Genomic DNA, 72,089 nt, shown 5'->3' with positions numbered 1-72,089 from the left:
AAGGCATGAAAATGTCAAAAAATGTCATAGTATAGTAAGAAATAAAAAATTCAGAAAATGTCATAGTAAATTCATGCATAAAAACTCAAATGTCAAGAACCCTCATCGTATGGTAATGCATAAAAAATGTCAGAGTACAGTAAGAAACAAAAAAGTTACTGTATAGCAAGGCATAGAAATTTCAAAAAACTTTGTATTTCCTTACTATAGTAAGGAACAAAAACGTGGTATAGTAAGGCATACAAATGTCAAAAAACATCATTGTATAGTAAGGCATAAAAAAGTGAAAAAATTTAATAGTACAGTAAGGCATAAAAACTATAAAAAAACATCATAGTATAGTAAGGCATAAAAACGTTAAAAAAAAGTCACACTATAGTTAGGCATTAAAACAAAAAAAAACATCATAGTATAGTAAGGAATAAAAATCTCAAAAAACTTCATAGTATAATAAGGTACAAAAACGTGAAAAAACATAGTATGATAAGGCATAAAAACGTTACATTACAGCAAGGCATAAAAATCCAATAAAAACGTCATAGTATAGTAAGGTATAAAAAAAGCCTTAGTATGACATTTTCATTGGATTTATCAACAGAAATTGAACTCACCCTTTGATATATTGAGCATTTTATGTTTACTCTTGCTTGCAACCTGACTGCCAGCTTACAGAAGACAGAAGCCAGGGTTAGCTATCTAGTTAATACTAGCTAACATGGTTATTTAATATCAGTTGACATTTTTCTGTTGACGCCAGCTACCACTGTAATATTCTCACATGACCAGAGCCTTCACCTAGCCCCCGCCCCTTCAGTCAATCAAACCGTAGCATGCCTAAATCAGTTGTCTTGGAGACGTAGCCTCTTGGATCTAATATGATTATGACGACAATGCTGTCCTCCCAAACTATTGGTAGGGAACGTCCCTACCGTCCATATGTACACCTACGCCTTTGCACTATATGTAATAAAAGCAAAATAAAAACTGCATTTGGCGAGCTGTAGTTGGACTTGGCCTATGAGTTGCTAATGATGTGTTTAAAATCACTCATTAAAGTAATAGTCATTATGAATTTACCAGATGTACTCAAATAGAAACACACCACACAGATAAAGGTTTGGTCCTCACAGTCAAACACAAGTCCTGTCCACGAACACGTCAGCTAGCATGAACGTCTAAACCCTGGAGGATGGGTCATCAGTTAGTGGCAGTAAGTGGGTCAGTCCATTCTGCACGATGCATGGGTGGGCGTCCAGACCACCCAGACCCTGACACACCCAGAGGATGAGCAGGGAGACGTGTTTGTGTGTGTGTGTGTGTGTGTGTGTGTGAGATGGAGAGAGAGTGGGGTGGAGTTTAGGAGATGTATAGAGGTTCTATACCCAAATGACAAGCCCACTGGTCTCTTGGCAAGGCACAATTAATGACCCGTGCCAACATTACAGGATGAAAAATCCCCACTGTCCGAGCGTCGCCCGCCCAGCCTGGCAACTGGAATTCTTCATTAGGTCTGGCAATGGAAGAGAGGGTGTGAGAGATTGTGTGTGTATCATATTTGGTCTGATACAAGGAGAAAATATTAGACAATATGTTGTGTATCGTATTGCAAGAAATACAGACATTTTAATCCTAATCTAAAATTATACAGAACCACAAAAATTCACATATATGATTGTATAAAAAATATGTTTGAGCAGCACAAAAGAAATTCAGTTCTTCTCCCTCGGACTCCTGCAGGTTTCAGACATTGATTTCCAAAGCAGGGCACATTAAACTCAAACTACCTGCACGGTTTTGATAGCGTCTTTTTTTTTTATCTTATGTTTTTGTGATTTGGGTGAACGGACAAATTATCTTTTTAGTTCCACCAATTAAATTTACTGTATTTAAGTGATTTTACTTCATTTAAAAACTGTTATAAACTGCTGTCACCTACCGTGATTATCAAATAATGGCAAAGTGTCAAATCAGAGCCTGGTGTGTGACTAGCATGAGTTTCATTGACAGTGTTTTAACAGAAGAGAGTCTCAGAGCGAATGTGATTCTGTTGTGCCCTGAATTTATTTAAAGGTTCAGTGGCAAAGTGACTGGAGTAAAATTAATTAATGAAAGTACGGATGAATGCACTTATTGTAAGTTGCTTTGGACAAAGGCCTGTGCCAATTCAATGCACTGTAATGTAGACTGAAGGCCTAAGAGACTTGGTTCTCTCTGCAGTTAAGTGAGTCGCTATCAGAAAGTGATGCCTGGGGCTAGCTGGTTAGCATGCTAACTTCAGTAGAAGAAAATGATGTGATAGAGAGAAGAGTTAACACCTGGCAAATCAAGTACCATGAAGCACCATATCATCCTCTCTCTCTCTTGGAATTAAGTAAAAAAAAAACAACTTAAAAATTGCTTTGAATTTGTTTGTGTTTTGTCTATTTTCATGTGTTTTCTTTAGTTGCAGTGCGTTGAACTCTCAGGGCCACCGTATTTCAGTGACACACACACTGCAGAAGTTTTCACAGGGATTGTCGTTTTCCTACATATAAAAACTTCTGCCATCACAATAATTTGAAAGATGCTATATTCATATAAAAATTGCACATAGTGGCTTTAAATGTAAGTGTCACTTAAATAGTAAACCCTCATTTAAAAATCTTAATTTTACATTTTAAACACTAATTGTGATTTATAGATTGGGGGCTGTTATTAGATACTATGAAAATTATGAAATATACCTTTAAATAACACAGTATAGCATAATGAACAGCTCCCTCTTTACAGTGGTGTTGTGAAAATACACCACACACTGTATTGGCTGTAGTAGAGGGGGATTCTCCATAGGCCCCAAGGTCTCCTGAGTCCTGCTTCAAAACCATTAAATCCTCCTGCACCACAGTCATATTCTCTTAACCATCAGTCCGGACACAACCAGCCAACCAACCAGAGTGCATCATCCAAATTCTCACCTCGTCATTTTACAAGCCACAGAGCCAGGATAAACAAATTGAACCAATCTCGAGCGTGGAAATCGCTCTCAAAATAACAACTGCGAATGTTGAAATGTATTATCTTCACCCTCCAAATCCAATTTATTTCATGCATATCTTACCATCTAAATTGAATACAGCACATAGCTTGTGCGGGAAATCACTTTGAAAAGACTTGCCTTATCTTATCGCCGGGCCCTATCTTAACCTGAGCATCTCGCTTTCTAACCAGACAGAGGCGTCAAAGTGTGCAGGGCTCTGCTGAGGGTTGTCTCGCCATGTTTCCACTGGGCTCCCCACAACAGAAGATTCCACCGGATCCCACCCAAACCACCGTAAATTTTTAAAGGAGCCTCCCCTCAGTGATAATTGACATTTATGAGGTTAACACATTTTTTAATTAAGGGCAATTATTAAATTATAGAGGGCTTTTAATTACCACATAGCCAGTTATATTTAGTGAAAATATTGGGCAAATTGCTAGAAAGTGACTGTTTGAAAACCATCATTTAGGATCTGAAAATAATAATAATAAAAAAAAGATAATTATTTAAAGAATAAATCATGTCACTGAGGTCAGTACTTAATAAAAGTTAGAAGTGTTTTCTGACACATGAATACCTTAATCAAATATGGTTAATTGTTTGTTAAATGAATTTAATTCACAGGCAGAGTCTGATCATGGTTCTCTGAGAGACTGAGAACAGGGACATGGTTCCACCACTGGTTTGAGATCAGCAGGTCTGAGCGGATCCTTTCAGACCGCTTCAGATTGGGACAATATGAAATGCAGAACGAAGATGCTGCTCTAAACAATTACTGATTAAATGCCCTGACACCCTGCGGAGGAAACTCATTTCAGCCACTCGTATCTCAATGTTTCTGTTGCGACCCAAAGCTTGGGACCATAGGTGAAGGTCCAGCTCAGCTCCCTCTGCACCACGACGGCCCGGTATCTGACCCTGCACCGATCCGCCTGTCAGTCCCCCTCTCCATCCCACCCTCACTCACAAACAACACCCTGAGCTACTTAAACTCCTTCACTTGGGGCAGAAGCTCCATCCCAACCCTTTCTGGCAGAGGACCATGGTCCCAGCTAGCTGTTAGCATGATGGTAACAATCATGCATCAACGCAATTAGTGTCATAACATTTTTATTTTCATCACAATTTACAGAAATACTGAACAGCAGGAAGGGAAGTAGTTAATGCTGTATTTCAACTAATAGCTGTGACTTTGTCCAGACATGTTCTTAACAGAGATGAAACTAACGGCCAGTTTCTCTACTTCCAAAAACAAACACAAAGAGGCAATACATTCATGAGAGAGAGAGAGAGAGAGAGAGAGAGAGAGAGAGAGAGAGAGAGAGAGAGTGTGTGGAAGCAATTTAAGAAGTGTGAAATGTGTTTTACTATTGCAGATAGTGCAGACACACACACACACACACACACACACACACACACACACACACATACAAACAACATCTTTTCATCCAAAACATTCCCAGGACTCAGCCCCCACATCCTGGCGCTCTACATGCAGAGGAGGTCCACTGAATGTGGGGTGGGGCTGTGTGTGTGTGTGTGTGTGTGTGTGTGTGTGTGTGTGTGTGAGTGTGGGTGAGTGGGTGGGGTGGGTTATGGTGTGTTTCAGGTCATTCCCACACGAAACGCTTCACAGCCCGGTCCATCAGGTTGCTTAGTGATCTACCTAAACACTTCCTCTCTCACACTCCCGCTCGACCTTTCCTCTTGCTCCCACACTCCTCAGCCACCTTACGTCTCTGTCAGTCAGACCAGCACACGCACACACACACGCGCACACACACACACACACACACACACACACAGTTGTTCCATTCTTTAAAAGTGCGGTGTAACCACGGCAAAGGAGCAGCTTTTTCATAGCAGATTCTTTCCTGACCTTGTTGATGCAGTTACCTTTGAGGTAGTTGCAGTGATCACAGGTAAACTGGCTTTGGTTGCGTTAAGGTTGGAGTCTGGGGCCTGTATTTTCAATGTAGCTTATCTAACCTGTTTGTTTTTACTCTTACATAAAATTAAAAACCAACACTTCAACTTCAAATGAAAACAGTCACTGTAAGATGCAACAATTCAGCGTTTCAGCGATAAAGTCAGGGATAGCGGTGCACACAGCTGTGTTGTAGAGTGTAACAACTGCGACTTATCCTCACTGGCCCCGTGCCCGTTCACTAAAGGTGCATGTTCAACTGATTTGGCTCTGACAACCTTGATGAGGAGGCTGGACTGAACAGACGCTCCAAACACAGAGTGGAAAGATGAAAACTAAGAGAGACAGAGAGAAAGTAGAAGAAGAAGAAACAGAGTGGACAGCAGACCGAAGTTCCTCCTGTCACTCCATTAAGCAGGAGCGCCCCCACCCACCCCCCCCACCAATCCTCCCCGTCCTCCCTCATTTCCTACCTTACCCCCCAACACACACACACACACACACACACACACACACACACACACACACACACTCCTCCACAAATCCCTTCACGCCAAACTCACTTAAGATTAAGCATGTGTGAAATTGAGGACTTTTGTAATACACATGCCCCCTCTGCTCCCCATGAACACACACACACACACACACACACACACACACACACACACACACACTCCAGTACTTCCCGGGAATCAAAACAGATGAGTAAGTAGTGAATGAGTAAGTAGCAGATAGGAAGTGGGGTCTCTCTGTGAAGGAGGAATTCTAATCAACGCTTCCTGGTCAGCGTGAAGACTCAGAGCTGCGGGTCACAGGATCTAAACACCCACCATGTGATCACCCCCCACTTTGATCAGAGCCCGTTTCCACGACCATCAGATAAGCAACAGTGATCTGAAGGGGTTAACAGGTCACACTGGACAGTTCCTGGTGCTGAAATGAGGAATGAGGTCTAATAAACTTGTCCAGTTGAAAAACTCGACGTACAAGATGAAAAACATGATCTGGATCCGCACCAAACTGTACAAACTCATAGATCAACATCATAAATATGTTGTGTGATAAAAACCTCCTGGATCCACCTTTAACCAGATCAGCAACAATATTTAACAGGCTCCTCCCTGTCCCATGACCCATCCCTCCACCAAGCTTGGCCCAAATTGGTTTAAGTACTTTTTGTGAAATCCTACTGACAAACAAACAAACAAACAAACAAAAAGACACGGAGGAAAATCATTTAATTGGAAAAGATCACTGTGGCCTAATTTTTTTTGGCTAGAGACCCTTTAATGCAAAGAAACGTCTCCTCTTGACTCCTTGTCAAAGTTTCTCTGTGTCAGTCAGTCGTAAGAAGTTCAACAACAGATCAACTGGGCAATTTTTTAATATTTATTTTGATTTAGTTTAGTATGTACAAGGAGAACACAAATGGACCAGTGTCGAAACAAAAATCTGTTTAGACGTGGATCCACTGAGTCAGACTGTGAAAGCAAAGCCCTGATCCAGATCCCGTTAGTTCCAGCTCACGCAGTTTATTTGGTGAAGTTAGTGCTTTACACAGACGACACACTGTCACAGCAGACTACAGATGCAAACTAAGTTCTTGTGAAGTTGAGTGTAGAGAATGAGGACTCAGTTATCATGACTTGGTTGGGAACATGGGAGTTTCACAGTAGGTTCCAGCACCTGATGCTCATTGGTTGAGAACGCTCTGAGCGCCGTCAGTGGTGCTGAACTGTGCAGTCGTCTCCCAGTGTAACGGACGGCAGCTGATAATGAGGTAGCGCCTGCATTAAACTGTGTGACTATATCTGCTGTATGCATGTAGTGTTATTTTAGGTTAGGATAACGACACGTTCAACTTCCCTTCTGACGGGAAATACAAACTTGTTTTTAAGAGAACGTGGCGTAATGCTAGTGCTACGTTAGCTTACCAAGTAATTCCAAGTGAGACTGTAACTCCCGTGAGTTTAACTGTTCTTTGCAAGAGGCACATTTTTCTATCGTAGTCGGACTTTAAATGGATTGTTGAAATGATGTATAGAACCACAGAGTAAAGACAAATCTGTTTGTATAACCTCAAAGCTACTTAATCAAGTTTTAAGAAGTTGCACTCTCTTAAGAGATAAGGGGGGAGAAAATAACAGGATGAAAGTCACATTTTATTTCATCATGACTTTCATAAAGTGGCAGTGAACACAGTGCGACCGGTGCAGGTCGTACACAAGCAGCTGAATCTCGCAGTCGAACTGAGCGTCTGGCATTAGAGTCAAGTATCAGACATTACAGAGCTCCGCTCTCTCCTCGCCCGTGACGTGTTTCAGAGCCCACAAATCATCAGAAATCTTTGACATTATTTCTGCTATTGTCTTCCATCATGCACACACACACACACACACACACACACACACACACACACACACACACACACACACACACACACACACCACTCTCTCTCAGTGTATGTGATTCGGCTGAGTTGAGAGCAGACATTTGCTCAGAGTGAGAGCCACTGCTGTTGTATTCCTTTGTTTGCTGCACATGATACACTCCCTCTCCCACTGTGTGGTAATATGGCTATTTTCTCAGTCAATTTGCCGCTCTCAGCATCCAAGCACATGCAAATATGGAAGATGATGCCGATTGGGGAATAGTGCTCGGCTGTATAATGTGTACCGACTGTTTAAGTCTGGGTTATTGTCGGACAGAGGCGCTGCAAGTGTTTTGAACTCATGCCCTGATTTGAGAGGGGGGAAAAAAAAACAAGATGAAACCGTAGCAACGAAGAACAAAGGATCAAGATGAATGACTGAGTTCTAACATCGTGTGCACATTATTATTTTTACTTTTTCCAACTCGCTTATCTTTACCACAAATAGAGAATCTTTACCATGAGGGCCTGATGCACAGGAAGTAAATACTATTCGCCCAGTACAACCCTCCTCTGCGCTGATGTCATGACCAATGGTAGGAGTTAGTATTTAGTAATTAGCTTTCCAACCACAGACACAGCCAAGAACTGTTGGGCAAGGAAATTAGATTAAGATGTCACACATTAGCTGTGTACCAATCCAGGGGCCGCATCCTTCCGAGGGCGCAAAGGCCGGACCGAAATGAGGAACCTTCGGAGGCTTTCTGCTTTGCGTCACCAGCTGTAGCCGCCCTTACCGTTGCGGTGCAAAGCGTGGCTCCTGTCGCCTAGCAACCTTGTCAACACGTAACTTTTTTTCAGCAAAATTTGAGGTTTAAATTGGGACACAGCTAATGAATGAAGTTCATTGCTTTAAACATAGAAAAAAAAGTGCTCCATGATGTTGCTGTGATGTTTGAGCCACACAAAGATCAAAAATACAGAATAAAAGGAGGTTCATCACGGTGCATCAAGCTAATCATGCAACACCAAGCACATTATCTTTAAGTCAGACTGGTATGAGCTCTCATTACCGAAACACTGCAGGGAGCTCCTTAAAAACAGCACAGAACAACCTGACATACCTGTAGCATGAATCACTGCATGTGGACTACACATGCACTGCACCTGAAGAAAATCAAGTCTCGGTTAATGTTAGCATTAGCAGTTAGCATGTTACACTTCCAACAACATCCTCATCCATTTCATCCAGTGATGAGTCACTGTATTTCTAGAGTTGCTGCGACCAGTTTTTATTATTTACCATTTCTCTTTATAAATCCTGAATAAAGTCATAATTAAGAGCTGGGTTTATGTCACAGTTCCTGCTGGATTACATACATTTTCTGTAGTCCTCACTCTTTTTTATATACAGGAGCAGTAGAAAAATCTGTTGTTGTTGTGACCTTTTGACCCCTGGAGACTGACGAGCAGGAGCAAAGCTCTGATTGGCTTTTATTCAGTATTTCATCTTTATTTTCCCCACTCAGAAGTCGATTTAAACGTGTGCAGTAGTTCTCAAGACACTACTGTTTGGTAATTCTCTTTATCAGTATGTAGGTTCTTTGGTCATATGATGAATAAATATTAAAACACATTGTTTAGCTGTGTCCAACAACATCCTGAAACACTTTGTTGTACAGAAGATCAAAGGGAAGGTTGGTCAGTTTTGAGACTTTTAGATTAGCTAACATTGTCTGAGGTTGGAAAAAGACAAAATATGACTTTTAAAATAAAAATCATGTATGCATCTTAAAAATTTGTGATTTTTCCATGACGTCAAAGTCTTTGTAGAATAATTTGAAAACGTTTGTGTTGCATTCTGGATCTGATTTAATATTTATATTGAATATTTGTTACAGTTGTCAGTCCCCGATCTGGAGGGTCCGCCATCTTGGACATTCAAGTACGGCAACACCGCTTGGACAAACCACACTGCCCAATTTGTGTCGCAAAATAAAAGACAAAAAATGAGAAAACAGACACAAAACACAGACATCAATCTGTTCGACAAAGTAAGGAAACTGTATTCAGTCACAAAACCTAATGAACACAAAGTCTCTACTGAAATATTTTCTCTCTTCGCGGGTTTTAAAGAAAGAAACATCACAAACACTGAAGTGATGAGACGTCTGAGACAGAAACATGTTGACAAGCTGCGTGAAGGAAGACGCCCATGACAGGAGGACGGACCAGTCACCTGTCACATGGTCAGTTATTAATGTCCAATATCAGAAAACGCCAACATATGTCCAACCCTCACACACACACACTCACACACACACACGGAGACATACACACACACTCCTTCCCCACAGCTCAGGTACACCCTCCTGACTCCCGTCCCCCCCCAGTTGCTAGGCAACATGTTCCTTGTGTGGACACCCACCTGCCTTCAGGCTTCAGCGCTCTAAATTTGGTCTTAATTGCAAATTGAGTGGGAGAGCAGGCTGACGCCGGCTGAATGAGAAGCAGGCAGCCGAGGCTCTGGCTGCGGCCGCCGAGGCGACTCACAAAGACAGACAGACAGCAGACGAGCTGATGCCGCGGCGGAAATGCAAATGCAAAGAGTCAAAGTTCGTCGGGGTCGTCGAAGGTAGGTAGAGAAAACGTACCGAGAGAAAGTGTGTGAAGTGTTGCGTTGATGCGGTCGTCTCAGTGTTTGGGTCAGAACGGCAGAAACTGTGATGAAAAGGCCAAAATCCAGCAGAGAGACTAGAACACGACAGTTAAATAAGAATGAATACATTTCACCTGACACCTGAAACCATAGCAACTAGTAATTGTGCAATTGTGGATCCTTTGAAAGTCGTCAGGCTGTTATGTTGTATGATTTTTTTTTTTTTGTTCTTTTTAACATCACGCCACACAATAAGTGTCCAGGTGAGTTTAAACTCTCAAGACATTTTCATTTAAGTCAGTTATGTTTTTTTTCTTCCCTGCAGCATCTTCAGGTCGTGTTGACATGAGAAGAAAAACTTGAGGTTCTCCCAGTGCATGTTGATAAAAACCAGTGAAGGTGTAGCAAATGCTAAAATGCCATGATTGTGACTCAGCTGCGATCTGTTGTCAGAGCTCAGAGAACCTGCTCCGTTTAAAGACTAATCACCGTCAATTTTTATTTTTCTTAAATGGGTTTTTTAGCTGAATTTGAATGATGTAAATCGGCAAATTTGCACCTACTTTAAAATGACTGAAAATTGTATTTAATATATGAGGATTTCACCTGAAACCACACACTGGAGCTGTGTCTCTAATGGAGTATTTTCCCCCCACNCAAATCGGCAAATTTGCACCTACTTTAAAACACTGGAGCTGTGTCTCTAATGGAGTATTTTCCCCCCACTTTTAATTCCCATTCAAATTTTCCAACTGCCACTTTTAATTATTTAACTTTTGCCTCTGTGTTCTCTGTCGATTTGGCTCTAAACAACATAAATGAGCCGGTCAGAGGAACCAATCAGAGCTGTAAAGAATCCAGAACACTTTGGGATGAAAACAAGTTGCTGTAGTTGCACCAATTTGTTCAACAGTGACCCAGAATCTGAAAGATGTGACCCGATTTGAACTGATGAATGTTTTACTTTAACTTGAGTCGTTCTTTACCATTTGTGGTCACCACAGTTTTCGGCTCTGTGATTGGAAGAAGCACCCTGGGAGTTGTAGTTAGCGTTTATGAAAGTCTTGTACCTTTTTTTTAAACAATAAAACAAGCATTTCTTAGCTTTTTTTTAAACTTGTGATTCAACCTGAAGAGCAGTGGTTCCCAACCCCTGGGTTAGGGTCCACTGGTCGGCCGCTAAGGAATTCCAAGTGGGCCGACAAATCATTTGCAATTTCTCTAATTTGCAAATTCTAAAATGAAAAATGTTCTTAAATGTTTTATAACAAAATGATCTTTAAAAACATTAAAACTGTGTAAAAACTCCACGTCCATTTTCTCACCAGTGAGGAGAAATTACACGAATCAAAATGAATAGCTTGTTAGCAACAGGAAGAATTAAAAGGAAAGAGAGTCAAGATTATCATTAAAATAAAAAGTGCACTGAGGACACATTATTTGGCCTCCGTGTTGTTACGGTTTGTCTTTGCAGGCGGCGAACTTTGATTCCTGAAAGTCAGGATGAAATAACTCATCTCAAATGTTATTGAAATGCAAAAAAACCCCCTTTATCCCGCCATAAGACTTTCTCTAGTTTAACGTGTGACAGATTGAGACGAAGCGGCGTCTCACCACACAACCTTCTCATTTGCAGCGTCGTTGTCACATCCCTGTTAATCAACATGTCACAAATATGCGTTTAATGTTTCCTGAAGAGGATGACATAAAGCTACAGATGCTGAAGATATACCGAGAGTATCCGACTGATTTACAACCACATTTGAGCGACAACATCAACATTAAAAACTCTTTTTTTTTTCCTCAGCCTGATGATTATTTGCTTCATCGTGAGCTCAACTTGTCTGAAATGTTTCCCCTCAAAACTTTTCCCGGCTTCTCCGAAGTCTCCTCCGACTGAAATATTACAGAGATACATCGACAGGCCAAAAACTCTTAAGAGAGCACATATTGGAGAAGGGCCCCGTTCACTCAATTCAATTACCACAGCCCTATACACAATCCACAGGAGACAACGGTGCACCGGATGCTCATTTCAACTCCTCTTTCCCCAAATCCCCATAGAAATCTCCTTCGGTCGGACAATGCACTTTTTCCCATTTGAAAAAAAAAAGAAAGAAAATCAATATCTGGTTTCAATACTTGTGGAAGCCGATCAATACGAGCCTTGGCTCTCTTTTTCTCTGCCACGCTCTTTCTCCAGTTTTCCTTCCATCTCTGGCAAATGGTAAATAGAAACAATAGTGTATGGTTATTGGGAGGTCAGGGTGCAGCCGGAGGAGAGAATAAGGCTGCTGATGAGAGTGCTTGAGCTGGAATCACACAGGCATCGATGCCGTTAACCTCTCTGTGGAGCGGCGTGGACAAAAGGGGGCTGGACGAACCTGTGCTCTCTCTCACACACACACACACACACACACACACACACACACACACACACACACACACACACACACACACACACACACATTTAACCTGCACAGAGGGGGAAAAAATCATGTTTGGGCCTCTGCATGATTTTGAAGTTTTGGGAGGAAACTCCAGAGTCAGTGTTAAAATGAGTTAAAATAATGAAGGAGACAATAATTTAACATTTTATAAATGACAGAAAGTTGCCGTCGCTGAACAGCTGATCACTTTTATACATCAAGGTTTTTGAAGGCAGCTTCAGGAAATAAAGGTGGAAATAAAACTGTGGTGACGTACGTTCATCACCAAGTATTTCTCCATGATGAGGATTATTATTATTATTATTATTATTATTATGAAGAGTTCTTGACAAGATGAAACAGAAACTGATACGTCTTTCAATCTGTCTCTTCGACATTACACCTAAATGCTACTAATTTTTGTTTCGCTTTTGTTTTTTTTCCAATTACAAACGTACTATTATTGCTTCCTGGATTATGTTCAATGGCAAAACACAGGACTGTAATAGCAGAGACCATGGAGCACATCCTGACTCCTGCGGTTATGTCTGAGCAAGAAAAGGATTTTACTTCGCCTCATCTTAATCCAGAAACAAACCACACGACCACTAAGCCAAGCATCTTGTAGTAAATGTATCTTACTGCAGTTTGAAGAGAAGCAGGGGCTGAAATTGTGTAAATGACAAATACCACAGTATCTTCATTTTTTCTTTGTAAATAATATTTTACCCGATTACCCAAAAACCTTCTGTAGATATATTTATTTGTTGTCTTGGTTAATTATGAATTATGGCCCAGATGTTTTTTCCTCCTTCCTCTGGTACAAACATCCCTCTCTACCTGACGTTTACCAGAGTGACAATCACAGGGCCACAAACACATATCATAACAAGCATGTTTGATAAAGATCTGAGATGAGCAAACAGGGGAGGGTTCAGTCTCTCGTAGCGTCACTGCAGGGGGGATGGGGGGGGGGGGGTGGGGTTAGGCTCTTTAATGACCCCGCTGACCTGCCGAAACCTTCCAGCGATCGCCTGACCTCAGCTGCAGCCCGTCACCACAAACACAGACACATTTTATTTTGCTGAAAACGTTTGTGTGTCTCTGGAAGAGAAGGAGGATGTAAAACCTGCGAGCGGCTCAGCGAGCGGCTCAGCGAGCGGAGAGCGTCTTCATCAGGCGGCTCCGAGGACTCTTTGGAGAGCAGCAGGAAGGGTGCCAGGCAGCCTGGGCGTCATGTTGTCCCCCTCTCAGCCTGACAAGGACCCCTCTCATCCTGCCTGCTGTGGCTGCGAGCGGGCCGGGGGTTGGGTGGATTGCAGGGTAGGGAGGGGGGGGGGTACACAGTGGGGGCCCTGGGAAGATCTATGGGACCCTATGGTGCTGTTGTCTCACGAAAAAAGGAATTACAAACAAATTGCTGAGGGCCAGCACATCATTTCAAGACTCGTGGCAAGTTTATGACTTGCTAATGTTCCTAATTACATGGCCGTGAAAGACTTAATTAATTGAGGGGTGCATGGGGGACGGGGTGGGGTGCGGGGGGGGGGGTAGTTAAGAAAGAAGCGGTGCAAGAAGGAAAGAAAAGCAAGAAGGAAGGAGAAAAAAAAAAACTAGGGCACCCAAAGTAAGAGAAAGAAAATAAGAGAGTGATGAGAAAGAAAGTGGTTGCCTGTGTTTGTTATCATGGTTCCAGTGCATTGGTTTTTACTGCCTGAGGAGAATTTAGTGGCTCTCACTATTGCGTGCAGAAGAAAATGTGAGTCTCCGGGAAACGCGACCATTACGATCAACCCCTTGCTGATACCTAATATGCCCTGCGTTCCCCCCATGACTTTGCCAAAGTGTCTGTAATCATATTATTGTAAATGTTAGCGCAGTTAATTGCATGGAGAGGAAAATGGGCTACGCTTGGCGGGTTATGGGGAATTTTTTGAAAGTTTGTTTGCCCTCTGGAGTATTGGAGGCACTAATAATGGTGGATTGGAGGCGAGAGTGCGAGAAAAAGAGGAAGATGGAGAGAGGAGAGAAGCAGGAGGAGGGCAACACTTAACCGGGTCTGATATGATTTCAACAAATAAAGTAAAAGGAATACAGTGCCGTCGATGTGGATGACTTCTCTTGAGTGTTTTGAATTCAGCAGCAACTCGCAGGCAATTGATGGCGGCTGATGTGCATGAAATGGACAAGTTCTGTGTCGACTCGAAGCGTTCGAATATTTTTCACAATGTTTTAAAGGATGTTTGGAAAATTAACTGATATTGAAATTCAGTGATTAGGTCCGGATTTGACAGAACAAAGCGAGCAGCACCTGACGGGAAATTCTCAACAACGTGTATTAAACATCTAAACAAAGGCTGATTAAATCCATTATTTATCTTTTAACTTCATTTATTTCATTTATTTAGTGGCTTATTTGAAAAAAGGCAGTTCCATCAGTTAGAAATAAAAAGAAACTGTTCCAGTTATCAATATATCACACTGCTGATCTGTCTCTATAACATCTTGACCTTAGCCTGTAAACTGCCTTGAGATAATGTATGTTATGAATTGGCGCTATACAAATAAAACTGAATTGAATGACTTCTTTACAGCTTACGCAACAGTGCTGGGGAGGGCAGCGGGGGGGGGCAGCGGGGTGGGACGATGTTTCACAGGTGAACCGCATCTTTATTTGCAAGGATTGATGTCCATGTCTGCACAGTCTAGTTTGACTAACTCTAACCATCTTAACCATAGTTTACTCAACATTAACCAGACTGTAGCTGCCATGGGAGATGGAAAAAAATACATGATCACAGGTATTAATCGCCTATCTATGAAAAATTTTTAATTGAAAATAACAAACATATTGACTCAATGTCCTTCGTTGGCTTCGGTTCTTGTGTTGGTTTATTACAGATGAATTTTCCCTGAGACAGTTTGTACAAGGAACCATATAAACCTATTGTATGTGACACAGATCACATCTATGATGCACTTTAGGTCAAGGAGATATTGGATAGTCAAGCGGGTACATGTGCGCACACACACACACACACACACACACACACACACACACACACACACACACACACGTGTCCATGTTCTCTCTCCCCCTCAGTCATGAGGAAGCGGGCAGGCAGGCAGTGCTGAGGCAGGCCCGACCACTCTGGGCTCACCCAGGGAACATTAGTCATTTTCCAGCTCATTGCTGAGGCTCATTTAGCAAAGCCTCCTCCTGACCATCATCAATATCTCTCCTAAAGAGGCCTACGAGCTGGGAAGGACCAGGCTGCCCTAACCTGCTGTGGGTCACGCTTCACCATGCCTGAGCCGGGCAGCGCCGGGAACTAATGAGAAATGACAAGAGGCCGCTCAGACTTCTCTCGTTCTTTAGGACTTGTTGCATCACGGGTCTCTGTTCGCACGGTGTCCTGAGGTCCAGGAGGACAGAGACAGTGGAAACTGTTTTAATCATAAAATAAAATGTGGATGGATGCTGAAACTTTGTGGATGTATAATGAGCGTTATGTTGAAAATCTTCTAAAAACCATTTATTAGTGAAGATTGAAAGAAATACACGATTACACGATTTTACTCTTTGTTGACATGTCAGCTCGGTAGCTGTGGACTACTTCTCTCAAGTTCATTGACCTTGAAACTCTCATGAAGACCAGGTGATGCAGTTTGAAGCTTCAGAAAAAGACAGTAAGTGGACCTTGAGCTGGAATCATTCCCAAAGCCAAGAATGAACTTTCATGTTTGGTTTGTAAGTTGAAATGAATGCTTTTATCAGTGGTTAATAATTAGTTTCCAGAGCTTTCTAGCAGCTCTAATAAGTGACATCAGGCCCCGTCAGAACCAGAACCACCTGTTAGCTTACTTATCTTTGGATTATTGGATTATTTTCCCTATTTACATATAGAATAAAGAGCCTCGTGTAGAACATACAATATTCACTCAGCTCCAGACACATGCACCTTTGTCTCATAAGATTCAACCTGTTTTATTCTCCCACAGTATCCGGACTCATCAAGGAGAAGCAGCCACACGTTGTATATGTAGACGCCTCGCAGCCAGACTGATGCTGCTCAGGATTCATTTTTTAATCCTTTCTTATTTATCGCTGATATTCACCGGGGAGGGTGAGAGAAGAGAGAGAGAGAGAGAGAGAGAAAGAGAGAGGCAGAGCAAATGAGAAGGAAATGGGAAGAGGAGTGATTAAGCCACAGTCAAAGCTTTCGAGTGAAAACAAAGAAGCGCTGGTAAAGAAAGGTCCGTCGTGAATAAAGCTTTTGGAAATGATGAAAATTCTCTGTTTGTTTCCTTCTCAGTGCGACTTCCTGCATGAAGCTGGGTCTGTGCACGAGGAAAGGGTTTAATGTTGAGTATGTGGATAGTGCATTAGTATATATATATATAGACATAGAGAATATCTGATTGATATTACACAATTAATCTTCAAAATAAAATAAGTAACGTCTTTCAGAAACTAGAGGAAGTGCTAGAATCAGCAACATTTCCCGTAACTTTTATTTTGACGAGTCGTGACACAGGGAGATGCTCACACGGTGGATATACTTTAAATTAAAGGTGAGGTGGAGAAGAAGAGCGGCAGGAGGCTGCAGGTGGGAGGACAGGAGGGCAAAAGGCTTGGTCCTGCTGTGATGAAATGCTGACCACGGTGGAGTGTGATGTGATTGGCAGCATCGCCTCGTTTCTACCGGTCCCGAGTCGTTTAGTTTGTCCTCAAACAGCCTCGTTCAACCGTCATAGTTTGTATCATGTCAGCGTTTCCACAGCACTGATGTGTGTCTGTCAAGGTTAATAAGGGCTCGGCGAGAGTCGAGCTGCGGAGGGCTGATACTTTTCACCAGTGTTCAGCGAATATTTGGTCATTTTTCATGCAAAAAAAAAAAAAAGGAAAAATAACACAGCATGTAACCTGCAGCAGGAAACACAGCATCACAGCAAGTTTTCTGCCTCTCAACTTCTAGTCTTGGACTTGGATTTCATCATGAATGACTCCTTGTGAGCGAATCACACCTCAGGCGCTGTGACTGCAGTGAAACACCAGCCCCGTTCACACAGCCTGTACGAAAAGGTACGAACATGAAACGGATGAGCGTCGTTGTTCTGCCTTCATGACGGCCGCGCAGATGCTGGATCAACATCTGTGTAGAAGGAGCTGCTGACCACCACCACTACCACTGGTACAACAGTAACTACCACTAATACTACAGCAAAACTTCTGCTACTGCTGCTACTTCTGGTGCAACTACTATTAAATCCATAGCTACAGCAACTACTGACACTACATCAATGTGCTTTACGAAAGAAATAAAACCAGACAAGACAAATAAAATGAAAATAAGAATGTGATACAAATGAAGTGAAAACAATAAGATGAATAAGATCAAATAAATAGGAATAATTAATATAAATAAAATAAGTTTTAAGAAGAGATTAAAAAGAAGTGAGGGAGTCAGCACCAGTACGACTTCTGCTGCAGTAACAGACACGACTACGTTTACCACACTGAAACCTGTTGTTGAATACTGTTATCCGACTGAATGAGATGAGTCTTGCAGCTGCTAAATCTTCGTCACTGACTGAAGGTAAAAAGGTCGCCAGCTTTTTCATTTACCACCAACGCTGCTGGCGACAGCACCGCCAGCGTCGCGCCTATAAGCTGACACACTGCGGTTTGTGTGGCAGCTTTTTAACACACTGCTGATTATGTTCTGTGATGTAACATAAATGTTGAGATTGTTGTGTTTGTGATGGCTGCAGAGAGACTCCAGCCTGCAGCTGAAAAAAGCATGGAAATGAAGTGGAAATTGCATATGATTAGGCAAATACAATCTCCTTAGAACCCACGCGTGTGTGTGTGCGTGTGTGAGTGTGTGTGTGTGTGTGTGTGTGCAGATAGAGAAAGATAGAAGGACGCGCTCTAAACACACGATTACATCTGCATTTCCACATCCAACATTTGTTTTCATTAAATTGCCATTCTGGCGTATTTGCTTTCGTATTCCTACATTTCACAGTATTCGCATCAAATTATGTGGTAAATGGCGCACGAACATTTTACTAGATTTAACTTATATAGAGATGCAGCGTGTTCACTACTTACAACTGCTTTAGGCTTTTGAAATATGATCACACTCGTTTTTTTTTTTTAAACTTTGATAACCTCTTGTTTAAAGCATCTTTTCCATTGCTACTGTCTGCTCTCTTCAAAGGAGCTGGAAGTAATGGCATTGTGTTTTTTACTCTTTGTACATTTAATTTGGAGCTGGCCCTCTTGTGCAGCAGTGAGCATGTTCCAAAGCACTATTCATGTCTCTATTTGGTTGCTTAACTGAAAAACAGCCTAAAATCCCTGTTATTTTGATAAAAACCCACTAGCAATCTACTTGGACTCAGAAACATGATTGGACTCGTGCAACAAATAAACAAAAATTCTCATTCTAAAGGCAATTTTGCACACAGGCAATTTTCTGTGCTTGCGGCCCACCTGCACACATCTGTTTGTCTATTATGGCGGTGAATGAGGGGGGAGGGGGTGGGGTGGGGGGGGGTTTGGCCCTGGTATTTTTTTTGATCATATCAACAACAATGGGGACACGGGGCATCCATCATGACCCGACCACCTCCCCCGCCTGCATCTACTTGAACGGGTCCAACAAGTGGTAGCAATTTTCCATTTTCATTTGTTGACCACTTGACCATGTGCTTTCCCCGGCTCCGGCGGATGAGCTCTCATTCATGGTCGACTTCTGGTCCGTGCACAGCTGCAAGCTCGTGCTCTGATGCACCGGCTGCTGGCGACAGAAGAGCAGACGGCATATCTCACAGACACACACACACACACACACACACTCACTGCCTCAGAAATGAACATGCACAGTACCAGAGAGATGCATGGGGGGGTGGGGGGCGGGTGGGCGGGGCGGGGATGAGAAACATGAAGCTGAAGTTTAACAGACTTTTTCTTTTGGTCAAAAGAAGAAATTGAAGTTTTATTATGGCAGCCATATTGTTTCCGTCTGTCCGTCCCCTCGGACTCAAGGATGAACTGGTTGGGTTTTGGTTGCTAAAGGTCAAAGGTCAAGGTCGGTGTGACCTCACAAAACAGCCATCACTCAAGACTTCACACAGCAATTATGACAGAGTTTCACACAAATGGCTGATCTTTGATCCGACTCTGGATGAACGGGGAGAGGAGGAGGTGTAATTCTAGTTTTTGTGACTGTGCCTCTGACACTGTAGCTTCACGTCTTATTTGTGGTTGTAAAATCATGTAAATGTGGAGGTGAGACGTCAGGAACAGCCCTGTACATCCGCCTGTACCAGTGTGTGAGACGGTGTCTTCCTCCTCCTCCTCCTCCTCCTCCTCAGCGTACAGCGGCATCCTGCTCGTTCCTCTTTCTCTACATGTTGGCCCCGCTCCCTGGAACCACTTGCTGCTCTCCCTCTGGCCTCCTCCTCTGCTTCCTCCTCCTCCTCTGTCTTCCTCTTCTTTTCCCTCCATTCATCCGGCGTTTCCCTCTCTCCAGCGGCTCAGACAATGGGAACCACGGCTGCAGCCAGCCGCGGGGGCCCCTCAAGCCAACTGAGTCTTTTCACAGCGAAGCCCAAGGGCTCCAGGGTAAATCCTACAACTTGGCATGCTGGTGTGCCAGCTAGAGGGATGCCAATGTCCGCCAGCATTGCTGCACTCTTCATTTGTAGCCTCCTCTCTTTGTTTTACACTGTCTGTCTCTATGACTGTATGTTTCTATCTGCCGCTTTGTCTCTCACATTTCTTGGCTTTTCCATCGTCTTTAGTTTCTCTTTATCTGGGCGCACAGTGGAGGGTTAAATATCTCATATTTACCAGGTGTCCAACATCCACTTTTAAAAAGCCTTTGTTCTCAGTGTTCCAGATTTATAAACTACCACAACTCCAGCTGCTGTGAAAACATATCATCACTAATGAAACTAATTTGTTTTAGTTCGTTAGTTGTTTTTGCTGAAGCTGTTTTTAAATGTTGGATTGAACCTCAGCAGATGTGTGAGGACGAGCTGTTGCTTTATTCCATAAGCAGAGGTGCACCGTCAGGAGAGGTGAACCAGGCAAATACTCGGGGCCCCCAAGGGCAAAGGGCCCCCCCGATGACAGTTAACTATTATCACTACAGCTAATACTAATATTTCCACTGCTGCTGCTGCTGCTGCTCACAATCACAATCCACCAAATCCTGCACATGAACACACAGAGACGAATGTGTCCACTCACACACTCACACACACACACACACACACACACACACACACACACACACACGGCACTGCCCTTTGCGTTATCAGTGAGCCAGAGGGCCAGTGAAGGAGAAGAGGGGGCACGTGTAGGGGCTGCTGGACAGCTACATAAAAGGCTAGCATGAAGAGTGATGGGCCCGGCCACTGTATCCGCCATTCGGCCTTCATTTGCTCCATCTGACCCCCACGGCTCCCACCCCCACCCACCTCCTTTCATTTACGCCTTTATGGAATCATTTGCATATGTCATTGGCTGTGCTGTTTTTTATTGAGGTCATTTTTATCACTGTTGCGTGGCAGTCGTGACAACAATAAATCCAGTTTACTCCCGGACAAGGATGACCTTTTTTTCTCTCTCTAATCAAGCCGTTACAGGTGGAGTCCACACTCACACAACAGGCCTTTCTCTGCTTCTGTTCATTTGTGGTTATCAGCTGAATGACTGAGTGACTGCTGAGCGCACGACGCAGGCAGCTCGGAAACCTGGGAAAAAATATCAACCACAGCCCGGTGGGTGTGTGTCCGCGAAACACACACACACACACACACACACACACACACACACACACACACACCTGTAAGCATGCTGACAAACTAGCCATTAGATGCTTTTAAGTTCTCAGAAATGTCAACATTTGGCAGGTGAGTTGTACCGTACATGTTCAAGGACAGGTAGACAGGTAGACAGGTAGACAGGTAGACAGGTTATTGATTATATAAAGCAGGTAAAAGACTTATTTTAATTATATTTTTCCCTCTTATTTTTCTTATTCATTCTCATGTGAGTTGAATCTGTTTTGAGTTTTTGGTACTACAGCTCCCATCATGCTTTAGGAGATGCAAACATTACGAGTAACGAGAAAAATTCCAGAAGAAATTGTGAATGTGTCTGCTGCTCAGTGCGTATCCATCACACACAGAGGACGTGACCTTGACTTTCATTCATGTCGTCGAGACTCATCCTGACTCTGACCTCGGTCACTGCAGGTGTCCCTCAGAAAGCTCTTTGAAACTGCGAGGACTGGCCAAAGTGAGCTCACAACGATGACACACACACACACACACACACACACACACACACACACACACACACGCACGCAAAGAACCACACATCAACAAACTTTTCCCATTGACTTTGATTTTAATACTGAGTTTAAAGTTGATATTTATGAAGCTACAGTCTATCTTAAAACTTCAAAATGATTCTTGCATAATTCAGAATCAGATTCATAAACTTTTTTGGCAACACCACGAACCTTCGGCTTCGCTCTGACACCCAGTGAAAGCAGCTGATGTGAAGAGGAAACTGTTGATGAGGTTCATGGAAACACAAGCGGCTCTGTGGTAAATGACTTAACCATCATGTGCATGTGAGATAATGGTGAGCTGTCAGTGCAGCTGTGTGTCTGTTCATGAACAGCTATATTAGCTGTATTATTGTGTTTATTTATTTGTTTGTTTTGTCCCATCTCACTGTTCCCACGGTTACGCAAACAAGACTTTGGCCCATCACTGTGGCAGCGTGAATGTGGACCACACGTGTGTTCTGGTTTCAGCGGCTCTGAGACGGGACGGGACTTATTTTCTCTCTTCTTCTCTCGTCCTACAGTGTCGTCTTTCCCTCTGTGGACGCTCCACATCCGACTCTTTTTCACCTCCATGTTTGAGCTCTTTACCACATCTGCTCTGTAGCCTGCACCTGCAGCCCCCTGTGCCCCCCCCCCACCTCAAATCGCCTCCCTCAGCGCTGAAATGGGACCTGATCTGAGACAGCTGCTGCGGAGGATTAAGTCTGGTTTTTAAACAAACACAGCTCCGCAGCGCTCGGCGGGGGCCAGGGGCAGGGGTCCAGCTCTGGGGACCGCTGAGAGTGAGCCATCCCTGGGGAGAGGTAGAGAGAAGGGCCCCTGTGTAATCTGATGAGCCCCCCCCCCCCCCCTCCCCTCGGTGAGAAGAGTTGTTGTGACTTCACGTCCATATGAATTTCCCATAAAGAGGACGGTACAGTTTATCAGCTCCCGGTGCACAGCTGGAGTGGAGAGGTAATTTTGGCTGCTGATGGCCTTTCAGTCCCTGACAAGGAAAGGACTGATCACAGCTCCATTCCAGATAAAGGTGAAGTGTCTTCCTCCTCTACCTTTCGCTACCTCTGCCGTCCTTCTGCTCTCTGCGTTGGGCCCCCGCGTCACGTCAGACAGGAGGTCATCTCGGCAGATTAACTCCGAAGAAAACGTGATCCAAACGAAACACGCCACAGGGAACATCTATCACCTCGCAGATGCAATCATGCTAAATGTGTCTATTTGCATCCCCCCTTTTTTTTCCAAAAGAAGGAGGGTCGGGGAGGAGGAAAGGAGGGAAGGCAGTGGAGGGGTGGGGGGTATCCATCTCTCTTGTAGTTGACAGTCTCCATTAAAACGCCGAGCGTGCTGAGGACTGAGCCTGTGAGACGGCCACAACTTGTTCCTCACACTGTTGTGACAGCAAATGCAAATAGCTCAACTTTCCCCCCGGAGAGAGATGGAGAGTGGCAGGTAGGAAAAAATGCAGAAAAAGAGGAGTGTACAAAAAAAAAAGAAAAAGAGAAGGAGATGAGTAGAAGCAGCTAGTGGCAAAGCAAAATGAAGGGAAAAAAAAAAATCACTCCTCCCTCCCTCAGTCCCTTTTAATGACTTCTCCTTCCTCAGCTCTGCCATCAAAATATTATATCAATAATTGCTGGCGAAAAATTAAACAAGTAAAACAATGAGACGGCCCCGGGGGCTGCCTTCCCCCCTCGAAATTGGTCTGTGCATTTTAGAAGAAGGTCACTTCCTCCTCCTCCTCCCTCCCTCGCAGCCCCCCTCCCCCTGCTTCCATCGGATCAGTGACACGTTCTCCGGCGTGATAGCGCTGACCTGAGTTTGAATTTAGAGTGTTCATTAATAGGATATTATGCCATATGCTCACTGCACTGTCTTATTGTAATGTCTGGCACTGGTTTAAGAATTTGTAATTAGCGCTGATATAATGAAGGGACTGGAGGGGCTAAAGCTAACCGTGGTGCAACGGAAAAGATTTGCACTTTTTGGATTGTGAGCTGTCGGGATCGGTCACCTGCTGGCCCGCCGGCTCACCAGGTGCACGCTGGGAAGAGACCTGGATGGAGGGCCCTGTTGTAACAAGTGTCTGAGGAGATGGAGTGATGGAGTGAGGCATCTTTGGCGCTCTTGTAAAATCATTTTCATCAATATCCTTAACCCAGGAAATGACTCCTGTCTTGACCCGTATTCAGTGCAGAACCGCACGTAAAAATCACAGCTGCTTTCAAGGAAACACTTGACACTTGTTTGCAACTGTACAGTTCAACATGAAAGACTGAGAAAAGATACGAAATTCTCCGAGAGATATCAGGAGGAGACTGTGACGCAGGCTTTTCATTCAGAACTGGTACAAACAATTTATTTTGAAATCCTACAACTCATCTATAAAACACTAAAATGGTCCCACGTACATCTCCGATCTACTCGTACGATATGAAGCATCCAGACCCGCTGGTCAGGTGATCCGGGTCAGGTTCACTCACTGTTCCCAGAATCACTGCCAATGATTCGCCGATGACTTGGTTTGAGTCGCTCATTTAAGTAAAAAAAAAAAAAAAGTCAAAGAGAAACCAAATCCTGCAAGGTTTGGATGGTGGGGCCAGGTGGGCGGGGCTTGGGTGACTGCTTTGTTGTGACATCACAAAGTTCCAGAAGTCCTGACGGCTGGTTTTAAGGCTCAGTTTCTGAATACAGGCTGTGTGCATTTCTCTGTGGACTGAGGCTTTGATACTTTCACAGTATTAATATAGAAGCTAGAGCTGATCAATAATCACACTACACATGGACACAGACCTTTACACTGGAGGAGCTTTAAAGTGCTGCCTATAATATGTTTACCTCGGTCTCACATGTGGTTTAGGCTCCAAAATCCAAAATCTTTCTGGTTAAAAAAGGAAAGAGCAAAGTTTTGATAAATACAATATATATGAGCAGCAGTCTTTCCCCAGTCTAACAGAAGAGCTTCCAGTCGCCTAAATACAACCAACAAAAACCATTAAGAACATAAGTGTTTTCAGATATTGGAGGAAAACAAATGAAATATTTGGACATTATTTCTGCTTGGTGACAGTGAGTGACGCCGCACTGTTTCCCGGCAGTTCTCTCTGGAAGTCACGTGTAGATCTGATGTGTGTATTTAGTCCTAGTTTAACCTTAAGCATAAATTCTGAGACACTTGAGTAAAACCGGAGCTCTGGGTTTTCACTCCTGCAGTAGTATTTGCTGAGAGAAGTCCCGGCGTACAGGGATGCCGTGCTTCCAGCGCTCCGCAGTGGTGTTTTTCTCGCACTTCGTCTCCCGCATCCCACCGGCACTAATTTTCATTCATAATGATCTTCATGGGCGGCGTTGAAGGATGAGGGTTTGAGCAGCTTTCGCCTTGGCACTGTCCCAGCACTTTCAGCTCTGATGTGCTGTCATAATTACGCTGTCCGTGCTAAATGCCTATTGTGTAAATGTGCAGTGCAGCTGCCAACAAAAGCAGAAAATGGAGGGATTTCTCCATCACCAGGCGGTAAATAATTGCACACAACGTGGGTTATGCTAAAAAATCTATCCCCACAGAAGGAATAATACAGGAGGAAATGTATGGAATAAGACAATGACGGAGAAAGTCATGTGTTGGCAGCACAGTCACACACAGATTAGGAAGGGGCATTAAGGGGATTCACATTTACTGGAGGAGAGAAGCTGCGACTTCTGTTTAGATTCATCATTTTCAGCTGCACAGAGTCAGTTGTTCTACTGTGAATCTGACCCAGGGATTAAACAAAGAGCGGTTCTTTTCCAACACGTTCTGGATCAGTCTGAACCCGTAATCTCACTCGGAAAAACATCTATGTTTATTCTTTTTCTTGGAAAATAGTCATTTGACCATTAAGTGGGGTTTTTTTTTTTTTTTTTCCCAGAGCTTTCAACTGTGTCACAAGGTCTTCATCAGCGGATGGAGTTTGTTCATGGAGGATGGATTTGTTAAAATGCAAAAATCACATCAGCTTCTGAGCTGACATGTCAACAGATCCATCTCCGTGACAACTGAACAAACTCCACTAATGAAGACTGTGTGGTGCAGTTGAAAGCTCTGGAAAAAAAAACTAGTAAGAGGGATTTTAATTTAGATATTCTTACATGAGCTTTTGCAGTGTGGAACTTTAACGTAGGTTTGAGAAGAAAAGTCAGGACTGGAGCTAAAGTCACTGACGGCACTGAAATCATGTTCTCTGTCGTATTTCTGTAAATTTATGACATGATGTGTTTAAATTCTGCAATTACACAAACACATTAAACATCTTTTTTCTTTTAGAATGATTCTGATAATTTTTTTTAAATACTAAAACAGCTGAAAAATAAGTGATTATAGAAAAACCAGATTGAACAAAAGGGCTAGATAAAGCTGAAACACTCAGACCATGATGTAGTGAGGAAAACTGAACTGTTAGTGAAAAATAAAATGTGAAATCTTCTGACTTAAAGTTACATTTTTACAGAGTTTACTTTCTGGCTTGTCAGAAATGTCTCAGGTGGGAGGGGGCAGTTGAACTCATAGGGTTATGGATCCCCATAATCCAAGACATGACCCCCGGTCAGGCAACTGGCAGTTAGAGGCAGAGAGGGAGGATCGTGTGCACATGCATCCACAGTTGTGCACAGGTGCAGGACAAAGGTAGCATTTGAAAAAGAGGTTGTCTGCACACTCAAAAGGGTCTGTCAATGTGAAAGACAAACAGACGGTGCAGTTTACTGTATATCCTGAAACACAGCTCTGAATGCAATTAGAAGATCACATGATCTAATGTACAATCTACATAAAAACATGAAACAACATGAAAACAAGAGGCAAGAAAGTCGTGTTTAAAAAAAGATAAATTAAAAATCAAAAGGTCCAAATATGATGAGAAGAATATTTACAAGAGGTTAGATGAAGTTATTATTTTTTTAATGTTTATTTACATTGTTTTAAATGTAAGTCAATCAGTCAAATTAATAAAAGTGTAATTTTCCAGATTTTCTAAATGAAAATATTGTTCATCTTAAAATTTTCTTACACATTACTCACTAATGTGTTTATTTTTATGAATTAAAATTAAATGTATTTATTTCCCTATTTATTTTAATGATGAGTACATTTCTCTGCCTGTCACTCTGTCACTTTCCAATCAGCTCACACCTGTTCATTTCTCATTTGACTCTGTGATATTTTGTGGCATGCAGATTTTTCTCATATTCTCTGCAAAGCTAGAATTTGATTTTTAGAAAAAGTTCCCGGCCGTAAGAGCAGAGCGCGGTGGAATAAATTCTGCTTCTCTCCTGCACATGACATTGCACATAAATATTCAATAAATTAGCTGCGGCCGTTTTATAGATTGATCAGTCATCTCTGGCACACTGTGACAGGCGATGCTGGGGCTGAAATATTAATGCTGACAAATTAGGGATTTCTGAGTAAATGATGTCACATTGCACGGCTTCACTCAAATTGACTCCCTGGCATGAGGGCACATTTGCCAGCTCAGTAATATACTCGCCTCCCCAACTTCCCCCCTTTCACCTTCCCTTCCCTCCTCTTCTCTCCAGCCCTCCGTCTCCACCCTCCCTCTTCGCTGCTGCCTCAAAATGACATTGATTTTATCGTTAAGCAGGAGTCATTCTTTTCCTGCAGCCCGGGAACTGAGAGAAAACGTAGAGGGGAGAAAATGAAGCATCCAAAAGGCCAAATTCGCAGCTGTGCCAGGTTTCGCAGAGGCAATTGGAGCTCTTCTCTTTGTGATCCCAGTCCCCCGTTGAAAATGGCAGTGTGCTGCACTGTGGAAACAGGAATGCGACAGACTCTCTGGGGAAATACAGCTGCATGTATGAGGCAGAGTCTGCAGGGCCGGGACAGAAAGAAGGCATTGTCTGTCGGAGTCTCCACCAGCTCCGATCACAGACGGCCAGAATCCAGCTTCAGATAACTCACAGATTACTGCAGCGACCGCAGCTACAGTCAGACAAACAGAAAGTATTATTTGAGGTGTGGGAGTTATTTCTGAGGATGAGGACAGAACTTTATGCTAATCCCAAAGCTCAAATTCTGCATCTAAAAATAAAAAAGATATTAGTCATAAATAGATATCACAGGAAGATAAAACTCACGTAGAGATAGAGGTCACAAGGAAACAGTGCTTTGCTTTAAAGGTTAGAAGTCAGAAAGGTTTTGATTGGTCGGGTTGATCAGTATTTGAAGCGGTGGACCCCTGCAGGACCCTCGGCTCTGTGGAGCGCTGTAGCCTCTTTCAGCTCATTGTCTTGGTTTTCTGACACTCAGCTTTTTGTTTGGTTCAGCGTCACATCCTCCTGACAGAGACGTAGACAATGTTAGCAGCTAGCTGGTAAATATAAGCTAGTGCGGCGAGACCTACATTCATGTTGTGAACTTGCTAATGCTAACGTTTCTCTGTGTCAATAAGTTTCAGTTTGCTAACAAGTTAATTAGGAAATTGGATCTTAAATCATGCGTCATCACTGGCTAGTAACTCCAACTTTCAGAAACTCCAGTAATAGCAACACTGCTGGAATATGATGAAGGTTTCCAAACACTTTAACTCTGATTTAACTGTTTATGCAAACTGTAATTAAAACATTAAGGTTGTTTAACAAGGTGAAGATTAAATCAGAAAATCTAAGGAGATGTGATTCATGTCCATCTTTGTTAAACAAGAAATTGATTTGATTCTCATCATTTTTGTAAGTTAAAACATTTTGGTTAAAGTTTTATGTTCACTTGTTTGTCTGGTTAAGACCAAGCTGAGTTGCACTAACTTTAAATTAAATGTTTATAAAAATTCCTGGGTTAACAAATACACTAATAAAAAGAAAAACATTTTAGGTTGTTTTAGGCCTGTTTGTGCCTGATTTTACATCTACTCTATAATAACTGACAGAACTGTGGTCAGTGGCTTCAGTTGAAGAGGACATTTACGCCCTTAAATGTATAAACATATAAATCATGTCATTAATTTATCCCCATGCAAATATAGGATATTAAATACATAAATAAATAACATTGTACTAGCATTTTTGCATTTGTTTCGTTTCACAGTGAATAAAACAATAAATTGGTAAATTTTACACTCCCAAGTTCATGTACCAAATATCAGGTTGATGTAAGGTTTTAGAGGACAGTTAGTTTTAACTGATAATATATCTACTACATCTTCTATATCAAACTGAGATTAACATTTGAAATGTACGTATTTGTAATGTATCCAAACAACAGAAGCCGTATTGTCCATTTTTATTATAAGATATAATGATAAGTATGAACTGATCTCTGATGTTGAATAAAGTTAGTCAGTTCTTCCCACTGGCAGAAACATCCTTTACAGTCAGAATAACCTCCGGCTTCATCATCACGTATGATCACATAATTATTTTAGGACAAAAGCGCGTCCCCCTCTTCGCCGAGTGAACGCTGCGTGTTACGTAATGCTGCTGAGTAAGACATACAGCCCACCTTCACATTTACTTATGCATAGCTTCTACAATTTACCCTTGTGGTTTTTCCAGATGACAGCGAAAGGCCCTGCTCAGCATTAAGCCTCAGCTCATCTGCTGCTAGTCAGCCTGTAATGAATGAGGCCCGCGTCTCCGATCAATACTATCTGTGAGGAATCACCAGCAGGCCGGACAGCCACACATGAGCGTGTTCGTGTGTGTGTGTGTGTGTGTGTGTGTAGATTCATTTATGGTAGCTCTTGTGAATGTGATGGCTGCTCCTTGTTTGGTCACCACTGTGGGTTTGGTCAGCACAGTATGTAAACCTGACTGCAGTGTTTTCCCACATGATATGGGTAAAAAAATTAAAACTGTACTTAAGGTTTGAGAGAGCAGAAACGTATACAGGAATTTCTTTTTTCTCCAAAAGTCAAATATAAAAATATTTCATTATCCTTCCGTTAGTTGTTAGAGATTTATTATTAGCTGGTTTAATTTCAGAAGCAGGAGTCCAGGGGTCACAGCACACAAAAAGGTCAAAAGCACCACCTTTTATTGTATGCACCATCTTCAACTGTCCGGTGCGGGTGAGTCTGTGTCCACTGCAGCCTCGGCTTTCTGTTGGTGGTGACAGGAAGTGGAAGCTGGCGTGGTCGTCTTCTGTTGTAGGTTGTAGGACGTGTTGTTCACGCTGATGCTTTTCTGCTCAGCACAGTTGTAGAGAGTGGTTATCTGAGTGACCGTAGAACTTTCTGTCAGCTCCAACCAGTCAGTCCGTTCTCCTCTGACCTCTGACCTCTCTCATCAACAAGGTTTTTTTGTTGTCGTTGGCTCCATTCTGAGTGAAAGCTCCAGAGACCGTGATGTGAACTTAAACTATTTTTTTTTACACTGCACTGCTGCCACATGATTGGCTGATTGGATAATTGCATGAATAAGCAGGTGGACAGGTGTTCCTAATAAAGTGCTCTGTGAGTGTCCCTGCTCACTGGAGGTCTGGTCTGATTTGAAGAAGTCCAGGTAGAATCTGAGTCTTACTTCTGTTTGGGTTACATCTCTCTTCAATTTAGCAGGTGTTTGTTTATCATGAAAGGTCCATCTTGTCACACCGTGGTGACGTTGTCTTGTCCTGGTTTTGTTTTGTCCTGTCATTTCCTGTTTATCTCGTTTCAGGTCACTTGCCCTTCCTCATGTGTCAGTCTGATTGCCCTAAGTGTTTCCACCTGTGCCCTATTTCCCTCCATGTGTTTAAATAGTCTGTGTTCCCCTTGTCTTGTGCCAGAGCGTCTTCGTCGTTGACCTGCACCCGAGCGCTTGTCCATGCCCACAGCCCTTGTGTTATTCAAAGTAAGCCGATTGTTCCCCGTGAAGAGTGATTTTTATTTCGTATATTTTTTCATAGATTATCCTAGATCCTCCGCTTGGTGGCGTGAGTTGATTATTTTGGTTTATTATTTTATTAAGTCAGGTTTTTCCTCCTTACGGAGCGTTTTGTGTTTGGGGCTTTTTTCCTCCTGGAGTGATTTTGTTTTCTCCTAGACTTTAGAAGTTAGTGACTTCCTCCGTGAGTCAGGTTAGGACAAGGATTTTCATAGCCATTTATTTTTCACTCGTTCTGAGGTCACCGGTGTTTTCAATAAAGCCGTTTGATTTCTAATTCTCTGCATCTGAATCCTGCCTTGAGTCCCTGTCTGACACATATTGTATAAAGGTAGATGTCCACGTGTTGTTTGATTATAAAGCAGGAGTAGGTTCTATATTAATACTTTACTATATTGTACCATGTTTTTTATTTGGTCAAGCAGAAAACTGAGCTGAAAGTGTTCGGTTCGTAAAAGCACAAATACATTACACAGATAAAAAATATGAGATCTTTAAAGCAAAGTTCAAAGTTTCTAAACCTGTATCTCATTATGCAAATTTAAGTTTCACTGTATTAAACTATCCACTAAACATAATGCTAGTTGACCGAGGTGGATCATGTGTCTCAAATGATCAACAAACATTGCAAAGGTTAGGGATTGATTACCCTCCACCAATCCTAAAAATAACAACACACACACACACACACTGACAGTACTGCAGGAGTCAGGGCAGACGAGTGTGTGAGGATGTTCTGTGGTATTTGTATCTGGAGTGTGTCCTCTGACCCGACTCTGGCTCCTACAGACGACTTCAACCTCAAAAATGTCATGGAAAGAGAAAAAAGAAACCGTCTGTGTTCTGTCTATCGGCCGCCGTGATGAATGGAAATGGAAAAACCCTCCCCTCTCGCCTTGACCCCCCCCCCAACACACACTTTCCTCTCTCTCTCTCTCTCTTCCCCGTTCTTAATGCAATCACTTGGTTTTGCCGCCATCTGTCCCTTTTTTTCTTCCTTTTTTGATGCCAGCCTGTTTTCGTAAGCAAATTACTCCATCAGAACCCGGTGGCGCCTGTCCATCACGCTGAAGGAGGAGGTGGAATGTCGCGCCGACAGCTGACTGACAAGGAGGCACGCACTGGGGAAAACAAGATGAGGTGGAGGATGGACAAGCGGCGAGGGGATGGAGATAGAAGCGAGCGAGGAGGAAGAGGAGGAGGAGGAGGAGAGGATAAGAAATGGAAGGACACATGATGTAGAGGGCAAGTGGGTGAGAGATAGGAAACAGGTTGAAGTGAAAGGAGGTGCGGGGGTGGAGGGGGGGTGGGGGAGAAAAAAAAAACTGGGTCTCCTTTTTTGTGGAGTGTCCCCTGGGTGTGGCAGTATCAAGTCAATCTGGGGGGCTAATGCGTGTCAGGGTTTGAATCCTATCTCCTTGAGAGGCGAGCAGAAGGTTGATAAAAATTGAAGTGGAATTGAAGTTGGATGCACAAGAGGATAGGGGGCACAACAATGGGGTGGGGGGTGGAGGGGTTAGCAGTCCCCCCCCCCCCTTCACTCCCAATACCTCTGACCTTGCTCAAAGTGTCCCTGCCACTCACACTGTAACTTCCTCACTGTTCCTATAAAAGGAAAATTGCACCATGTTACAACTTCTCCTGCGCAAAGTTGCTCTGATAACATTGTGCTCGCTGCAGTTTTCTGCTGACGCTGCCACGGTGACGTCGGACAGGCTGAGAAACGAGCGCAAATGTTTCAGATTAAAGAGCGTTTGAACGGCACACCTTCACAGAGACCAGTCACAGAAAAAAAAAAAAAAGAACATGAAGTAATATTCTGACGACCTTAATGCTTCTTTTCTCCCTCTGTGACCACATGGATAACGCTCCTCAGAGCACGGGCACTGAGACATAATCAGTGGGTGTTTGAAGATTTAAAAAGAAAGACCCTTCCCGTTCGGGCCGAGTCTCAAAGACAGAAGCTCTCCTCATCAAGTCAGTCTTATTACAGTGAAATGTTGGGCTTTTCAAGGGGCGAGCTCTTATATGAATAATGCAGCATTACGATGTAAAAGTGTATGAGTAATGTGAATGACATTGTCGGACAAAACAAAGGAGTTCTGCAAAGGGGGGGGGGAGGGGACTCCTCAATGACATCTCATTGGGTGAAAGATTAGAAGACGAAGTTCACAAGTTTCCAAATCTGACTTGTGCATCAGGGTTCCTCTGGTCAGGTGACTGATTTCTCTATAGGAAGAATGAAGATGCCGAATCGCCGTGACGACTACCTTTCAAAAGACAGAGAAGTTTTCAAAACTAAACTCTTCTTGATCATTGAGATATTTCCCCACGCTCTGTTCCAGAGGATGATATGGAAGGGATGACGTGTTTTTCTAGGCTAACCCCTGTTAGCATCACGTTAGCATCAGTAACAGATGTAAAAACTTAAAGAAATCAGGACTGTGGTATTTACTGACAGTCTTCAGGCCTTATTTCAGGCATCTAGTTAAGTTGAAGTAAGAACATTATGCTAGACTTTGCCTCTGACCAAAGATAATGTAGACTATTAAATTTTCTATGACTTAATTCCTCAGTATGCATCTGATAAAATATTTTTTCAGATCTTCTAAGAGCGTCTGAAACATCTTTTCGGTTTGGCAGAATCAGGGAGCGCAGCGTCTGAAGAGTTTTCGAAAGGTTCTGAAATTGACAATCCAACAATCGGTCCTGCTCTGCGCAGTAATTAGCGATGCGTGCGGATGTATGAATGTCTTGAACTTGTCTCAGGCTGTGATTTTTTTCATTCTTCTCACAGCTCCCACCTTTTTTTCATGAGTACAAATGAAAACAAACTGTGAACATTTTCAGAAGAAGTGTCTCACGAAACTGTGCGTCATTATCCTCGATGTACAATTCATTCCTTTGCAAACACAAAGACGAATTTTCCAAGTGTGACCTTTTGGATCAGGTATAAACACTCTTACTTCCAGCCAGTCAGACGACACACAGTCTGCGCCCTGGTTGGTTTGAAGCAACATAAATCTATGCTAATTTTTGCCTTTGAACTGAGCTCTGCTGTTGATCATGTGTAGCGTGTCTTATTTTGTACCCACCTTTGCCAACAGGTAGAAGCTTCCCAAAGACCTGTAGGTGGTGGCTTCACTCCAGAAGTTTTACCCTCCCTCATACCCAAACAACCCCGCCCCACTCACTCACACTGAGCTGCATTAATACCAGATTTTGCCTCCAAATCACCAAAAAATAAATAAAAAGCAGAAAATTAAGCACTTGAATTTGGAATCAGACATGCACAAAACCCGTGTATGATGGGTGGGTTTTGGATGGGACCATTTAAGGGGAATTTATATATATTTTCTCAGGCTTTGAAGAGATCTATCCGACATCTGCGGCGTCTGGTTCGTGGCATCGTGATGCCTGGCCTGGATTTTCTAAAAAAGCTCCAGAGTTGCTGCCGAAGACAAAACCAGAGCCAAAAAAAAAAAAAAAAATCAAGAGATGAAGGTCGGGAGGGCACGGTCCAGACAGACCTTTCAGACCTAGTTTTTTGACCTTTCACAGCTCTCAAACATGGATCAAACTAATTAAGCTAGTCTAGCCATTTTCATACACCCAAATAGATTCCCCCCCAGCCACGGATACACACTGCGATTAGCACTGTCTCATCCCTGTTCCCAAAACGGAAAGCCTCCACACACACACACACACACACACACACACACACACACACACACGATTTCCAAGCCTAACACCAAAGCTCACACCACCAGTTTGGATCCAGGTGTCACCAGAGAAGCATTTGAACCATCACAATCCTTTTTTCTTTTTTATTTATTTTTTTTAAATTATGTAATGCTAATACCTCTGTAGTATTTTTTTTTTTTTTTTTTTTTTTTTTTTTTTTTTGCTATTTCCCTCTGCATTCATCTCAGTGCAGATGGGGAATGTGTGTGACAATATCAGACAGTCTCATGTTTTTCGTATTAATAAGGGCAGATTAAGAGATTTGCCATTTGACGCTCAAGCCCACAACTGTCAAAACAGCAGGCAGGAAAAGCGAGCTCTTTTTCTCCCCTCTGGAACAGCCCCCACTAAGAATACATGAATACAGATCTGTGTGAGTGGGCATATTTATGAGAGATAAATGTGTTTTTTGGGGTGTGAGTGAGTGTAAGTGCATATTTGTGTGCATTTTAGGATTAAATTGGATATCAGTCAGTGTTACAAGACACATGCCGATTGATGTCATTCCTTTTTTTTTTTCCTTTTTTCTGATTTGCCTCCAGTTTTTGTTGATTTTTTTTTTGGATGTTGTGATCCAGAAGGAAAATCTCTTTTAAAAGAACACTGATCTGCATCTTTACTGCGAGTAAAGAGCAGCAGCTGTCCGGCCTCCGTCAACTCTGAGAACTGCTGAGAATGACACAACCGGCTTGTCTCACTGCGACCTCTGAACTTCTCCGCGGTACAAAACGCTTTCAGCTGCCAATGTCACATCCGAGGTTGGCAGTGCCGGCTTTGTCCTGGACGTCATCCTCTTCTCCGCTGCCCGTGGCAACCCCACACCACCTCCACCTCCACCTCCTCCTCCACCGCCGCCGCCGCCACCGCTACCCCAACAAAGCCAGACAAATGATTTCGATTTGTCCTCTGCAGTCCGGGAAAGAAGTTATCGATACAATCCGCCAAATGATGTCAAGGATTTGTCAGCAAAGCTTATGAATGACAAAAACAGTCCACCTCTTTCCACTGCCCTCCCTCCCTCTCCCAACCTAAAAACACCTCCACTGCAGGCCAAGAAGATTGAGAGCCAGGACACTTTATTGATTTCTTCCCCCTGCATCCTCACCCTCACCTTTTTAAATAGAAGCTCAAGCTACAAAGGCCAGAGCAGCAGCTTTTGTGTGCTAAAATGTGGCTAAAAGCTTTCTGGAAAGTTGAGGGAAGGGATTGAATTGGATATTGCATCTAATGCTGCCTCCAGCAGATGGGCTTTACAGCCGACTGAAGGAGAGGAGCTGTGTTTTGCTGGCAGGCTGGGCTGCTTGGTTGTTTGACTGGCTGCCTGACATCTCTGCATCCCCTCCTTCCTTTAGCTCGGGTTGTTTGTGAAAAAGATCAGTGGGATGGTGGGTAAATAGATCAACTTTGTGCTGCTGACAAAAGGGGGTGGGGGGGGGGGGTTGGACGGATCGTGGGCTGAGGTGATGCCATTGAGAAGCAGCCTGACAGAAGGGTGTGATGCCAAAGATGGTATGTCTGGCTGGGAGTGGACGTGCTAAATGAGGGCTGATGATAATCTGACTGGCAGACGGTGCTGAAATGGAGAACAAATAAGAGGAGGGGGGAGGAGGGGCGTGGAGATGTGAATGCCAAAAGTAGACATGTAATGAGAGCGATCAAAGAGGAGAGCGAAAAAAAAAAAAAAAAAACTTTCCACAACACAAAGATTATTGAAGAAGCTTTTTTGTGCGAGTTGAGGCCTCGATGTGCTTCAGAAGGAGCTCGTCACATCATTTAAGTGTCTTAAAAAACCTCTTTTCTGACGGCAGAATTGGGGTCGAGGGCTGCATCCAATGATTTTTGTAATTTTCCGACAATTATACTCAATTTACAACATGATTGAGAAGAAGGCAGCACTTCCACTTCCCTCTCAAGCTCCGGCTACTGCTTCTATCGCTTTCCATTTGTGGGAGAGACCGACCGATGAAATGTGCACTGCTGTCCCCCGTCTGTATATCTCTATAACTCATTCTGTCCAAACGACAAAGACGAAGAGAAAAAGATCCTTGAAGAGAGACCGGGGGCGCATTTGGATGCAGCTTGGATTTTGAACCTTTTACTTTAGATGTGGTTGAATGACGCGTGGTAAGAACGATCAAGTGCACTGCAGTTCCTCTAATGACCACTAGAGTCTGGCTCCAACAGTGAGTCAATCCCCATAGACTCCCATGTTAAAATGTCCAACTTTACATCAGAAATAATCTGGAGCTTCACAACCGCTCCTCAGAAAACCTGTGGGTGACGTCACGGAGGCGACGTCCAGCTTTATTCACCGTCTGTGGGTAAGAATGAGTAAGACCTTTAGGCGCTGGTGGTACAAGGAGCCGGTAGAGCGGCCATGGTTAAAAGAAACAAGGATGACAGTTGGTTACGGGTGGGGACGATCTGACGTGTTGACCCTCCTTTGCTCCCGTCATAATTCCTGTGTCCATTAGAGGTCGCCTAACGGGTGCTGGCGCAGACAACGTATGGATCCAGTTTTTACACGAGGACAGTCTCAGAAAAACGTAAAAAACTACAGAGTATTTGCAAGAAGCCAAGTGTGGAGATGCTTTCATGTCCTGAGGAAAGAATCTTCAAGGAAAAATTGAATAAAAATGAAAGCAAAAGGCGGCTTCCTCTATTTGTGTCTTTACACTATGACTGTACTTGGCCTCGTCCTCTCTGCATCGCAGGAGAACACACAAGGACTCCCATCTCCTGAGGTAAGCTCTTTGGCAAACATAGTGCTGATTAAAACAAACAGGCTACAGCGAGCCCTGCTGCTGGGGAGGACAGGGCAAACAGGACCGGTGCAGCAGGAGGCCCGGTGATGGCATGAACCAGACTGCAGCTCCAAGAACAGAGCAAAGACAAAGCTGCATGTCAGAGGTGTCAGCGCCCAGGAGGAGGCCACAGCCTCTGTGTTGCATGGACTTGAACTGGTTTTTCTAAGGTTTTGGAGATCTCCCTTCACCCAGTACAATGCAGGTGACTGGAATTATGTTTGTGATGCCCACAGTACTGAAAATAATCATTCAAAAAAATGCATTTCTGTCAAAACAATGTCCACCGTTACCAGTTTTCATTGGAACTACATTCCTTTAGAGAAATAGTCTTCAGACGGCATATTCTGGAGATTATCTAGAGAACTGGGACAGTGTTTTTAAAGGTCCCTATAGTGTAAAGGTCTGTGTCCATGTGTAGTGTGATTATAGATCAGGTCTAGCTTCTATATTAATACTGTGAAAGTATCAAAGCCTCAGTCCACAGAGAAATGCACACAGCCTGTATTCAGAAACTGAGCCTTAAAACCAGCCGTCAGGACTTCTGGAACTTTGTGATGTCACAACAAAGCAGTCACCAAGCCCCGCCCACCTGGACCCACCATCCAAACCTTGCAGGATTTGGTTTCTCTGAGTGTTTTATCTGAAATCTGCTACATTTTTATTGGCTCACTCAGAAAACAGTCAGCCAATCAGAAGAGAGGCTCAGAGATTACATGCAGCATATGAAAGCAACACGAGGTAAATAGTGACAGAAGAGGCACACAGGCCACACCAGTGATACAAGTCTAGGATTATGTAAAAGAGCAACACGTTTCCTTTAGTGCAGCCTGTAAAAGATCTTTTGAAAGTATTCAAAGAAGGAAGTGCATCCAAGGTAATTTGCTATTTTGCAGCTCGGCACATAAAAAAGGAGGAAGCAGTTTTACCGGCCTCTGACTGCACCCCGGGGATGGTTAAAAGGAGCCGAGTTGGAGATCTAGTGCTACAGTTGCTGCGATGATAAGATCGACTGCTTGAGATACGAGCAGGTAGTTTGCCTCACAATGTCTCAGCAATAAACAGCAACATGTGTGTTTTTCTCCTGTGGTATTACAGACGACCAATGTTAAGGATTCATATAACATACAACGGTGAGTGTGTGAGCATGCAGCTGTTAGCTGTTAGCTGAAACTACTTTGCTTATGAGACTTAAGATTCACTTACATTTAAATTAAATTAGGAAATGACCAGAGTCAAACACGTGCAGCAGCTAGTCCCACACATGCACAGGGCGTCATCTGAAGCTCCAACTAATAAAAAGGCTGATCAAACAGTTTTTCTTCAGTAAAACAAAATTACGATATAACATACGTTTTACTGATTATCAATGACTTAATTGAGAACGTATAGAAAAGCCATAGTACAAGCACAATTGTCCATGATAAGTGTGTTTCGGTGCGAGAGGGATGAACCTGGAATCCCTGGTGGGAAAAGAGGTCGAGTTCCTCTCGATGGCTGTCATTTCTCAGTGTACTCAGTGGTTTTAGTGTCAGCTTTAAAAGAGCCGAGGATCCTGCCAAGACTAAGTAACGGATCTCCAGGCATTTACCAAGCATGTGAACTGTTCCTCCATGTTCTCATTCTGCCCTAATTCAATTAGGCTCCTCTCCAAACGAGCCTGGGACAGCAGATTCTTTCCTCTCGCTTTCTTTTTTCTTCTTTTTTTTTTTTTTCCCCCCGTAGAGGAGCATCAGACAGTTGCCGTGGTAGCAGGACTAAACTTTAACTGCGTCACTCCGGCCTCTCTGTATCCTCTCCGCACGCTAACACCCTGATAGCCAGATGCTGCAGTCGTCGGCCAGGATCCCGTGACCTCCACGCCGGGCAGGCCAAAAACGTCTACTGAGCGGCTCTGCGGGACCGCTGCTGTTATTGGCTGTCTCTCGTCCATGCTGATGATGTCATACTCATCACCATGTCACCCCTCAGGACTGGCACAGGGCTCATTTCAACCAGAATGTGCTCACAGATTCACAGAAGTAAAAAGATGATTAAACACCCGAAACTATTAAAACAGTCTGACGCAGTTTAAAACACAAATACAACAAAACATAATTAATCAAATGCAGTGTGGTGAAGCCTTGCAGCACTTCCTATCTGCAGTACAGGCATGAAAGCACTATCTATTTCTTCTCTTTCTCACCCACTCCCAGGGAGGAAACAAATAAGCACATTCCTCCCATCTTAGTTTTCCCAAGATTCTTGTCTTTTTTTGAGCAACTGGCCCAGAAAATTTATATTCTTTCCCAGGACACGAATTTTGGACATGGCTTTTATGAAAATGCAGCTTCTAATTTAGAATTTCTATTTTTTTTTTGACAGGATAATCTCGCTAAACTTTATTGTATAGCATATATATATATATATATATATATATGAACACTCCAGAGTGGCAAGTGAATTTTTTTTCTGGGAGAAAAAATAAATAAATGAAATAAAGATAGAAAAATTATTGCCTCCAAAAATATTTTATTTTCACAGAAAAAGAAAAAAAATTTCTAAAATATTTTTTTCCCCCAAAGAAAATGTTTTAATTGTCAACTAAAGGTGGCAACCACACTTATTAATATGATATTGATCCACAGTTTTATATCAGTTATGAAACATTGACATAAAACATAGAGAAAGATTTATTCGTAATCTTGCTGTAAGCTTTTCAAAAACAGTCTGGGTGGAAATCTTCAAGAATTAGCAGATGAGTCTATAATCTCACTCCTTTCCCAGAGATTTGATGAGTCAGATGAAATGACTGTTCGGCTGAGGTGGTGTGAAATGCAGCTGTGTGTGTGTGTGTGTGAGAGTGTGTCTCAGCAGTAATCTTCAGTGGGACTGACACACAGAGGAACAGCCTCAAAACGCTGGAAGCTCCTCTGACCTCAGCTGACACCTTCTGTTGACCTTGGTTTGACTTTAGAGTTAAGTATCCGAGCTTTCTGACAGAAAACCCACATTCTCTCATCCACGTCTCCCTCTTTCATATTACTCTGCTTTCCCCATTAAATAGCCCCTCCACCTTCATATTTACAGAGGCTTACAAACGGGGGCCAGGGCACATGGCTGCTGCTCCTCAGATACCCAATCTGTCTGTCACTTATCTGAGGGATTACTGCGGTGAGGGCCAGCTACCACAGATTAGAGACAAAGGCCAAATTAAAACAGGGCCTATCAACAAACACTGGGACAAGATGACAGGGAGGTGATCCAATTACACTGATAACCCACAGATCCCAGCGTGCTGCAGGAGACACTGGAACAAACAGAGGTAAACAGATATACACTCACACACAGCAGCACATGTTAATAGAGATGCAGACACATGCACGTGGACACATGGGCAAGTGCCAGTCAGTTGGAAACAGAGCAGCGTTGCGATACAGCCGTGGAAGATCGCAACAGGTTTCCTGTTTGTTATCCATTGAAATGCTCACGATTGTCACGGTAACCGGTGGGTGGAGCATCTGTGACGTCACCTACAGCAAGTGTTTTAGGGTTCGGTCGGGTTTGGGGCAAAAGGGGGAGGATTCTTAGTGGAGCTGCCTCCACAGTTGAGATTGGTTGGCTGAGATAAATGTCAATCAAACAAATGCCCCAACAGACACTTCTCATAAAGTCATAATGTTTTCTCAGAGGTGATATTCAATAATATCAAATATTGCAATATTTCTGATATTTTTCATATTTTCAAATACATATATTATATAATTAAATATTTTAAAACACACCTGAAACATAAAATACAATAATATAATGATAATAATATTGTGTATTGTGATATTTGGGTTTGGACTGTACTGAGATATTACATTTTGGATATTGCCCCAGTCTAACCAAGACACACATTAAAAGGTAAAAATGACATATTTCCCACTGAAAACACTTGCAGTGATGTACTGCATGTCACACAGAACGCCCTCAAGTATTTAAAATAGAAAAATGAAAAATGTTTTGCACCTACAGGTCAATAACAACTGGGTTACAACTCGTGAAGATCATGTGACCGACAGCTAATAAACCGATCCTGATCAGAAACCTTTCAGAACCAGCTTCAGGTTTAAAACCAGATGGAAGATACGTGGTAGAAACCAAGTTCCCGGGGAACAACGCTGGCCATGGTCAGAGGCACGAGTCACATGACGCACACCGGCCCAAAAAAGACGATGTTGATGTTTCTGCGTTTGCTTGTGTTTCCTTCCTTTTCCCTAAATGCCGGTCACCCATTGTCACAGTGGTATTGCTATAGATATTCTTCTTCGTTTGCTTGTGTTTCGTCTGTTTGCATGTGTTTGTTTGTGTGAGCTATCAGGGCCACCGTACAAAATTACATTAAACAAAGCAGAACTAATAGGAAGGGAGGGGGAGGGGGATGAGAATAGAAAAAGATGTCAAACAAAGAATTCGTCTTGCTCTGCAGGGACAATTGACACACCAATAAAAACTCTTATGTCTACTGTCTTAATATGATACAACTTAATGCGTATGTTACGTGAGAAAGTATTAGAAATATATACATGTATACATCCTGAAGAGTCACATTACATTACAACATTACTCATATCCACAGGAACAGTTAGTGTCGGTCCAGTCCAGTTAATAACACGTTGCCAGTTTAGGGAAGCGCTCTGCAGACACTAGAGGTGGAGGAGATCATGTGACATGTCGCATTATACATTTATTGCTCTTTACTCCTTCAGAAAAGGGCGAGCTGCAGCGGCGCTGTGGTTATTGCTCAGGTTACAGCTGCGTTTGTGGCTGGACTTGTCATGATATGGCTGCGGCTGGTGCACTGTGACTACTCTTTACTGCTCCCCATTAACATTAGCAGTGAAAGCATCCCAACTGTCGGTTCTTCACATGCGTTACCGACACACTACAGGAATCAGGATTACAGTAGCTCATGGAGTTACACCCATTATAAACTAACGTCACAGACATAAGAATAACACAATCACAGCTACAGCTCCCACTACATAATATATAACACTATATCAGAACCTTTGCTGGGGCTCAGATGAGCTAAAATATTACAAAAGCAATTATAACTGACAGGTGACTGGTTTGTCCTCACGAGTTCGTGTTCTCGCCAGGGTTAGCTGTCAGGTGCTGGTTGGTCGCAGGAACAACTACAGTGAAAGTGAAACGTGACCGACGCTCACTGAGAGGACCTCACTGGCTTCACTCAGTATAATTAGAAGAGCGTTCACAGGTGCGATAAATACATATATATGCATCACGTGACCAATAATCTTCATCTTCATTTTGTCTTTTTTTTTTTAAAAAGATCATCATTTTCCAAAAAAACATGACCATAATATTGCATTTTATTATTGTAAAGTTACGCTGTAACAAGGTATTTGTGAAAGCTTGTAATTTATATCATTAACACCTGCATGATGTGATGGGAATGAAGCTGATCTAAATACTAATATTGTCCCACCATGATCACTCCCTGCCTGCACAACTTTTTGTTCCTCTACTTTATTTTTAAGTCCAAAGTTCATCAAAAAGAGACAAAGACTTTTTATTTGTCTCAGGAATGTTGCTGCTTTCACAACTTTCACTTTACTTCCTGCTCTGAAAGTAAAGTTTGATCGTCGAGGCCTCGTCAGTGCGACAACATCCTCAAGACCCTCTGATCCGAAGTAATGCCGACATTTCAGTGCACACGTCCAGGGAGGATGCACTTGCACGCCACCGAACAAGACACTAACACAAAGACACACAAAGTAGCTGCATCGGGTCACCGACAGTGTCATGGAGGCGAAAAGGCAAATATGATGAGATGAAGGAAAAGCTCCTTTAAATGTGACAAGATCAGCGATGATGAAAGACGGAAGGGGAACTAAAAATAGCATAAAGTAAGATAATAGATAATTAAACAAGAAAATGACAGTAATTTATAACAGCCAGCTTCTTAAAAATGAAATAAATTGTCTTTGCAGTTTTTTTTTCCAGCGCTGCACTGTAATGACAGTGTCATATCTTTGACTCCGGCTCTAATGGAAAAGCCACAATCCAGGAACTAACTAGGAAGTGAGTGACAAGGAAGTATGAGCTCACCGTGGCCCCGACACTGCCCTCAGCGCTGACAGCAGACAGCCGCCAACATCCAACTCTCCTCCCAGCCAATGGCGGGCTAGCTCATTACCGCCACAGCCCCATTGTGTTAATTGAAGCCACGCTAACTACTCCATTCCTCCCGCTCTATAAAAGCAGAAGACTCGTCACCCTTTCTGGCCGCTTCTCCCTCCAGCTACACAGGTAATTGAATTGTGGCAGATCTCTCAGTAAGCTGGCTTGTTTTAATAACTTCACTAGATTATGTTTAATAAGTGTGCCTTAAATGCTCATTTCATCAGGCCAGGGAGGATGAGGAAGGTCAAATGTGATAATAGAAATGTGGAAAAGGGCCATTTTCCTGGCCCCCGCTCTAGGGACAGATGTAATCACTGCAGCCTATCGCCTCGACTGTACAGTGTGAGGTTCAACTGTGGGCCACACCGCCGCGGACCGGAGAGTTAAGGTAGATCATATCCAACATTCAACACAGAGATGACATTACAGGGGAAATAGAAGAAGTTCATGCTGATTCCACGAGCTTTCCTGTGTCTGTGCGTCTATTATCACACCAGCTGTCATGTCTGCTGAATAAATATCCAGCTCTGACACTCTGTAAAAAAAAGAAAAGAAAAGCTGTCGGCGGGAACATCCAGCAGGAAACAGCGCGACGAGGCGCTGACTTTTAACTTACTTCACATTGTTTCTGAATTATCCAACTTACCAATGAATTCTGAAAAAATAAAAACTGAATTTTCTAGTGGTTTTATGACTGGAATTCATTGTATTGTATTTTTAGATATACACTAGAGCTAGGCCTCCGTAGACACGGTGTTATCTGTTGGCCAATCATGGCAATTGATCTAACAGCTATTCTGGACAGTCTGGTGGAACAATTTTAAACTTTAAAGGAACCCCCCCGACTCAAATTTCAATCGACAGTGTGCGTGCCAACAGCTCTGGAGTTGGCTTATAGGTGTTTTGGACACAGCTATGAATATGATGATGAATTATTGTCATGTCACATAGGAGGTGAAAAGCCAAACAAAGTGAGATTATACAACAGCATCCAAAAAAATGGGAATAATGTCAAATTTCATGAGAAAGATACAAGTTCTTATCCATCAAAACTCGTCCTGGGCTCAGTTTTCTTTCTCCAGCTGCGATTGTTGTGACTGGCTGGATTCTGAGGTCGTCTGAGAGTTCAGAGGTTTAAAAGGTCGGACCGGGGTGGAGTTTTATCAGTTTGGGCTGATGGTTTGGTTTCACTGATAGCTACAGTACATGTTAAAAGTGTGGAGGGCAGGACTTTGGAGGGGCAGCATCGGTAGGTCAAAGGTCACACTGCTGCACAAACAAGAGATAAAAGAGAGAAAGAAAAAAGAGTCTGGTTCAAGTTGGCTCGAACTTTGAGGAAAGAGAAGCAGAGTGTTACAGGGGTGATCCCAGGATGTTGTAAAGGAGTGGGGGAGAACAAGTCCCAAATTCTCAAACCCTGAATTTCAGTGTTACCACTTTATGGCGGCTATCTATACGGGAAAAGTGATTGTGCCTTTACTCGATAAATTTATGTGGTGATGCAGCGCTGCTGAACACCAAGGAAAGTGAAGCATCAACACTGAAGATCCAGAAGCTGCAGTTCCTCCAATGACCACTAGAGTCTGGCTCCAACAGTGAGTCAGTCCCCATAGACTCCCATGTTAAAATGTTTACAGCAGAAATAAACATGTTTACAGCCTGGTACAAAAACTGTTGTAGCTAATTTCCTCCTTCATGACGACTGGTTATATAACTCACCTGTTTCCATTTTATTAAGGCTCAAAGTTATGTATCATTGAGGGCGTGGCCTCTTTGAATGACAGGTGGGTGAATGTATGCTTGCCACAAACCGACATGCACCAAAGTCTCTGCTCCACCCACACTTCTCCTCTTTGCCCAATTTTGGAGTAGCTGGGAGTTAGGGGCGGAGTCACACACTGCCAAGATTGTGATGGCGGAGCAGCTCACTCTGAGCTTCTAAACCGCTAACCCTACATCCATCTTCAAATACAGTCTAAGAACAACAAGTGACAGTCATAGCTATTCACTAGTCTGCCAAAGTTACATTAAGCTAAGCTAACTAACTAGCTACGCAACATTATAATGGGACTCTTGGGGAGATTTTGAAGCCGAGCCAGTAAGTAGCTTTCCCTGTAGACACGCCCCTGAAGTGTGATGTCCTGAGAAGAGGGTGGCAAATGAAAAGACTGTTCAGACAATGAAATAGACTGGGGGGAGACACATTAGCATTGGGAGGGGAGCCAGATGTTGGGGAGGAAGGAGAGACAGGCTGCAGACAGATACAGAGAGAATGTAAGTAAGCTGATCAGCAGTCAGCAGGGCCGTGTGGGCAACACCAACAGCAGCAGCTCTGTCACACAGACGCCTATTTGCATAATATTGTGTGTTGTCAGAGGAGTGACGGCTAGTGCAGGTAGTTATCTGTGGGAGCAGGACGTACATGTTACCCTCTGTGTGTGTGTGTGTGTGTGTTTGTGTGTGTGTGTGTGTCTGTCCTGGCCGCCTTCTCCCTTCACCTCACTGGACAGGTGCCATCCCCTAGCCCTGTGATTAGCATGTCAACGTCTTAACATGTTGATGGGAGCGCCGCTGCAGGCATCTACATTCATATATAAATGTAAATTCGAACCCTCCCCCCACACCCCCGTCCTCCCACCTTCACACACCTGCACCACGTCGCCTCTGACAGTTCAGGATTGATTTGGCCGCTTCCCATCCGCCGAGCCAGCAGCGGAACGGGCGCCGGGATCGCCTCGGACACCGCCAAACAATCATGAGACGCTTCAAATCATCAACAGGGACGGGGAGCCGGGGGAGGAAATGACAGTCACAAAATGTCCCAATCAAGAAAACTTTGTATGAAAGCCATCCAGGAAACTTTTGACCCCTTATTATTTCTTTCATATTCTAATGACGTGTCTCTGCGGACGAGTCCTCATCAGGGCTCAGAGGGAAATGACAGGCCTCGTCAGATTCTAGGAGTGACCACACTGTCAATCCACACGCTCTGATTTAGGGTTGGGTCTGGATTGTGGGGGAAACACACTCCACGTTGTCAAAACCGTCGCTGATTTTTTTTCTTTTTTTCTTCTTCTGAAGAGTAAAGAGATTTAAATTTCTTCTCTTTTTCTTTTTAAAAAAGGAACATAAGTTCTCAACTCAGGCCTTCAGCTGTGAATTTCTATGTGGCAGTAGAATAACATATGAACCCTGAAACACTTCAAATCAACCTAAAAATCTCTACCAGATGGACGTGTGGAAAATCTACATGATAAAAAAGGGAAAAAAAGATAGAATCAGCATAAAGCCGAGGACTTTGATTACTGTCGACATCCTCTGTTTTTTAGTTATTTGCACTTTTCCAACTTGACACAGTTTTTTCCATAAGATTAATTTTATCCAAATTATAAAACTTTTTATTGTTATCATCTTCCATTGTTCGGAGGTGGATACGACAACAGTTTCATAAGAAAATATGTTTGTTTGTGTGTAAATTGGGTGAACCTGTCATTTTCTTTGCATCACAATTTCACAAATATAATATATATATTTCAGACATGATTCTTTGTTGTGTTATTGACCTAAAACAAAACCCACTAATTACCTAATATGCTGTAAATTCAATGAACTTTAAAATGTTCCAAATTTTCTTTTTCTTCTGTGTTTTATTTGAAATGTTGATCCATAAGAAGATGTGGTTCATCTCAGTGTAGTTTTACATCTCCTCTCTCAGGCTTCTCTCTGGAGCTCTAGTAACAACAGGTCGGTGAGCCAATCAGAAGAGAGGAGGCTCTGAGCCTCTCTTCTGATTGGCTGATTGTTTTCTGAGTGATCCAATAAAAATATATCAGATTTCAGGTAAAAACACTCAGAGAAACCAAATCCTGCAAGTGTTGGATGGTGGGTCCAGGTGGGCCGGGCTTGGCGACTGCTTTGTTGTGACATCACAAAGTTCCAGAAGTCCTGACGGCTGGTTTTAAGGCTCAGTGTCTGAATACAGGCTGTGTGCATTTCTCTGTGGACTGAGGCTTTGATACTTTCACAGTATTAATATAGAAGCTAGACCTGATCTATAATCACACTACACATGGACACAGACCTTTACACTGGAGGAGCTTTAAGGTGGTGTTCAAGATGATAATGGTCACGTAGACATTTTATTGATTTGAACCAAAGCTATTACAGTCTTTGGTCTTTTACCAATTGTTTGTATCAATAACCACAAAGAGCAATGAACCAGTGTGTAGCCATGATTAGCTCACCGAGCTACATTAATGAAATAGAAACATGGCCGGAAAACAGGGACCAGCATGCATGAGATGGATAGATACATTGATGGGTCAGATACATTTCTCTCTACTGACTGGTTAAAGGTAGGGTGGCGTGGTTGGGTTGGGGGTGGTGGGGGTGAGGCTGCTCTGAGTGTCATGGAGGCACGAGACAGGAGATGGACCCGGCTTGGCCTCTTCCTGCCACTGACCTGGACGCACATGTTAGTTTAGATGTGATTGCCTCAGGAATTGCAGACACTTAAGGTGAAGCCTCCACTGCCACGGTAAGCCCGGGGAGACACAAATACATCACCAGTCGCTGAGGGCTGACCTCTTAGAGAGTGTGTGTGTGTGTGAGGGGGACTTTTCTGTGCTTTCTTATGCAAAAAAAAAAAAAAAAACAATATATGGAGATTTTTTTCTTCTATCTTTATTTCCGTATTTCCTCAGGCGTTAGAAGAAATGTCAAAACGCATCAAATGAATCAGCCACAGCTAAAGGACAGGTCACAGGACAACACTTCATTTGCAACTTTTTTTTTTGTTTAGTGATGCTCTTCTCCTGTGATATCCTCAGCCCCCCCCAAACACACACACACACACACACACACACACAAACAATCTCTTCTGTTAATAGGATCTAAAACTGAAGCTGCTAATGCAGTTTTAAGGAGACGTTTTTTATGGCCGACCTGATGCTGCAGCTTCACGAAACACACACATCTTTAAACCACTGGGTTATAAAACAGACTCAAATATACTAATATCTTCTCCTCCACAGTCCCTGGGTCTGAACCAGAGCTGCTGCAGAACGCTGTCTTAAATAGAAGCAGCAGTTACCTGCACAGGTGTGCTGATGGCAGATGATACCATGTTTAACTGGGTCAACGGTCATGTTGCCTAATTAGTGAAATTGTGGTCAGGTTTTAGGGGTTTATTAAGTTATTAAACTGGGAAATTGTGTCTCCTTTGATGGGTTGTATTTGCTGAATGTGAGGACTGACAGTGGAGCTGCGGACTGAGTGAAAGAGAAGATAATTGATTTAATCAGGGGGTGTAGGGGGAGGGGCTGAGCCTCTGGCATGGAGAGTAGTGCCAGGCTTGTTGAGTGTGGTTGTTCGATACGACAGACTTTTGCAAGTTGTGGACGTCCAGGTTTTTCTTTATTTTGTTCCCTCAATCTTTTTTTTGTGACTCAAGCCGTCTTTTTATTTTTCTCCGCCAGTTGACCCACAGGTTTTTACAGTTTTTTGTGACATGCATGTGTGACATGTCAGACAAGGCGCTGTATTGTCAGCAGGATACGAGATAGAGGCAACGTACAGGCCTGAATACACCGAGTAACTTTTTTTTTTTTTATTATCAAATACTGGATCTGGTCCACTTGCTGTGCTTCACATGGTTTGTATATATGGATTCCTTAGAAACTCGACATGAAATTAAAGACGGACTTCATCGTGAACACATTAGTAATGAAATAACTGTCAGATAAAACTGTGGCAATGAGACAAAAAGTAAAATATAGTTGAAATAGTATTTGAAATTTAGATAAACTGTAGGTGTCCATATGGATTAAACTGACAATAACATAAAAGATTATTATGTTAACTATCATTTATTGTTTTATAAAGGAGGTTCCCTGTTAAATTCCCTGTGAGAGTAAAACCAAAGACATGAACGTTTCTATATTTTTTACTTGAGTTAAAGACATTTTTTTTAAATTCTACTCATATAAAACCCATGTTCAAATGATAACACGCGTGTCATCCAGAGTTCTCTGTATTTTCATGCATTTAGTGCGTGATCTTTGTTTTACACTTTGACATCAGATCAAACACAAACCGCAACAAACAGCGAAACACTGTGTTCTAACAATCAAGTTTTAACTGCGTCTCTCATGATAAATTACAACTTTGTGATGTGAAAAATGTCTCGACGTACAACATGTTGTTTTTCTATTTTCTTTTACACAACACTGAAGTGAACTTACCAGCTTTTTCTCGTGCTTTCAACCATATCACATGATCTTCGGCAGTTGCTTGTTCGTTTTTTTGATTTTGCAGAAACGGATGAAGGAGATTTTTGTTTTCAGTAAGAGATTATGTTTTACTCCATAAATCACCAACAAACTGAGGTGATTATTGGTTTTCATAAATGCATTTTGGTCCAGATTAATCTCAGCTGAGACATTGGATCTTTTTTTTATTGTTTTTATAACAACATATGTGAGTTTCTTCTTCAGTTTCCTCCCAGGATTTCAACGTTTCAGGAGAAACCCACTAATCCACATATAAACTGAAGTTGGAAGATCACTCATATTCTTATGTGTTTCATTTGTTTCCTCCCCTCGACACAGCAACAGCATGGGAGCGTAATGATTGGTTTATCTGAATATTTGTTCATTTATATTTTCCCTCCTTTATTAAAAACATCTGATCGTTTCATGTTTTGTGCAACAATTAACCGATTTAAATGTTTGTCAACTGACAGGAAAACACAAAAAAAAAGAACCCTCCACAGGCAGTGTGTGTGTGTGTGTGTGTGTGTGTGTGTGTGTGTGTGTGCATGCGCCACTACAGCCACTCCAATTAAAAAACATGGGCAGGGAAGAGGAATGTGCAGGTTTTTCCTCAGAGACCAGAGTCAATACAAACACTGAAGGACACGCTGATGCAGGCAAGGAGCTCACTGCACTGATGCACATGCAGCCACACACACACACACACACACACACACACACACACACACACACACACACGCTCATGAATGAACACACACACACAAACAAACAGTCAGCAGAAGAAGTTAAAAACACAGACACAGAATCTCTCAGATGAGGGAGCCCATCACGCCTGTTTTTATTTATTTATGTCTTTTCTTGTCACTCTTTCTCTCTCTCTCTCTCTCTCTCTCTCTCTTTCTCTCTCTCTCTCTATCTTTTTTTATTTATCTTTTCTTCTGCATCTTGTGACCGGCCTAATTGAGTTGTAAATCATCAAAATAACAAGTTGATTTCATATTGAGATGTCAGAACATTTTCTTGACAAAGCCGAGGAAAAGGCATAATTACAGAGGAAATTAAAAAATGTGCCCAAATGTGCTGTTGCAAACAGAAACAACAAACATATTACATTCCCCCTGCAGGCTACACCAACACTAACTGTACAGTAGGCTGCATTCAATAATAATGCATTTAATTAGCTATTCCATTCTTCAGTAGCTTCTTTGAATGGGTTTTGTAATGGTTTAATTAGAGAAGAATATAAAAATATATTTGAATTGTTTTTTTTTTTTTTCTCCAAAGCAAAGTGTGTATCTGTGTGTGTGTGCGTGTGTGTGTGTGTGTGTGCGTGTGTGTATGTGTACTCCAGTCAGTATTGATGGGAGCAGATGGTATCGGCAAGCTGCATCAGGGGCAGGCAGTGTGTGTGTGTGTGTGTGTGTGTGTGTGTGTGTGTGTGTGTGTGTGTGTGTGTGTGTGCATGTGGCAGAGCTAGTTTCAATTCATACTCTCCCTGCACCTTTGATAGTCAAGTGGATTACACCTTGTGTTCAAACAGAAAGAGAGAAAAGAAAAGCAGCAGAACACAAAATGGAATTAGGAGGCTGCTTATAGGCCCTGATTCATTTATTGTTAACTCCTTCCAGTTCATTAAGCCTAATCCCTGTTAGGATGGTGAGTAACAGAGGACCTGAATGGGCCCGGGCTGGCCGAGGGGGACACATGTGCGCCTATTGTGGATCTCTCTTGGGTTAATCCTAGTCCCTGTGGTGTGTTTGTGTGTGTGTGTGTGTGTGTGTGTGTGAGATGGGGGAGTCAGCTGGACAAAGGGGTGAGCACTTCTCTTGCTGGGTGCCCGTGCTCAGTCTGGGTGGGTGTTTGAGTCCCACCCTCCACCCTGAGGGGGTTTTTAGCCCCCCAGGTCCCTGTGACAAGCGTGAAGCAGCCCTTTCCTTTTGTGAATCAATCTGGCGGGGCTCTTCGCGCCTCGCCTGGCCAGACACACACACACACACACACACAGAGGGTCACCGATGGCTGTGTTAATACAGATGTACATGCCAATAAGGCCTCTTAATCAGTACACAAGAGGGAGAGATTGACTTTTAAAGAAGACATACGGCCCTGCTTTCTTTCAACCCCAGCGGAGCCGTTCGCCCTGAGCTGCGCTTTGACTCCTTTCACTCTCCCTGTATGACCACAACTCAGGAGAGAGGATCTGCAAACACACGATTATACATATGTGAGAGCGGCTTTTCAAGGTGCTTTATAAATTATATTAAAGACATAAAAAAGATGAAGTAAAAAGAGTAAAATTACTGAAAGAAAACCTACGTTGGATCATTAAAAATATGTCAAAAATAAATAAAAACTACAGGTTTTTGCAGGTTTTTCCACGACTCAAGCACCACTCATCAAACCCAAGTCAGAATTATAACAGGATCCTTGCCCTTTAAGTGATTTGTAGATTTTAGAAGCACTTTACACACAATATCTGAGAGTGTGTTTATTATGTGAAAGGGCCTTCAGGTTACGCAACCACTGCAACATTAGTGGATCAAATGTTAGACTGACTTTATAGTTCCATCTTGATGTAGAAAGGAATGGACACAAGTAGTTTTGTGTTTTGAATGATTTCTTTTCCTCACTTGCAGAAGGTAAAGCTCATCCATTAGGCTAGGCTTTGAAAATGTAGCTAAGCTAAGCTAGCTTTCATTTCCAGCAGCACAAACTGTCCAAGTTTAACAGGCTGGTTTTGTCCTGGTTTCTTAGCAGATCCATCACAAGTAAAGAAACCATTAGAAGAGTGAATATGATCTTTACTGGAGGGACGTCTGTCAGATGAGAGAATGTAAATGTAAATGTACAAGTTAACGACAGCAAGGTAAAAAAAATATCCAAATCATTATGAATAATAAAGTAGAGCCAGAAACAGTAGTGTTTTTTTTTTAGTTTTTTTTATTAAAATTGTATCATTATAAATATGAATCTAAGTGAGTATATAAAGTTTAAATATACATTTTATTTTAAAAACTAATGTTTTATGTAATGTGGTGGAGTTTAATGAGAGTTATTTCTGCTGCTGAAATAGTTCAGTAAAATTAATTTATTTTCCATAATTGGCTTTTCATTGCGCTGCCTGTACTGATAAAAGGCACTTCATAAACAAGCTGAATGCAGCCTTGTGACCAAAATGATGCCCATTTGAATCGAGCTTTCAACAGCTACCGACACGGCCCCCGAGCAGGAAGTGAACCTGGTATCCTCTGCTCAACGGACAACACGAGAAAAGTGTGTGTTCTGTTGCCAAATTAAGGTTAATACAAAGTCAGTAAATAAAAGAGACTGAATTCAAAGTGCTGATCTCATGTCATGTGAGATAAATTTGTCTCCACATCTGTAACCTTCATATTTATTTATACAACGGCAATCTTTAATAGCAGTAACATTGTTCACATGTCAAGACATGTGAAGATTGTGCTTCAGCTGTAGCATTGTAACATGATATCAGGTGGGTTTCCAAGCTAGCCACAACTACAGCTGCACCTGTAGCTAGTTACAAATATCATATACAAGTCATCGCTTTGTAATCACATCAAATGATGAATCACGGTTTCACTGTTGCGTTGCAAAGCACGGCTCCTGTTGCCAAGCAACCTTGACAGCATTCTTTGACTTGACTTGTCTTTTTTTTTTTTTTTTTTTCACTAAAACTTGAGGTGTTGTTCGCTGCCATATTATTTTCATCACCGGCGTGCAATGAATCTTGGGATCCACCTGTTGGAACCTTTGAAACGGGGCCGTCTCGTCGCGCCGCCCTGACGCTAACGGTCTTCAGATGCAGCGTCTGAAGGAAGCGCAGCGACGGTCTCTGTCATTGCTCTCCAACAATAACATAAACGTTCCCTCATAAAATCAGTTCCACTCACACCTCCAGAGCACGAACGTGTGTTACAGGGTGAATTAAAGTTCTGTGTCGTTATTACTGCTGAAGAAGAATGATATCTACCCGGTAACTCAGCATGGACTAAAAAAAAAGTTTGCAACATGGAAACAAGTTTGTTAAATGCAACATAAAAATCAAGCTATAAAACTAATCTTGTCGTGTTCGACACAGTTCAGTAAATCTGAGGTAATTTTCTGCAGACATTAGCTAACACTTAAGTGAGCAGATCTTCATCATTTCTGATTTATAAATCCGGCACATACTCGGGGCCACATGCTTGTTTTCTTCTGGCCCAGTATACACCCGCTGGTTCCACGGCCCAAATCCGGCCCATGTACAGCACGACTGTCAGATGATGCTTCCACGTATGGACCGATTCTGGTGTACACACAGAAGTTCTTCCAGCTGTTGGTCAAGACTGGGGGATAACAGCCGGAATCTGCCCAGATGTGTAAGTATAAGGGCCAGACTCGGGCCGAGGACACCAGGCGTATGTTAATGAATTTCTCCAGGACTCATGATTTTCCTCTAAAACCCACAGATTTTTTTTTTTTAACCAGAATAAAAAATATAGTTGCAGGAGAAAAGAAAGACACACACACGCACACGCACACACTCAGCAATGTCAGTGTTTAGCTGTCATGTTTATAGGAAATACAGACGGGGACAGATTAAAGGAAAAGAAACAGGATGACAATGTCTCCATCCACAGGTCAGGGGGGGTCACTGATGGTTTGATGAGGATGAAAATGATCAACCTTAAAAATAACTTGCTCAGAGAAGAATGAGAGCAGAACAAGTGAATCTTAGCTGCAGATGGATATAAGAGTTAAAAAAAATAAGGAAAAAGAAACACAAGTTACTGTAATCAAAGTCTTAATTCATTACTTTTCTGGAGAAAACGCAACTGGACATTTAGAGAAAAAGAAAAGTGCCCTGAGGCAAAGCAATCAAGCCTAAAACTATGGTACAAATGCTTCTGTATCACAATGAATCACGTTGGACAATAGGACCACAATGGCCTCTAGATTAGCGTCTATTACTCGGATGCATTAGTGCCTCATGCCCGTATTAAGAATCCTCGTTTAACACCGTTCAAGGGGCGGACCAGAAATCCCCAAGTTTCTAAATTGGAATTTCATTCCCCCAGGTACTTCTGCTCATATGAGAAAAGTTGGAATGCATTTGATCTGTCCTAATTTCAATTAATTAGCGACAATGGTTGCTCGGGGAGTCCCACAGGGCAGAAGGAAAAATGGGCTGAAGGGAAGCGAGCGTCAGAAAAGTGATGGGAGAAGTGGCATCAATAAACTGTTAGAGACTCATTAGCAGGCTAAATAGCTCTCCCAAAGTCACGACACTTTAACACGGGACCTGGTGCCTAATTACTGGCCATAGTATCCATTACAGGCCCCTCCTCGGCTCCCCTCCCTACATTCCTCTTTCTTTTTATTCCACCCATCTCAGCCACAGTGGAATCGGCCTGTTAATGATTGCTCTACAGAGCGAGATTAGAGGGCCATTGTAGCGGGGGTGAGAGTGAGTGTGGCAGCCAACACAAGGAAGCGAATGTGTAACTTGGCGTCGGTGTTGATTAAAGCTTTCAGGGATGTAAAAGTACCAAAATTGCCTCCTTGAGTTAACCTCTCCAACCCTGCCGGACCCACCTGTGGCCCGCCATTACAAACTCACGCATGGCTGACCATTGTTGAGACGCACAAAAGGTCATTTTACACTCTACAAAAGACCCCAAATTACACTGTATGTGGACGTGTATCTAAAATGGGGAACAAGGCCACTAGAATATTTGCAGCACGGCCAGAAAATCATGGCTTCACTCATCGCCGTGAATATGTGGCAACAGAAAGTGTTGGAAATGTAAATATGGAACATATATGACACTGGCCTGCAGCATGGAAAATGTTTAGCTAATATTAACCAAAGAAAAAACCCTCTCTGGTGGAAATAAATCCAGCAGATATAAAGAGTTTGAGTGAAAGCTTTGTTTTGTTTCATTTCTGTTTGTTTTCGTATGAAAAGTCTAAGATACTGTTGATGCACAATTCATTCAATCGTTGCGAAGGGGACAGCAGAGGGATGTTGTGTTGTGAAGGTGCAGAAGTAAAGAATAAATCACAGCATTTGTTGATTATTTGATTATAGCTACAAACTGATTATTTTTACAAAAATATTTCTTTTGAGTTTTGCGACCAATTTAAGGTGCTGCACAAATAAAGTTTATAATTGTTATTTATTTATTTGTTTAGAAAAATGTTAAATGTGACATATGTATTTTAGAATTATGCTTAATGAAGTCACAGGTTAACTATTTAGCAGCTAATATATAACAAGGTAGAGTGGGAGAAACGGGGGTCAATGGGTCATTTTTTCCCTGAGCCCCCCCCCCCAGGGGGTTAACCGAGCCCTGATTATGAGATTCAACCCCTCAACAAGTATCAATGTGGTTGATTGATTCATATGTTTATTGTAATGTCCAGTTCTAATCCAGATGTTCATTTCAGAGGCAGGTTAAACAGTGAATCCTTGATTTTCCTGCTGATATATAAGTAATATATAACAGAGAGAGAAATTCAACTCAAAAACTCATTATCAGTATCAGGTGTCACACACCATTATTGATCAGGCTCCACTACAAATGAAGCACACCCAAGAAAATGCTGGACACAGGATCAAAGGATAAAAGACGAAGTGAGTCAGGGAAGAAGAGGCTTTAAAACCAAACCATATCTATGTTGGGTGGGGGTCGGGGAGCGTGTGTGTGTGTGTGTGTGTGTGTGTGTGTGTGTGGGGGGGGTCCGTGGGGTAACTGATCTCATCTCATGTCCTCTCTCATGCTCTCTGAATGGGGTCCTAATTGGCAGGGCTGTGTGAATAGGCAGCTGGCCGAGGACTGCCTGTACAAAAGAACACACAGTGAGACGGTGCTGGAGATGAGGCCTTCTCTATTCAGCACCTCTACCTCCAAACGGAGAAAAAAAACGAGGTGAAAAGAGAAAGAAAGCGAGGGGATGGGTCGGGGGAGGAGGTGGGGTGGTGGTGGTGAGGGTGGTGGTCATGTAACAACAGAACAGAGTGGAGTGGAAAGCGACAAAACAGAGAGAGAGAGAGGAAAAGAGACAGAGCGAGTAGATGAGAAATAGAAGGTAATCACTGGAGATTATCTTCTTGTGATGGAGGCAGAGCTGCGAGGATAAGTAGGCTGTCCTGAGGAGGAGGATCCCAAACCAGTCAATAAAGCCCCCGTGTCTGGAGCCCTGATGTGGGCGGGTGGGGTGGGGTTGCAGCGGTACTTGAGGGGCAGTTAGGGCAGTAAGGGTCCAAAAGTGGTCCTCGTGATGCAGGGGCAGTACCACTTTGTGTGTGTGTGTGTGTGTGTGTGTGTGTGTGTGTGTGTGTGTGTTTGGCCTGTGGCCTCAGACTTCACTGCACGTGTTCCAGTTCCCACAGAAACACACAAGAGGAAGGTGCTACACAGATACTATACAGCGAGTAATCGTTCTGTATGTCTGTGAATGAGGGTGGTGGTGTGCAGTGGGGGGGGGCGGGCGGTGGGACGAGTGCGGGCCGAGGGGAGTCGGCCTGGGGGGCCGCCGCCCGCGGCCCGGGCGGCCGCCCGGCGCGGCACGCGCGGGCCGCGCCGGGGCTGGGGCAGCGTCGGAGTGCTGGCAGTGCTTGAGCGCGCGCCGGGACTGAGGCGTGGCTTCCTGATGGGGCAGGAAATAGTTATGAAGCCAGGCGAGTAAAAAGACAAACAGACGAAAGGAGTATACGATAGTGTGCCTATGTCGTATGTTTTACAGGCAAACAAAACAAACAAACAAAAAACACATTTTATCAAACGATGTAAGAAAAAAAACAATGTAAGAAAAACAAGCCCATAGGTCGTTTGTGCAGCAGCTCATTACAACCCATAGTTACGTTTTGTTGCTAGGCGACATCTAGTGGTCGCAGTAGTTACGACAGGAGCAAAGGAGGAAGTCAGGCGACATAGATGGAGTTTGATGTTGGTGTTCGATTCCCACGTGACTGTAGCAGTTTATGTCGCCTTCTTTTATCCATTAACCGTTCAGCGACCTTAACCACGTTGTTGTTATTGTTGTAACCATGACAACAAAGGTCCTCTAATCTTAAGGAAATATTCACTTCAACCCAAACCACGACCTTGTTACCGGACCTAACCAAAACACGACCGTTCCACAAGGTTAGCTGCATGTTTATGTTTTGTTACCATGGCGACGAAGGTCCGGTACGCCACTTGGACACACAAAGTGTCCGACTCTGACACTGAAGGCCTCGGTTATGTTGCCCATTTTCTACCAAAGTCTTGAGGTTGCCAGGCAACCATCAGAGCTTCCAGGAAGTCACCACTCCTATCCAAGACGTGGGCAAGTCCAACACATCGCCCTGCGAAACTACAACGTGATGTTTTCACACGCTGGTTTCTACAGTGAGAAATAACATTTAGCCATACCCCTGTTTTGTCTCAATGCTAAGCTAAGCAAAGCTAAGCTAAGCTAACCAACTGCTGGAGATATGTTGAATTATTCCTTTAACACTGTAGTGTTTCAGCAACATACTGTTACTCTGTGTACTGGAGGTGAACTGTCACTGGTTAGGATCCAAATGAAAACGCTGTTATATCATTTATTTTGCTGCAGAATAAAATTCTACTGGCAGTTAATGATTCACAGCTGCGTGTGAGCGTGTGTGTGCAGTGATTTTCTATTTAGTCGTATGTTGGTTTATCTGTTCATCACTGTTTAAACTGAAGCAGAAGCAGTTTGTTTTTCTCTGCTGAAACATCATGCGTGTGTCATTTGTGGGAAAATTATGCTTTTTTTTCTTTTCTTCTTGTTTAGATGAGGCAGGTTCGGGGGGGAAATGGCACCTGATATGACCTCCATTTTATAGAATGCTCACAGGTATAATGGAAACTCCAGGAGGTAAGGAGGTTGACGGATATAAAGTTGGCCCACATGCACACACACTCACACACACACGGACAGAGAGAGGTTTACGGGTGCTTGGAGATACTCACACCCCGTGACACACATGCTCCTTTGAAGAGACCTGGTTAAGGTTAGGAAAAGACTGCGGACATGGTTCAATAAATAAACTCACCACTCATCCACAACATTCAACGACTCTCCGCGCTCCGGCACCGGAGCTTCACACTGTTACACTATGAAAAATGCTCAAATAAGATCTCTCCTTTGGCTGTGACGTTATCTTCTGTTGGTCATAAAGACGTGATAAATGCCGGCAAATAAACCATCTGTTTCCCCACAAACTGTCAATTGGAAGAATCCCACCTTATCCATCACAGCGGTGCTATACTCTCACTGGGAACCATCGAGCAGCTGTAGGCCTCATCTGTGCACTTGCTGCTGCTATAGGCAGGGATACCTGCATGTGCAACACAACAGATGTTTATGACTCTGCGTGTGTGTGCGTGTGCATGTGTCAAAGGGTGTGTTTTCTGCTTTTGAATTTATGTATCTTTGTCTCTCTGAATGTGTAAATATATGTGTGTGTGTATGTGTGTGTGTGTGTGTGTTTGCGGACAATGCCAGCTGCCCCTCCACATCTCTTGCCATCTGGATAATTGATTGTTTGCGATCATAAAAAATAAAAGGAGAGGGACTGTGTCGTAATGGTCCACTTCTTAAATGCCCCTGTTTTTTTTAAAATCTGTTTTCCAAGTGTGTTTTATTTGTGTGGGGAGCTGCCAGTCGTCATGATGATTATGAAGAGGGTATTATAGGGAGGGATTATGCATCATTGTGCAATGTTTGAAGATGATCAATGACCTGAGGCCTTTAGTTGGCGTTCAAGGGCTCAGCATACAAATAACTCCTGCTCTACTTGAGCACAATATGTCACAGTGTAATGTGTCCGCGTATTAAAAGGTATCAATACGTTTCTACAGAGACTTGTGTCCCAGATTGTCCTTATGATGAAAGACGGAAAAGAAGCTGCACATTCTTGGTAAAATAACAGGAGTGTATTGTATATCCACATATTTACACATGAGAATAAATTGTATTAATGAATGTTTAGCTGCTGTGCTGCAGCGAGGACGTATTTTTGTCGGCTAACCCGGATGTTAGCATCACCCTCGTCGCTAGCTGGAAAACAACTTAATTCAAGAGACGTATTTATTTTTGTTTTATCATTGTCGTCAGGCCGTGCTCCGTTTATTTTAAACTGTGGCAGAGAACACTCTCACAGTATTTCAGCTGCATGATTTGATTCCATTTTATTTATGTGATGAGTGTAGATGTTTTGCAGAACAACAGAAATATGATTTTAAAAATAAATATAACATCTAAATAAATACAAATATAAAACACTCACAGAATATGATATACTGTGATTGTTTAAACTATCCATACAGGCTTTCAAAGGCTCAGACTTAAAGGACCAGTCCGTAGGATTCGTGGAGATTTATTGGCAGAAATAGAATATACTAATAATAATAATTATAATTGTTTTCGTTAGTGTAAAATCACCTGAAAAGAATGAGAATGAGGAATTCATATCTACATAGGAAGTGGGTTCTCTTCCACAGAGCTCGTTGTGTTTCTACAGTAGCCCAGAACGGACAAACCCAACACTGGCCTTTCATGTTTTTATGTCACCTGAAGGCCACCGTAGATTCTCCTACACGCTTGGAAACCTCTCCTCTGCTACATCGAAATACTGCTCACACGTTACAGTAAGGATGAAGTCCAGTACCAACACTGAGAGAGAGCGTTCTTCAGTCTCCATGATGACTTCCAACACTAACACCGTCGTATGACTGCGCTTCCTCTAATCATCAAAACGCCGACCAATAACTGATATGAAGAAAAGAAAAAAAAAAAATCAATTATAAAGATTTTCAGGAAAGTGTTCAGCTAATTTCAGTCAGACTGATACGGCTTACTGTGGTAAGAATGTAGGTCATGAACAGATTTATGTCAGGCTCTCTCTTCTCCATTCTGCCAATCACAAGGTGTGTAATCTGAGCGGGGGGTGGGGGGGTGGAGTTACACTCCCCCCGCCTGCAGTTCATTCCCACACCAGCAGACCAGCTCTGTCGTCAGTCTGCGTGAAAACTTTGCAATGAAATGAACTAATTTTAGGCGTGACCCCCCCCCCCTACACACACACACACACACACACACACACACAGGGAGTATTTATTGTGAGTGTGTAGGCAGTCAGCAGCAGACCGGCTCATTCAAACAGCCCAGTGACTGAGAGAGAGAAGGCTGCTGAGAAAATCGACCTTATTGTGTGTGTGTGTGTGTGTGTGTGTGTGTGTTACTGTAACTTTATATTAGCATGAGCTGTGACGGGTCTGGATGTTTACAACTGACAGAAATAAACATACAGTGCCATGTTTAGGCCGCTGAGTGATTACATTTATTCTAAAATGCTTTTTACAAAAAGCTGCATAATATTATAGGACACTTCGAACAACGTAGTGTTTATAAGCTTCAGTGTATTTGCACTTTTTCTTTTTGCATATTTCACTATTCCACAGCACTGGCCCCATGCAGACCTTAATCAGCCTCTCTTATGAAGAATCTAATCAGACAGAAATAGAATAGATTAATAGAAGAGATAAAACATCAACTTTAAACCTTTAATTTGAGTTTTACTCCATTTTCGTTTTAGATTTAACAAATACACATTTAACCACAAAGCCACATGTCAACAAATAATAATAATATAAGAAAGAAAAGAACAAAACAATAAGAGTAAAGGCCATGTATGGTCAGGTCATCGTGTGTGTGTGTGTGTGTGTGTGTGTGTGTGTGTGTGTCGATGTTGCTGTTCATTTCCTGTGGTGCTGAAATGCATGTACCTTTCCCACATCCGTGCAGCAACAAGTCAGGTGGGCGGTGGTTTCTGCAGAAAGTTTATTTTGGGCGTGGAGCTGGAAAAATGTAACTGTTTAGAGCACCCATCGGTAGCAACATGAATTTGCACCTAACAATTTGAATTTTTACTGAAAGTATTTTTGTCTTAGCCCTGAGTAGTGACTGCAGGTCTCGCCAAGAAACGACACCGGCCTGTATGTCGCCTGAGTGACAAAACCCAGGGCAAAATAAATCCATAGAGTAATAACAACACTTTGAATATTAAAAAATTAAACTGTAAGTATTTAAGAATAAAATCTTGGGGCCCTGGTGGCCATGTGACCCTCTTTGTTTGAGCTACGACATCGTTCTCAGCTGGAGGCGAAAACAACTGAATGAAGAAATCATCACGTTTAGATACAAACAAACATTTTCTGCCCTTGGATCTCCATCAAAAACAAGTCTGCTTTCACACACACACACACACACACACACACACACACACACACACACACACACACACGCCCCTTGCCTTCCAATAAAGAGCAACATTTGCCCCTGTCATTTAGCCAACACTATTGTCTATCTAATCCAACTCTGTCCCCAGCAATATCTTCTCATCCAGACTTCTTTCTCCCTCTCCCTTTATCTCCCTCTCCTCACCCCCCCCCCCCCCCCCCCCCCCCCCCCCCCCTCCTCACACTCCTCCCTTGTTCTAAGATGGCTTCCTTCACCTCTCTCCCTGTGCATTATGTAGATAACCCAGGGACGCCATATATCCCCAGCAGGTCAAACGGAGGTCGCAATCACACACTGTGACAGTGGGAGCCAATCCCAGTCCATCATGGAGGAGGGGAGGGGCACTCTGGTTCTCTTGAGTGTGTGTGTGTGTGTGTGTGTGTATGATGTGTGTGTTTGTGCAGCAGGGTTTAGCTGAGGTGGCCACAGTCAGGCTGAGAGACAATAATAAGGGGAATGAGGGAGGGGGAGGACAAGAAAAGGAAGTGAGGGAAAACTTTGATCGTTGTTGGAAGAAGGAGGGAGGAGATGAGGAACGGACAGAAGAGGAGGAGTGATGGGAAAATGGAAGTGAGGAAAGAAAGGACAGCAAATGTGTTTTTCCGTTGGCTGGCTCCGTTAAAACAAACTCGTTTAACAAACGTTTGGAATTAGAATTCACTTTGAAAAAATCTGAGTGAGACGAGAGAGAAAACTCAGACATATTGTATGTCCTTTGTAAATGTAAAGAAAAAAAATAGAAGATCTCAGTCGGCTTTACTTTTCAGAGAGTTGAGCACATAACCTTGATCCCTCCGAGAGGAAAAATGACGACTGAATAAACTCCGTCCGTGCAGCTGGTGATGAGCTGGTCAAGAACGAACTCTGAAGCTGAATAAAAACAGTCGTCTTCACCGAACCTCGGGTGTCGGTGTCGTATTGATCATATGTCTATACAGTGCAGGGATGTGAACAGGTTAAACATGATGATACATCAGCATCTCCCACTTTGAGCAAGCATCACCTGTTATTCTGAGTCATAATTTAAAATGGATTCATACTCGACGCAGGGTGTTGACAGAGTGCCACAGTGGCTACCTGTGATGCAGGTTTTCATTTATTGTTGAGTGTTGGATTTTCGCTTGTTGATATCAACTCTAGTTCTGGAGAGCAGCAATCAGCAGAAGGTCAGCAGTGTCATCGCTTGCTGAAAGTTTCTCTTTAGCTTCCTTCGTGTCGTCTTCGCTGTCCACGAACTCCAACCGGCATCATCAGAAATATACAGGGAAACACGAGCAGCCAGACCCGGTTCCTGCGGTCCACGCCTGGTCTCAGATCGGACCGAGATCATACTCTGCTACGATGAACTGAACTCGCTCCGGAAGTCTCTTAAGAAACCGTCTTTAAAATCATCCTGTTTTTCTTTAGTATCAAACAAGATTTTTATTCTCAGTGAAAGATGCAGCTTTTGTCAGAATTAAAATTTCGTTCATGTTTTGTTATTTATTGATAAATTTAAGAACTTGGTTTAAATAATAATGTTTTTTGAGCAGTATATGATGCAATAGAAAACAATACAAAGTTTAATTTCACATTTCACGAAGTCTGTCTTAAAACAAAAGTTGTGTCCGTGTGCGTACGCGTTGTAGCTAACTGACAAAGCTAATGTTAGCGGTTGTAGAGGTCATATGGAGTAGCAACGCTCCACACACCTGACCCAGTGCTTGATGATGATGATAATGATGATGATGATGATGTCTTAAGGATTTTAATTTACACTTCACATGTGTAATTAACATCAGGTAGGTTATTTCCCACTCATTCTAAACTATATGCATATTTCTTCAAGTTTTACTGGTGCCACTGGTGCCCAGTTTAGTAAACCAGTAGTTTGCAACTAGCTTGTAGTTAGTGACTTTACATTCAAACGTAGCGATGGATTTATGACGAGCTGGTTCAGCCTGATCCTGAAGGACAGCGAGAAGTCACTGTGGATGTTCCCTTCATTAGTTTTTAGCCCCTTCCTCCATCTGAGATGATTCAGAAGGCTGAGATCAAGGCTGTGTAATCATACTGTTAGTCACACGGCAGAGAGCGGGAAGAATAATGGATCAGTCTCTGTCTTTTTCCTCACTCGTCCCTCTATCCATCAAACAGAGGATCTCTTCCGCAGTTAGGTGTGATGATGCAGGTCAGACCCGTAACCAGAGGCGCATCACCATTCGCTCGAATCACAGCAAACAAAAGCTGTTGGGTTGAGGTTAAAGAGAGATGGTGGTTCAGGTGGTGTGGACCAGGGTCTTTCCTGAACCTGGACCGGGTGCTGCTGTAGAACCAGACAACTGTTTAACGATGCTGGAGTCACTTCATGGATGTTAGATATTGTTCTGCAAACAAATGAACGTGTGAATATTTTACTGATATATTCAGCATCAACGTGTTTGGGACTCAAAAGCTACAAACTCATCCTCACTGTGTTAATAGGAAACTTAATCCAGTCACAGTGACATTTTATACATAACAGAGTTGCTGTTGGAGAAGGTTGTGTATAAATATAATAAGACAGAGTTGCCATGGTGCCACAGCGTTAACCCTGCGTTAACCCTGCGTTATGACTGTGTGTGACTGTGTGTGTGTGTGATAGAGAGAGAGAGAGCAGGTTATAAATATGTGTAACATCTACCACATCTTAGTGCTGATTTATATATTTTTTTGTCATCTATTAAAAAAAATATTTTAATCTTTTTATAAAAAAAAAAAAATTTTCCCATATTTTTATTTTAATTTTTTTTCCATCAGTTTCTTTTCTTTTGACTTTTTCTGTCTTTGTCTTTCCTCTATTTATTTTTCTCATGCTCTGGCTGTCTCTGTCATTTCTTTCAGATTCTGTTTGTTTGTCTCTTTGATGCATTGATTTCTATTTGTTCTTTTCTCTTGTTGGTTTGTTGTTTGTATTTAGGCCTTTCTGTCCTATTAAATGTGTTTGTTTCTGTCATGCTTTGTCTCTCTCTCTCTCTCTCTCTTTGTTGTGTATCTTCCTTGATGCTTGTTTGTTTGCTCAGTTTCTTTCTTTCTTTCTTCCTTTCTTTCCTTCTTTCTGTAAGACAAAGAGAGGCTGGTCTACCTGTTCACAGTGATTCAGGAAGCTGCAGGTGTTGTAGCGTGTACCTCTGCTGCCCCTTGTGGCGTCACAGAGTCTGTGAGGAGAAAAAGGGGAAGGGGAAGAGGAAGTGGAGGAGGATGGAGAGAGGAAAAGAAAAGGAGGAGGTGCTCTGACTGGACGTGGAAACTCACACAGTTTCTTTGCTGCAGGTGCAGAGTGTGTGTGTGTGTGTGTGTGTGTGTAGACATTGGATCTTCAGTGTTTAATCATCTGTTGATTTTTGTAACTGACCTGCAGTAAATCCACTTCAGATAAACATTATCACACACTGTTGTTGCAGTTTTAAGGAGTTTTTTCCTTAAAGAATGTAAATGATTAAAAAACTAGTTTTTTAAACACATTTAATGACCGAACAGTGTGTGTCATGAATAAGGAAAACTTTCCTGTATGGTCTTATGTCTTTTTTATTGATATTTTTTTTTATCTGTAAGTTTGTGACTGAATTAAATCTGTTAAGTTTAAATTTAATTCATTTTTTTTCACATTTCTGTGGAAGCTGATGCAAAAATATTTCAATGAATTTCTCTCTGCTGTTGAGTTTTAACAGTTTGTGTCTCTGTTTAGTTTAAAGTACAAACAGCATGTAAAGCATTTATTTAAAATGTTATATATAATTACTGAAATGTACTTAGTGTAATGTCTCAGTGAAAATCAAAGCAGAGAACAAATATATAATAAAGTTTAAATAAATTATTTTTTTATAAAGTTTAATTTCTTTATTTTTGAAAAAGGCCTGATTTCTATTAGAATTTACATGATGTTTCATTTCATTGATGATGTAAGTGAAGTGTGAAGTGAAAGGTAGTAAATGCAGAAAACAAACATTAAAGTGGATGATTCACCAAATGTTAATCCACTGTAACTTTTTAATTTTATAAAGAAAAAAATCGGGCTTCGATGTATTTGTAAAACACTCGTTAAGACTCAGTCAAAAGAAATAATCTCTGACTCTTCAAACCTCGTGGTAACACTCAACAACCAACAGCAACTGAGGATCTGAGAATAAAGTTTATCAATGCATCAATAGCAGAGGAGGCTTTAGAAAAGGAATCAGACTGCAGGTCTGGACAGAAAGGTAAAGCAGAACCTCCATATGATGAAGGTTTATCTTTACCTGCATCGTTCCACATGGAAGAGTCATCACAAGGAAACTTTACCTCCAACTTCATCACTAAAGTCAACATCTGAGGTCCGCAAAGCAACATCTGGATAATACTGGCTTCACACTGAAAGATAATTGGACAGATTTCCAGATTCTTTTACCTGCCCAAAGGATCCTGTATATGTGAGGGCCCAACAGATATAATCTCAATGTTACCGACTGGATCCGAGTCTCCCCTCTTGAATTTCTAAATATTAAACTTGTTTGATATTTCAGACTTAAAACCCAAGTACGAAAGGTGTCGTACTACAACTAAATTATCCTCTTGGCCTTGAGAGAGTCTGATCTTCATCGCCAAAACCCGTTCTCCCCCAGTCTGCGTCCTTGAAGGCTCCGACAGGTGGATCCTTCATGACCTGAACTATCCCAAAATTCGTTGTGTGCCTGTAATGAAACCAAACAGCACCGACGGAGAGCCTGAGGATTACACTTTTAAATGTAAGTATTGTGTCTAAGCTCAAGTTCAACAGCTAATGGTACAACTGTTAAAACCAAGCGCCTTAAAACCTCAAGTTTTTGTGTCAAAAAAAGTTACGTGTCGTCCAAGTTGCTGAGCGCCAGGAGCCAAAAATCCTGTGTAGACCAGACAAGGAAGGACACAGCTTATACCTGGGCAAAAGCTTTGGAGCTATTGGACTCCCTCTACTTCCTGTCTTTGTGCTAAGCTAAGCTAAACACACTCTGGAAGTGCTCTAACTCTGTGCTGAAGGATTGCACAGAGCTCTACATTGATAGCTACTACATTAGCATTTTCTCTATGCTTCCCGTTTAAGCTAGCACATGCTAAACTCGGCTCCTGCCTCAGCTCTAAATCACAGCACATGGAACGTACGTTGACCTTCACAGCTGCTTCTTTAAAAACAGATTAGGTGTATTGTGCAGCCGATCAACATTGTGGATTATGACACTTTTGCGTTGAACAGCCCCAGTTTCCATGGAGGGTAGATTTGTGTAATTAGGAGGAGAATTTGCAGTGGGAGAGCGAGGAGATGGAGGTGGTGGTGGTGGTGGAGTATGTGTGGGGAGTTAACAATCTCCTTGCTGTTTACCTAGAGAGGGGCAGCCACCGTCTCCCTATATGTCAACCCTCCACTGATTGGAGTCATCCTAGCCACATACGGATTAATATTTAATGTTGGGGAGAGAGCGAGAGAGACAGAGAGAGACAGAGAGAGAGAGGATGTGCAAAGCTAGGCTGCTGTTTATTTAGGATATTGTGAAAATATGAAGGGAAATTTGCAATTTTATTGGTTTTCCGCAACCGTAAGAGCTGTGAGAGAGCTCTGTCTAAGTGTGTGTGTGTGTGTGTGTGTGTGTGTGTGTGTGTGTCTGCGTCCCCGTGTGTGTGAGCGAACAACTTTAAAAAGCGCATGTGTGTGTGTGTGTGTGTGTGTGTTTTGTGCCATGTGTGCTCAGCAGCTCTGGTGACCTTCAGTCCTCAGTCGCTGTATGTAAACTCTCCTTGCCGGCCAACCTGCATCAATCAGCCATCACACACACACACATGCACACACGCACACACACACACACATACACACGCCTCTTGCTCAGCCCATTTGGTTTGTGCTATAGATCTTTAAAACATTTTTTCTTTCCTCATCCAACGTGTTTTGAGACAGAAATAACGTATAGCTTCACATATAAATAAACACCTATATAAGTAACTGAATTACCCTCATTCCAAAGGGAACACCAGCTCAAATTGTGCTACATAAATTAGCATTTAGAAAGTATTATAATCAAGCTAAAATCATACATCATCTGTGTTTGCGGTCTGAAATCATCCGTGGCGTTTATATTTGACAGGAGAGGCTCCTTCAGCGTCTGAGTGGGCGGGCCACAGCATGTGTTTGATTGACAGCTGAGCTGACTGCAGCACAGAGACAAACCCAACGCCAACTTTCACTGGAAATAGTATCTGACAAACAAAGTCTCGTCCCAAAGCCACTTTGTATTTGTTGCTGAATTCATCCCTCCCTCGGTTCTCCCCACTCTCCCTGCTGCTGAGAGCCCCCCCCCCCCCAGCATGATGCTGTCTCATTGATTGGTCGTCCTTCTGACACGTTCTCCATCGCTGCAGAGGACTTCTGAAGCTCTGTTAGAGAGATCACCTCCCTGACCGAGGCACTTGCTGCCCAGTGGCTCAGTTTGGTCAGACGGCCGACTCTGCTTCCAAACCTCTTCCATTTCACCATCATCGAGGTCACTGTGCTGCTGGAAACACTCGCAGCTTTGGAAGTGGTTTTAAACCTTTACTCTGATCCATGTCTCACCAGATGTCTACAGAGAGAGCTCTGGACTTATATACACAGGTGTGTGTCTTTGTAATCAATTCAGCTTGCCTCAGGTGGACTCCGATCAAGTTCTACACACGACGAGGATAATTAAAGCAAAGACGAAGCCGAGGTGCCACAGCAAAGTCTCTGAACACGTCTGTAAATCAGAAATTTTAGTTTTTGGTTTGAATTAAATTTGCAAAGGAAATCCTAAAACGATATGGATTAAAAATGGCCAATTTCATTTTTCAGAGCTCATTCAGCCAGTTAAAACAAGACGTGAGGCCATGATTGTTGACAGACTGTTTGAGGTAAACTCCTTCTCCAAGAGAGTATATACAACTAATCTGCAACAGCAAATACAGCAAGAATTTTAAAAGGAAGTGTGATGCAATGTTGTATCAACCACCATTGTGAGGGTGAACACTGTCTTACTGTTTCATGGAAAATGAAATAATTTAATGGGCTGTGAATGTGTCTGTCTCCGTAGACAAAGGAACGGTGGACACCCCATCATGTAACCAAAAAATAAAAACACAATACATTCTTTCTTTTGCATACCGATTCCCTCGAGTAGTGTGCTGCTTGTAATTTCCAGAGCGGATCGGTTTGCTGTAGCAGAAAAAAATATACAATGTAACTTCAGTTTTAAGCAGCGATAAAGGATTCGTGATACGATAATCAACCCGGTGTCAGCCAGGCATACGGAGCAGGTTTTGGCTGCATCACTTTCCCCCTCGGTGTCCATTTCACTGTGGGATAACTTGACCTGTGACCCCTGAAGCTTGTAGCCTCCACAGCTTGAGGAATCGCCCACTGAACCGAAGGCTAGTACAGGTCACTGGCGTTTTCTATCCACTCACAAGGATGAAAACAACCCCCACGTGCCTCTGAAGCTGAATGAGAAGGAGAGAGAGAGAGAGAAAAAAAAGTGGAGGCCGGGGGGAGATGTAGAGCCGGGCTGTGAGAGAAGCAGCAAGGGTGGTGGTAATCAGGCACAAGGAAAGCAGAGGGAGGCAATTTCACCAACTCTTAACTTCCTCCGCAAAATTATGGCTAAATGGAAAAATAATGGAAGTGGCATCATTGGCCTCCTAGCACGGCGCTATTAGTATGCCAGTGACATGGAGCGGGGAGACCGACAGCAGTTATGTATTTTTGCAAGTATGCATATAATTTATTGTAGGGAACACAATTTACATGGGTAGTCAATGCCTGTTTTATGAGCTCACAAATAGACGTATGAATTGAAGCATATAATGGTGGGTAGCAGCAGGCACAAATACGTTCTAAATCTTCCAAATGTGTTCCGCGAAAAAATGTAACCAAGGAATGTAAAACAAATTAATTCTCGCATGTTATATGTATTGGTTTTTGATTTACAAAAACTAATCGGGGGAAATTTGCCCTCAGCGTGTGGGCTGGGTGTGCGGCTGTGTGGGTTGACATTTGGTTCTGTTTTCTGCAGGCTCATGTGAAAGTGTCACACGGACAGCACACAGGAATTAAACTCAGCTCAAGGTGACAAGAATTAAACAAAACAAGCGAGACAAAAATAGATTATTTCTAACTTAAGGGAATTTTAAATGATCTATCTATCTATCTATCTATCTATCTATCTATCTATCTATCTATCTATCTATCTATCTATCTATCTATCTATCTATTCATGTAGAATAGAATAGCATATATTATAGAAACTAGAATTATGAAAATGCATATAAGTTCAAGTGACAATCAGATGACACCACACAGAGAACAGGGCTGCAAAAAATACATTTCACTGACACTAATAGAGCAAGATTAAAAAGATATTAAATATCATCAACCAATAACCAAACTATCAGCTACCTAGAAAACACACAGGCACACAAGTATAAATGAATGTTTTTATATTGTCAATGGATGAAATGACGATGTATTTTACTGCCGCTCTGCAGCTCCCCTCAGCTCAGCTGTTTCGGATCAATTCTGTTCTCATCAACATTGTTTCCAGAAGCAATAATAATGATTATTGTGAGGAAAAATTATTTTATTAATAAATGATTTTGTTTGTCATGTTGTATTTCTGAACATGTAACTTTTTTTTTCTTTCTTCATTTGTGTGTCAATCATGACTCCGGCTGCTACGTGCAGGGCCGCAGTAACCTCCTCGTGGGCCAAGGGGCAAAAAATAAGCCGTGGGCCCCAAGTGACACCCTGTTTCCCCCACCCTTTGTTAATTGTCTATGCCTGCTCAAAAGAAAAACCTGCTTTCCTTGCACAGTACAATGTAATCAGACAAGTTTGCAATTTATCAGATTAGCACAAAGTCGCACAGTAAACTGGGAAGTGTATGCTAACGTTTAGTTCGGGGACGTAGCCCAAACAAGGAAAATCTAAATCGTCCTCCGTGTAAAAGACGAGCACAAAGGGTCGTCTGTGCAGCTGGTTATTATGACCCATAGTCACATTTTGTTGCTAGGCAACATCTAGTGGCCGCAGTAATTATGAGCAAAGGGAAAAGTCCAGAGACGTAGAACAAAGAGAAACAAAAGTCCAGGTCAGGAGGAGGTTGTGGTGGATGGATGGGTCAACAAAACACAGGTACAGTCCACGCGTTTGTTATTGTAACCATGACAACCGAGGTCCAACACGCCTACTGACATAGAGGTGGGTCGTAACACAGGGTTGAAAGAGAAAAAACAGACCACCATGTGACCATCTCCATTCTTCTGGCCATATAGTAAACACCTCCACACCCAGTCGTGCAAAGGGTTACCATGTGGACAGTGTTTCTGACCAAAGTGACATTCAGCTGCTTTCTGATACCCTCCTATCTTCCCTCCACAATAAAAGCCTCCTCTGAGGAATATGTCTGTCCGTCAGTGACCTGGGAGCAGCTGAAGCCATGATGAATTTGAGATAAGACGCCTTTAAGCCCTTACCCTTAACTACCAAAGGAGGTGTGGGGACATCAAAAGCATCTCAACACAAGAAAGAAAGGTGGGGGGTGGGAAGGTGCACGGCGATGGAGGACAGGTCACTATTACTCTTACAAAATGATGTTGGGGGGTGGGTCGGGGGGTGGGGGGTGGCAGGATGCTTAAGCTGGATTTTGTTTAAAAGAGGATATTGTTAATGCATTAGCCTGTTAAGGGTTTACACCACTCACATAAAAAAACAGGGCAGTAAATTAGCCCGCAACATAAATCCTGCTCAGCAGCCATGTTTGGAGGAAAGGGAGGAAAGGAGGAGATGAAGGGATTTGTCCTTGGGTGGGAGAGAGAATGTTTTCAGCGGTCGATAACAGATATTTCCTGATGGTGAGCGCACGGACAGACTGACGGAAATGAACATGTAAGACTGTAAAATTTCAAAGAATAAAAAAGGAAAACGCTGATATTTGTTAAAGCTGGACCAGTGTTATTTAAAGTGGTAAAAGCTGAGTCATTGAAGGCTAAAACAAGTACTTCAAGAGTGAAGACCAACCACTCAGTAAAAAATGTCATGTGGTATTTTAATGTTTCATATTGGAGGTACTTTAATATTTCATATTGGAGTACAGGGATTCCATCAACCCATCCAT

The sequence above is a fragment of the Seriola dumerili genome, unplaced genomic scaffold (genome assembly GCF_002260705.1).
Source record: "Seriola dumerili isolate Sdu_G_001 unplaced genomic scaffold, Sdu_1.0 BDQW01000153.1, whole genome shotgun sequence".
NCBI classification, from domain to species: domain Eukaryota; kingdom Metazoa; phylum Chordata; class Actinopteri; order Carangiformes; family Carangidae; genus Seriola; species Seriola dumerili.
The sequence above is the reverse complement of the archived record's forward strand: the minus strand, read 5'-3'. Positions refer to the sequence as shown.